Here is a 72,089-nt window from a genome sequence, read left to right as displayed (position 1 = left end):
TGAGTGTTTTGTCCACCGGTTGTGGTGTAGCTCCGGACCCAGTTTTGGGCGTTGGTTCCCTCCAGGCCTTGGTTCGCTGTGGGTGATGCCTGCGCTCCCAGCTGTGGACTGCAGTGAGCTCGCTGCTCATTTAACATTCGTGGTTGTCCAGCGCTCTGTGCTTTAACGCTTGGCGTGATGTTCCGAGCGATGTTGCTCGGTGGTGTCGCGGCGGCTGTGCAGGCGGTTTGGGACACACCAGCGCTCTACGTGGCGGAGCTTCTCTGCTCGCTTTGTGTATCCATGGCGTGGTGTTTGAGCGGTGTGGCTGACGGTGTCACGGCGGCTGTGCTGGAGATGTGGGACTTGTTTTCATGCGCCTTTTGGTGGGACTGTGGCTGCTACACCATGGGAATTACATCCTGACCCCTACTTGGTGGACTTTTTACTTTAATTTTTTTATTGTTTATTCATCTATTTATTTTATTATTTTTTATTGTTTTTTTTTCTTTTTTTGTCTATAATTGTAAAGCGTCCTTGGGTTTCTTGAAAGGCGCTATATAAGTTGAAATTATTATTATTATTATTATTATTAGAGGAAGATGTTATCAGATGTTATCAGACCATACCAATTAGCAAAACACGTTTTCTATACCTACACTTATGTACAACCACGAGTTGGCCTTTACTTTTTTTTTTTTTATTGTTTATTCATCTATTTATTTTATTATTTTCCATGCCTGCTTCTCAACCAGGAGATCGCAAGTTCTACTCATGGTCTGGTCATACCAAAGTCCATCATAAAAATGGTACCTACTACCATCTGGCAAGGCACGCTGCAAAACAAATGTGACCCCTCACCGAATCCAGGGACAGATGTCGGCTGAAACGAATCCGAGATAATTGCAAAAGAAGCATTTTTTTTTTTAAATTTGTGATTTTTGTTTTTTTCCATCATGTGCAAGTTGAGATCTTGAAGAAGGCAATCAGGATTTCAGATAATAGATTGTTTTGTTGGAAAAGCATACATTTTTTGTTGTAAATTGTCTCGTTTTTGTCAGGACTGTAGCCTTCTGGGGGGGTAAATTACCATATGGGCCATTCACATGATGATTTAAGTCTTTTTTTTTTTTCGCGAATCAGCTGTATGATACGAGCTGAGCTCGTGGCTACTTAAGCTGCATACAGGCGTGTGATTTCACTATGGAATGAGCAAGCTAAACAGAGCGCAGAGGAGCTGAAACACCGCGAAGCAAACAGACACACGGTATTTACATCGGAGATAACCATTTCTAGCAAAAAAAAACGCAACCTTGTTTTCCAGATTGAATGGAATACTTGAATGATCGGATGATACACGGACCGTTCTAGAATTACATTCCATCGGAGGCATTGGTGTGTGCAAGGTGCCGTTTCTCTTTCTGATGGGGTAAGTTTATTAATCTAAGGCTGTGTGGTTATTTTTGCATGTAACGGAGAGTGTTGTGGTTTGGTTAAGCCTAGGTCACAACCGGACGTACGATTTTTTGGCTGTGCGATTTTTGGCGTTTCCCAAATCGCTGCATTTTTTTTTTGTTCATGGAGAAAGACGCGCGTTGGCCGTAAGTTTGTCTTCCAACCTGAAAAAAACGTAAGCGCCCGTAGAGTTTGTTTGACATGACAAAGAGCCTCTGCGGCCGGGCTGCGGCTCGAAAATCAGCACGTCACATGCGCGCTTTCGTACGTTTCATGCGCACCCTCCGTGCGTTTCTCGTGTTTTTTGCATGTAGACCGGCCGTAGGAGCGCGTACTGTACGGCCGGTTGTGACCGAGGCTTTACATGAAACTAGTGTTGTGTTAGTTGTGTCATCATCGTGCTATCTTTCTTTCTAATGGTGTGAGTAATTTTTCAACCACAAAACGTTAAAGTATCCTTTAGGACTTATTTTTGTACTTCATAATTGTGTTGGGCATACTTTGCATGGAAGGAAAATTGACGTGGTGATCTTTGTTTACATGAAAGTAGCATCGTGCTAGCTTGTAGGGGGTAGGGCTTTCCTTAATGTCATGCAAATGAGCACCATTATGTGCCCGCCCTACACCCAGAGTAGCTGAGATGGAAAACTTTGAGGGCGATTTTCTCCCTTTCCTGTTTTAAGAGGTATACACTTTCAAAAGGCCACACATTCTTCAAATATTGTCAGATCTCCACATGGAAGGCATCATTGGAAAGCTTAGAAACTGTACTTTCTGAATCTGTCAATAACTCAAAATGCCCCCGGGCCGACATGTGTCCCTGGATTCCGCTATCTGACACAAATGCGAGTAGAGAGTCAAACTCTCATATGGCCCTTTTCCACTACCCTTTTTCAGCTCACTTCAGCTCGCTTCAGCTCACTTCAGCCCGACACGGCTCGCGTTTCGACTACCAAAGAACAGCACGACTCGGCTCGCTTCAGCCCTGCTTAGCCCCCAAAACTCGCACCGTTTTGGAGTGGGGCTGAAGCGAGCCAAACCGAGCCGAGTGAGGCTGGGGGCGTGAGCAGACACTCCCCTGTGCACTGATTGGTGAGGAGGAGTGTCCTCACATGCCCATACACGCCCCGCGAGTGCGCTGGGATCTGTAAACACCGTAAACCCGGAAGAAGAAGAATTACGAATTACGAGAATTTCTGGAGCCTTATGCGCCTCGCCTCATCTATACGCTCTTGCCAGTATCTGTTGGCGTTGTCGGTGACTACAAGCCACAGAACCAAGACCAGAAACACTAACGACTCCATGTCCTCCATGTTTTATTGTTTACTATTCGGGTCGTGAGACTACCGCTTAAAAGATCACTGATGTCACTGTTTGCGCTGCTTAACGACATCAGGTGACGTCCACCCACTTTCGCTAACTCCACCCAATGTGTCCAACCACTTCCAGCCAGCACGGTTCAGCGCGGTTGTAGTCGAAATGCAACTCCAACAGCCCCGCTCAGCTCGACTCAGCACGGCACGGCTCAGCCCGACTCAGCCGCGTTGGTAGTGGAAAAGCGGCAATAGTTGCCAGAGGACCTGCCCCCCACTGCAACCCTAGCTGTATATGAGGTATTTCACCTGACGTCACAGGGTCACGTGATGCCCCGGTGTCTGCCATTTTGAACGTCAAGCTAGCTAATGTCAACAACAGTAGCTGGTATGTTACTGTAGCAATGTTTACGTTCAGTCATTTGGATGACTGTTAAAACCTTTCAGTCTCAAGTTTTTCCTTTACTGGATTTACTAGTTTACTGAGCTAGCGTGCCGGCCACCGGCAGGCTAGCGCATGCTAGCTCCCAGCTTGTCCGAGCGCGCTAGCTTAGTAAACTAGTAAATCCAGTAAAGGAAAAACTTGAGACTGAAAGGTTTTAACAGTCATCCAAATGACTGAACGTAAACATTTCTACAGTAACATATCAGCTATGATGTTGTTGACATTAGCTAGTGCTAACAGCTAGCTGCTAGTACACTGCTACAACTACACCGACCCTAATAATACAGTTCTTGGTCATTGCCTGGTAACAGCAAATTTATAACGAGCCATGTCTCAACAGACTAAGAAGTTATTTCAATGACATTTAATAACATTTTGTTTATCCTGAGGACCGAAAGTAAATGAAAATGTGAACAAACCTTAGCTGTAATAAGATGGCGACCACCGGCTCCAGGGACGACCCGCTGATGTAGGCATGTTACCCAGCCTGACACAAAATATGTGTAGGCATCCAAACTCTTGTACGCTTTCAGATCAATACCTGTGTATGGCGATGGGTTTTTAACGACATAGGTATACAGATCATGTGGGCCGAAGTCAGGTAAAGACGAGGGCTTCGTGTACTTCCGTACGTCAGTGAACAATCCTGGTGGAAGCAGGTAAACGTCGTTCTCTAAGCCTGCTAACCTCAATTTTTGCAAATACCTCTCCCTCTGCTCGCCCTGTAAATGCCCTACGTCGCTGGATAGTGAAGGTGTTTTCTGCATCTCGCTCCTTTTTCTTTTATGTTTTTCGTTTGTCGCCTTCCTCTCATTCAAACTGATTCGAGCCGTGCCGTCCAAAATGGCAGCATCACATGACTTGGTCACGTGGGTGAAATACCTCAATAGGCAAGCAGCTGAGGGCTATAGAAGCAAAGATTGGCACCCAGTGTGCCTTAAGGGCCTGGCTAGTACTGGGACAGGAGACTGTCTGGGAAGACCAGGTCCTGGTGCAGGAAGGACTTTGACACTAATTTGCGCTGCTCTTGATAGACTGTGTTGGTCCTTATTAAAATGAACCGACTGTTCATTAATTTGCTAATTGCTCATAGGTCAGTTCCATAATTGGCTCCTCCCATTAGCGCTAATGTGTCCTGCTTAGTAAATCTGGTCCAAAATGTCATATTTGTAAAAAAATAAAAAAAAAATGAATTCAATCCAAATTTGTCTATATTTTGTTTTCTTTTTGAATGTTAGCTTCAATCAACAAATTTCCAATGATTTTACATCCGCATTACGCCGTCAAGTTTCAATCGCTTGTTTATTTCAATCGTACGCGAAAATTGTTCGTAAGTATTTTTGTCAAAGTCATTCGGTTCATCGTTTCACGTCAGTGACTCGACTCGAAGAAATCCAAAACAAATCTATATAAATAAATTAACACACAGGACAGAAACAAAACTAATGGCACCCTACAGTATGAAAGTACAAAGAGTTTGCGAGTGTCTACGGTAGCTGAAAGGCTGCAGTGGCTGAGCTGGATTGTTGGAAAATTTTGCACAAAATGCAATCATTTAATCATCATTTTGATCACTTTTTCAGTTCGATCAGCTTTACCGTTTATGGAGTGATTGTGGGTGTGGCGAAATGGAAATCAGTTGTGCCATGGTAACACGCTTGGTAATTTACACCTGGTGTGTATTTAACGTATGAACTTATGTGCATGAGACTGTGTGGAGAAAATCATCATGACGGAAAGGTTTCTAAGTACAACAATTAGAAAAACAGTTAACGTGCTTTTATAGTCTGAACACTTTGACTATTCATACATCTAACTGTATTGCATGAAAAGTGTTTGTGTTGTCATGAGTGATGGATATAAAATCACATTTCCCGTGAGACTGAATGCTATGTCATGTCTCAGTACTTCTATGTGAACATGCTACAGGAATTTTATTATTATTATTATTATCAGCTGCCATTCAAACAAGTCAAATGTTTTCCTCTCTGCTTCAGGTGAGTTCATGTCCAGACATGAGAAATCAGAGTTGATGGTGGTATATGAGAGAGAGAGAGAGAGAGAGAGAGAGAGAGAGAGAGAGAGAGAGAACTCGGAGTTTAACCCAGATCCTTAGAGACACATGCTGCGTTCATGTGCTATGGGAAGATGATATTTTCCAGTTGGGAAGTGGTATTTACCAGTGTGTTGTGTTCACATGCTTTTGTTGTTGTTGACAAATTAAAGATGGTGGACCAGATTCAGAATCAGGCCTGTTATTTGGCTAAAACAATTATAGATTGCCTTGTTCATCAGCTGCAGCAGGAATATGAGTTATCAAAAGTCAAAAGGTAAATAATGCTGAATATTTCCTCATCATGACAAGTAGAGATTTTCTTAACACATTGGATGCCACGCAGTTTTTGGAAATTTGGCTGTAGCCACAATGAGAGTAGCCAGTATCTAGATCATTGTTGGCGTTCTTTAGACAGCCACAGAATATTTTGTATTCGGCTATAATATACATATTATAATAATATAATATCCATAGCATGACTCGTTTAAAAGGTGAGAGTCAGCTTTCCGTAGGTGAAAACCACTTCTTTCTTGGTTCATAAGCTAGTCTTGTACCGCTCGCCGCCATGTTGAAAAGGTTAAAGTTCATCTCATCTCGGCAACTCGTGTATCAAAATTTTCTACGAGTTGCCCAGTGGAAAATACCACAAGAGGGGGCGTTCATGTGTGCTTTCCATGTCGGAGTTTGGTATTTACCATAATTCCCATAGCACATGAACGCACCATTAATCTGAGACCAATCAAACATGCCTTGATGAAGACACTTTAAGAGACTTCATTTAGCCTGCGTACTGGATGGCCTGAGTGGAAAAACAAATTGATCGATGTCTTGTAAAAACACATGGAAGAATAGATCTCTGTTATGAAGCACACTGATCTTGTATTTATTTATTTATATATTTAATGGATTTATATGACACTTATGCGCAAAAGATCCGTCATTAGTAGATACAAGTATTCATCAGCTTCTTCTTCTTCTTTTGGCTGCTCCCGATTAGAGTAGGGCAGCGGTTCCCAAACTTTTTTGACCGCGCACCCCCTTCTATACTCCAACCAGGTTGACGCACCCCCAGTTCCCCAGTTTCAAAAAACACACGCTTTCTTATAAAGGCAGCATCTTTAATCGTGCTAAAATGATAAACATTGTTTGCCACACCTGCAGGAAACCACAAAAGTAAAAACAAAAACCACCAAAGCTTTCTTAAGCCTCGGTCACAACCGGCCGTACGTGCTCCTACGGCCGGTCTACGTGCAAAAAACGCAAGAAACGCATGGAGGGCACGCGTGTGACGTGCTGATTTTCACGCCGCAGACCGGCGGCAGAGGTTCTTTGTCATGTCAAATAAACTCTACGGGCGCTTACGTTTTTTTCCAGGTTGCAAGACAAACTTACGGCCAACGCGCGTCTTTCTCCATGAACAAAAAAAAAACACAGCGATTTGGGAAACGTCAAAAATCGCACGGCCAAAAAATCGTACGTCCGGTTGTGACCTAGGCTTTACAAAGGCAGCACGTCGTGCTCGAATGAGAACATCGAATCACATTAACATATTATGTGCTCTCGTATTTGAATTAGATAGAATTTGATTGAAATGTAACAGTTTTAAAACGTTGCAACACGGTAAATGCGCAAATTCATTACAAAGGGAGATCACATCGAGGAATGTAGTCTACCAGCCAGATATGGGGAAAATATATGATTTTCATCCGTGTTTAAAACACTAGCAACACAACCCTGTCATTACAAGGTTATGAAAATGAATTGAGAATGAATTTAATTCGCAAAAAAGTTAACATATAATAACAGTAAAAATAGCAATGATAATTATGAACATATGCATTTTAAAGAGATACAACAATTAAGGAGCATATCCGCTGCAATCCCGTCTCCCTCTCTTCTCTCCTCCTCACCAATTGCCCCCGATTCCTCCCTATCTGTTGGGGTTTCTCCTCCTTCATCCCTGATTTGTGGTGGCGCATTTAGTTTTGCCGATTTCAACCAGTTGAGCATCGCGAATGAATGAAAGAAGCCACAAACTACTGCAGAACCGTTACGGCGTAGAAGAAGAGTTAAAAATCGCCATTACATTTTTTATCTTGCGCACCCCCTAGTGGCAGCTCGCACACCCCCGGGGGTGCGTGCACCACACTTTGGGAAACCCTGTAGTAGGGTGACCAGATTTCCCTAGTCTGAAACCGGGACACTTTTGCGCGCGACCATGCTCGTGCACGCACACCTTTTTTTTACGTAAGCATGACACTCAGAGAGGTGCTCTTATCATTTTGTTGAAGCTCACATTTATCAACATCTCACATGAAATAAAACAAACAGGCATTTTGTTATCTAGTAGCATAGTGGTATACAGATCAGTTAAATTATGGTCAGACAACAGATTTTGTAATGGCTGAGAATAGGCCAGGCTATGTCCATAGGCCACATTTAAACTGATTTATTTCACCTGTTTGTGAGAACAAGAAGAATGCATATGCACATGTAGGCTATATCTCTAAAATTGTATGCACTATAGCATGAACTTCAAAAGTAGATATGTGACCTCAACATAGCCTAGGTCAGAATCAACCTTACTAACCATTCCCCACAACTGAATGAATAAAGCAAGAAGATGTGGACAAAAGTGAACACTTTAATGGAAGGTGCAACAAGCTGTTCAATATGGCCAAACTGTCAGAATGGTATGTTAAACAGAAACAAAAAAGAGACAAGTGATTTGAGAATATTATACTACGGAAGCCGAGAGAGGCCCTTCATATAATCCTTTTTTTTTTATTCACCTTGTTATCCCGAGATAACGACATAATTAATTCAGGATCTCGAGAAAACAACACAATTAATTCGAGATCCCGAGAAAACAAAACAATTATTCCATGATCTCGAGTAAACAGCTGAGAAATGGTTCATTCAGGTGCGCCAAGAGACTTGTGATATGCCGACTTTGGGGCTATTTCTCATTCTGTATACAGTGGTGCTTGAAAGTTTGTGAACCTTTTAGAATTTTCTATATTTCTGCATAAATATGATCTAAAACATCATCAGATTTTCACACAAGTCCTAAAAGTAGATAAAGAGAACCCAGTTAAATAAATGAGACAAAAATATTATACTTGGTCATTTATTTATTGAGGAAAATGATCCAATGTTACATATCTGTGAGTGGCAAAAGTATGTGAACCTCTAGGATTAGCAGTTAATTTGAAGGTGAAATTAGAGTCAGGTGTTTTCAATCAATGGGATGACAATCAGGTGTGAGTGGGCACCCTGTTTTATTTAAAGAACAGGGATCTATCAAAGTCTGATCTTCACAACACATGTTTGTGGAAGTGTATCATGGCACGAACAAAGGAGATTTCTGAGGACCTCAGAAAAAGCGTTGTTGATGCTCATCAGGCTGGAAAAGGTTACAAAACCATCTCTAAAGAGTTTGGACTCCACCAATCCAGAGTCAGACAGATTGTGTACAAATGGAGGAAATTCAAGACCATTGTTACCCTCCGCAGGAGTGGTCGACCAACAAAGATCACTCCAAGAGCAAGGCATGTAATAGTCGTCGCGGTCACAAAGGACCCCAGGGTAACTTCTAAGCAACTGAAGGCCTCTCTCACATTGGCTAATGTTAATGTTCATGAGTCCACCATCAGGAGAACACTGAACAACAATGGTGCGCATTGCAGGGTTGCAAGGAGAAAGCCACTGCTCTCCAAAAAGAACATTGCTGCTCATCTGCAGTTTGCTAAAGATCGCGTGGACAAGCCAGAAGGCTATTGGAAAAATGTTTTGTGGACGGATGAGACTAAAATAGAAATTTTGGGTTTAAATGAGAAGCATTATGTTTGGAGAAAGGAAAACACTGCATTCCAGCATAAGAACCTTATCCCATCTGTGAAACATGGTGGTGGTAGTATCATGGTTTGGCCCTGTTTTGCTGCATCTGGGCCAGGACGGCTGCCATCATTGATGGAACAATGAATTCTGAATTATACCAGTGAATTCTAAAGGAAAATGTCAGGACATCTGTCCATGAACTGAATCTCAAGAGAAGGTGGGTCATGCAGCAAGACAACGACCCTAAGCACACAAGTCGTTCTACCAAAGAATGGTTAAAGAAGAATAAAGTGAATGTTTTGGAATGGCCAAGTCAAAGTCCTGACCTTAATCCAATCGAAATGTTGTGGAAGTACCTGAAGTGAGCAGTTCATGTGAGGAAACTCACCAATATCCCAGAGTTGAAGCTGTTCTGTACGGAGGAACGGGCTAAAATTCCTCCAGGCCGGTGTGCAGGACTGATCAACAGTTACCGGAAACGTTTAGTTGCAGTTATTGTTGCACAAGGGGGTCACACCAGATACTGAAAGCAAAGGTTCACATACTTTTGCCACTCACAGATATGTAATATGGGATCATTTTCCTCAATAACTAAATGACCAAGTATAATATTTTTGTCTCATTTGTGTAACTGGGTTCTCTTTATCTACTTTTAGGACTTGTGTGAAAATCTGATGATGTTTTAGGTCATATTTATGCAGAAATATAGAAAATTCTAAAGGGTTCACAAACTTTCAAGCACCACTGTAGATGCAACTTTGGTCATTAGAATGTCTGGAATAATCGATCACCTAATAAGGCAATATTTTGATCAGGGGTCGACACAGGGAGAGATTGCATTAAGTCTTTTAATAAGGGATAATTTCAAAATTAGTCCATGACACCTCCGCAGAAGACTGGCCCGGCTTCGTCTCTACCGACGGAGATACAGTGATCCAGCTGAGATCAGGAAATAATTGTTTTGTTTTCTCGAGATCTCAAAATAACGGTTTTGTTTTCTCGAGATCTCGAATTAGTTGTGTTGTTTTCTCGAGATCCTGAATTAATTATGTCGTTATCTCGGGATAACAAGGTGAATAAAAAAAGATTATATGAAGGGCCTCTCGCGGCTTCCGTAAATATACACTCAAACAAAACAGCAGTAAAGGAGGAGAGGGGCGACAGCCCGAGGAAAGCCCCCACAGGAGTGCACAGCATTTGCAACACAGGCTACCCAACTTAGTACAAGAACAAAGCACTTACAGTGTGTGCAGTGGGCTTCGTGCGCATTGTTCTGCACCTCTCGGAGGAAGGGGTAGGTGCCCTGTAAATCTTTGGAAAAGGTACATTTTCTTTTCGGCATAATTGCTGCGGCATTACTGCTGCTAGCTGCTAGACAAAGAACATTCGCGCCAGTTAATGTTTATTTTATTGTTGCATGGCAACACGTTCTGTTGTCTGGAATAATGTGGCTAAATAAGCACCCATGCCACAGGGCCAGGGGGCAGTAACCAGGAAAGTTTGCAATTCCTGTCAATTCATCAAAATAGTAAATGCAGACATTTCTCCGCTAATGATTCCCACGCTGCTCAGTCGCAAACGTCGCGAGTGGCGAAAAACGGGACATATCCGTGTCCCGACAGACTTTTGTCGGGACTCGGGACACACAACCCCAAATCGGGACTGTCCCGGTAAAACCAGGATGTCTGGTCACCCTAGATTAGAGGTCGCCATAGCGGATCTTTCGTCTCCATTACTCCCTGTCTTCCACATCCTTCTCTACCATACCTGCCACTTTCATGTCCTCTCTCACCACATCCATGTATCTCCTCTTTGACCTTCCTCGTTTTCGTTTGCCTGGCAGCTCCATCCAGGGGCGCTGCCAGAAATTTTGGGCCCCATGAAAGATTAGAATTTTGGGCCCCCCAACTTTGCCCACCCTCGTCACAATTGCACTATTGTCATTATTTGACTTTTGATAGCCCATGGACCTTGAGTTTGTGACTTTGTTATTACATTTTATGTATTAACCTACCAGGGACTAGATGAAAACTGGTCAGTGACTAATTCTGGTGCATTTACGTACAATCACAAATGAAAATTCAAGATTTTGCCACATGCCTTCTTGTGCTAGGACAATTGGTAGTGAAATGTGTGATGTGACTGCTAATAAATCATAGAAAAAGTTTTCTACCCAGCATCAAAATACCTACGGAAATCCAGGAAACATCTTATTATAAATTTATTTCAAAGTGACATGGAGTGAGATTTCAATTTGATCAATTACGTACGTATTTCTTCATATGTTGTAACCTCTATCCCTCTTTTATGTGTGCTGCGCTTTCTCCAGCTCCTCAATTTGAAACCAATGGTTTAGAACGTGTGAACATTCCACACACGTAACCATGTCAAACACTGACTGGTGTCCGTTATTAGCAACACTTTAATCTAGCAAACTGTATATGGCGCTCGCTCATTAAAAACTTCAATCCTAAAGCATTTATGGGTTGTATTGCTGCTTACCTCCTTCTCCAAAGGGGGGTTCAGTGGTTTGGTGGGGCGGAGGTCCCCCTGAGGCTGAATCTGTGCATATTTAGGGCACCCCATTAGTTATGAAACTGGTTATTAGCACTAGTTATTAGCACCAGCATAATGTAATATTTCATCTTGTTTATCACACAAGTCAGTTCAGTTATTAAAATGGAAAAAATGTCACTGTACAAACTGTAAAAGTGTTCTCTTAATAGGCTAATCCAACCACGTTCATACTGTTCATTTACCATTCGCTAATATTTTGAACACACATGTGAGCGATAGCTACCTTTCTTTGGGAAAAACTGAGTGACCAGTTGCCTGCCTCTCCGGTCCCTCTCAGCTTTCAGCTGCCTTTCTTTATGTTTTTGACAGCCACGCTTCATATTTAGCGATCATAGACTGTACGCACTCCACTGCTGGCTGGCTGCTGCACCGCGACACAGCAGCAAGTAGCGTTGCACTGATCAGCATACAGATTTAACGCATCGCGCTTCTACCAGAACTGGACCGTACCATTTCGCAAAAGGGGGAGGGTTAAATGACAATATGTTGAAGAACTCAAGAAATAGACAACCTTGTTCAATTAGCTCATTTTACCAGATGGAATACTGCATTGTTGTTATTTCAAAAGTCTTATTAAAATCATATTATCAGCCCCTTAAAGGGCCCCATGGCAGTGCTGGGCCCCTAGAATTGTTCTAACCTTTCCCCCCCTGGCGGCGCCCATGGCTCCGTCCTCAACATTCTCCTTCCAACATGCTCTGCATCTCTTCTCAGGATGTGCCCATACCATCTCAGTCTCATCTCTCTTAGCTTAACAAGTATTCATCATATTTATTTTCTCATCTCACCTCATTATCTCTAGCCGCTTTATCCTTCTACAGGGTCGCAGGCAAGCTGGAGCCTATCCCAGCTGACTACGGGCGAAAGGCGGGGTACACCCTGGACAAGTCGCCAGGTCATCACAGGGCCGACACATAGACACAGACAACCATTCACACTCACATTCACACCTACACTCAATTTAGAGTCACCAGTTAACCTAACCTGCATGTCTTTGGACTGTGGGGGAAACCGGAGCACCCAGAGGAAACCCACGTGGACACGGGGAGAACATGCAAACTCCACACAGAAAGGCCCTCGCCGGCCACGGGGCTCGAACCCGGACCTTCTTGCTGTGAGGCGACAACGCTAACCACTACACCACCGTGCCGCCCTTGAATGACAGTTTAATACAAAAATTATTTTACTCCACAGAAAACCATTAAAAGCAAAATCATTTCCACACATTGCTTCAATTGAAGCATAATTAATAATAATATTAATAATAATTAGTTCAACTTATATACCACCTTTCTCACACCCGAGGTTGCATGACAATTACAAAAAAAAAAAGTCCACCAAACGAGGGTTAGGATGTAATTCCAATGGCATAGCTACCCACAATCCCACCAAAAGGTGCACGAAAGTAAGTCCCACACCGCCTGCACAGCTGCCGCAACACCACCAGGCAACATCGCTCAGAACACCGCACCAAGCACAGAAGCACCACCACACAGAGTGCTGGATAACCCCGATGTAAAAAGAGCAACGAGCTCACAGCAGTCCATAGCAAGGAGCACAGGCATCGCCCATGGTGGTCCTGAAGGGAACCGACACCCAAAACTGGGTCTGGAGCTACACCAAGAAAAATAAAAATCTCTAGTGAGAAGCAGCAGCCAAAATGAGCACACCGTACTCTCAACCAGAAATGGAAAGACTTTACCACAATAATTAAAACACTCAAATCCGATTCTGGGATTGTTCAGGGGTGGGGCTTGTAATTACAAGTTTTTTGCTTGTAAAGAATAATTCCTTCCAAACCATGGGTTCCATAGATCACTTTTCTACATGCAGGTTTGCAAAATAGTAGGCACTAGATTTACTTTTTTTTTTCTTTTTTCCATGTGGTACTATTAATATTATAGTCAAGACCCCCTAAACTGAGATCAAGTCATGACCAAGACCAGAGTGTATCGAGACCAAGTCAAGACCAAGACTTTGAGGGGTTGAGATCAAGTCAAGACCAAGACCAAGGCAGGGCGAGACCGAGTCAAGACCAGGACCAGACTAGTGTCCAAGAATCCAAGGCTATACCTCTCTATGCCTCTCAGATTGCAAGGGAACAGTCATCTAGGGGGCAGGGGAGGGGTGACAGCCGTTAACAGGAAGAAAAATTTTCAAATTAGCAATGAATTACATTATTGGTCACATTTGAAGCAGGAAATTTTGCATTCCATCACAGTAAGGATGTTAACAAATAAATCAGACAATGCACAGGCTATTTAGTGAAATCCCCCTGCTGTTGTGGTCTTGAATGGTCTTGAAATAAATTCCCGAGTCCTCTGAGATTGAGACAAGAATGAGTAAAAATGTAGTTGATTCCAAGACAAGACCGAGACCTTCAAACAGTGGTCTTGAGACTGGTCTTGAGACCAAGACCGGTCTCAAGTACGACAACACTAGGTACTATCTCTCAAGCAGCAGTGTTTTTTGGATGTATGGCATGCCATCATGTAGGAATACCTCTCAAACATGGAGCCCATCTCGTATAAAATGCTGGAGGCCATGCGTTCTTTGTGATGTTCTCAGTGCTAGCAGTCGCACCACAAATGTGAACTAATTACACCAGAATCAATAACCTTTATAACCCTTTTCCTGAAAGTAGAAATAGGAACTAAAATGACAGATTGAACCAATTACTTTCATTATTTGGGAATGCGATGCAGAGCATGGATAACTTCTGCACCTGAAGTGGACTATGCCATTGTTTGGGCAAAGTAAACCCCATTTTCCAAAAGACCAAGGATCAGATCTCTGGATTGGTCCAGGGCTCCAAAACAGTGTCCAAGCTTCAACTCAAGGCTGGAATGGATGAGAAAATATGTGAAAACAACCCAAATTTCAAAGGCAGATCCGAGTTTCCTATCACTATTCTGATCTTAAGTGTTTAAGTAGTCTTGTTTTAAGTCTGGAAGATGCTAGATGATTGTTTCCTAGCAACATGAGAGGCATAGGGAGGTGTAGGCTTGCATTCTTCAAGTCAATCCAAGATGTATTTTGCTCCTAGCATGGTAGGGCTGGAAGAAGTACTAAGAAATGTTACTTTAGTGAAAGTGTACTGTAGATAATGTGTCAAAATTGTACTCAAATTATAGTGGGGGTATCCAGTCAAAAATGTTCTTGAGTGAAAGTCAAAAGCATTAAAAAGTAAAAGTACTTTTTTATTTTTTTCCTGAAAATTGAAACATCTTTCAGTCTCTGAAAGTGTTCTGGTACACATGCATGACCAATGCTATAAGGATTTGTGAATAAGTTAATCAGAAATTTTGTAAATCACCTCACTTTACATATCTTCTTTGCGCCTCATGGTACATAGGGCCTCAACAGAGCAGCTCCACTTTTCCTGGTTGCCCGCTACTGCCCTGACTTCCTCCTATGAGCCCCAGCCTGATTTTTTCCTTTCTCTCTTGACTGTCTGTCTCCACATGCTCTTAGGTCTAGGGTTGTACCTTCTGGCACCCAGTTTGTTATGACATTGAAATCTTGTAAAAATCCAATATTTATCATCAGATAGAATCTGGTTTGCCAGTTTAACATTAACAAAACTAGTCTAACATTATGTTACATTACAGGCATTTAGTGCCGCGAGCTGGCCTAGTGGTTAGCATGTCCGCCTCTCGATTGGGAGATCACGAGTTCTACTTGCGATCTAATCATACCAAAGACCATCATAAAAATGGTACCTACTGGCAAGGCAATACAGATGTGAGTGGGAAGTCAAATGCTCATGGTTACCAGAGGACGAGTCCCCCACTGTAACCCTAGCTGTATAGGCAAGAGGCCAAGGACTATGGAAACAGAGATCAGTGCTGCCCAATGCACCACGAGGACCTGGTTAGTACTGGGATCCTGGGAAGACCAGGTCCTGATGCAGGAAGGACTTATGACTTATGACAGGCATTTAGCAGATGCTCTTATCCAGAGCACCAAACAACAAATCCAGAGCAGCCTGGGGAACGGTTGGAGGTTAGATGCCTTGCTCAAGGGCACTTCAGCCATTTCTGATAGTCCAGGGAACGGACCTGACAACCTTCTGTTCCCAAACCTGCTTCTCTGACCATTAGGCTATGGCTTCCCTTGAAATTAGCACAGCAAACAGGCTAACTTGGTTAAATATAGCTGTTTAACATTAGCAAGACTAGCCAGCAAGACTTTCATGAACATGCTTTTTCAAATTAGATGCAGTTCATGCTTTCTAGTGAGGTAAAGGAGATTCATAGGTGGCATGGTGGTGTAGTGGTTAGCGCTGTCGCCTCACAGCAAGAAGGTCTAGATTTGAGCCCCGTGGCTGGTGAGGGCCTTTCTGTGTGGAGTTTGCACGTTCTCCCCGTGTCCGCGTGGGTTTCCTCCGGGTGCTCCGGTTTCCCCCACAGTCCAAAGACATGCAGGTTAGGTTAACTGGTGACTCTAAATTGACTGTGAGTGTGAATGGTTGTCTGTGTCTATGTGTCAGCCCTGTGATGACCTGGCGACTTGTCCAGGGTGTACCCCGCCTTTCACCCGTAGTCAGCTGGGATAGGCTCCAGCTTGCCTGCGACCCTGTAGAACAGGATAAAGTGGCTAGAGATAATGAGATTTTATATATATATATGAGTTTTTGCTGATTCCAGCATATTCAAGCAAGCTTCGATCCAGTCGATTGTCCATCTCCAGACAAACACAAATATAGTAGCTATAGCGCTACATCATGGAGCATGAGAACATCATGACTGATGATGAATTGGTGAGATTCTTGTTCATTTGTTTCCCAACATTGATCGATAACCTGCCTTAATGCTTTCAAATGAAATGTAAATAAAATGTGCCAGAGCAAGTTCTATGGATGTATGGTGTTCTGTCAATGGTTTGATAAGTGAAGAAGAGTGCTTCAAGATTTGTAATGAGTTCTTTAAAAGTATGTTGTTTGGACATGTACTCATACTCAATTTCAATAACACTCAATTAAAGGATAAATATGGCAAAAATAATACTTAAGTATATTAACAAGAAACAATTACCTGAGGATTTTCCATCTCTGGCTAACAGCCAGTTTTCTTTGTCTTGGTGAGTAGCTATTTATTTATTCATTTATTTATTCATTTAGTAAGCTAAAGCTATCTAACGCTCTTTTCAGGAAAAGCAGTCAACATGACTGTTGCAGAAGTTCAGTGTGCTGGAGAAAACAATACAGAACTGGAATTTCAAGATGGAAAGCTAAAACACAATGTGTAAAGGCAAAGATTCCCAAGAGTCCAAGGCCTTCACAACAAGATTGTGGAGGAGCACAACAATGGCTTTAGTTACCGATGGATTTCTAAACTTTCAAATGTTTCTCTAAGCGCCATCATGATCATTATCTGCAAATGCAAGGAGCATCACTCAACCATCAGTCTGCCACATACAGGAGCTCCTCGCATGATTTCCAACTGGACAGGTGTCAGAACGTTAGTCAGAAGAGCAGCCCAAGAGCTGAGGACCACTTGCAAAGAGCTCTAGAAAAGCTTGAAGCAGTGGGTAGAGTTGTCACGGAGAAAACAATACAGGCAAATTTACTCCACTCCATTACTGAAGAAAAGGCATGTTGAAACTTGTATGAAAGTTACAGAACGTTTGGAGAAGCCAGAGAATGCCATGTGCTCAGATGAGATACAAAAAACAAATCAAACTTTTCAAAACACCCTAAAAATATTGTCCTAAAAATATCATACTTACAGTAAAAGGGGGAGGCCATGGCCTAATGGTTAAAGAAGCAGCTTTTGTACCAAAAGGTCACTGGTTCGTTTCCCTGGACCAGCAGGAATAGCTGAAGTGCCCTTGAACAAGGGACCTAATGTACTGCTCCCCAGGCTGCTCTGGTTAAGTTGTACATCGCTCTGGATAAGAACATCTGCTAAATCCCTGTAAAGTTCAGAGATAGAAGCATCACAGTATGGGGCTGTTTCTCTTCTCGTTGTACCAACAGAACCCAAATTATCAAATGGAAGTCAAGTACTGGAAAATTTTTGAGAAGAATCTGTTGCCATCCACTTACAGGATGATGAGGATGAGACATAGGTGGACTTTCTCTCGATTGATTCAACAGGAAGAAAATAAAGGTGTTGGTCAATCATTACATTACTGGCATTTAGCAGGCACTCTTATCCAGAGCGACATACAACATAACCAGAGCAACCTGGGGATCAGTTAGGTGCCTTGTTCAAGAGCACTTCAGCCATTCCTGCTGATCTAGGGATTCAAACCAGTGATCTTTGGGTCCCAAAGCTCCTTCTCTAACCTTTAGGCCATGGCTTCCCCAATCACCACACTTCAACCTAATAGACACTTTGTAGAATGAGCTGAAGATCATGATTCATCATGACATTTCAAGACTAGTTTTGTCGAAGAACAAGTCAGAATCCCACCTGAAGCCCTCAGTGCAGACAAACACTTCTCCACAAAGTATTCATGAAATTTCATTTAGCATGTTCAATACGGGGGTGGCACGGTGGTGTAGTGGTTAGCGCTGTCGCCTCACAGCAAGAAGGTCCGGGTTCGAGCCCCGTGGCCGGCGAGGGCCTTTCTGTGCGGAGTTTGCATGTTCTCCCCGTGTCCGCGTGGGTTTCCTCCGGGTGCTCCGGTTTCCCCCACAGTCCAAAGACATGCAGGTTAGGTTAACTGGTGACTCTAAATTGACCGTAGGTGTGAATGTGAGTGTGAATGGTTGTCTGTGTCTATGTGTCAGCCCTGTGATGACCTGGCGACTTGTCCAGGGTGTACCCCACCTTTCGCCCGTAGTCAGCTGGGATAGGCTCCAGCTTGCCTGCGACCCTGTAGAACAGGATAAAGCGGCTAGAGATAATGAGATGAGATGTTCAATACGTCTTTCCTATGTCATTCCAGTTTATTGCACATAACTTCTTCATGGATTGTTTTCATGAATATTACAATTTCTGGACTGTGTAGCTTTGGAAATATGTTTAATAGAAAAAAATTGCTGATGTTATGAATTCTTATTTCTCTCACTGTAATTAAGTATGCAAAATTTATCAGCTTATCAACTGACAACAAAATGATTAATCTGTGCTGGTTAAGCCAGTCCAATTTTGTGGGAAAAGCACGCACGTGGCAACACCCCAATCTAATTTACATCTCATAGGAATAGCAGCTATTAACTTTCCAAATATCAGTGGAAATGATGGTATCAAAGCCAAAGTCCCTCTCACGTCAGAATCTAGTCTTCCCAGTCGGTCTCCTGTCCCAGTACTAACCAGCTCTTTGAGGCATATGGGTGCGGTGTCAAGCTCCGTTTCGAAAGCCCTCGGCCTCTGGCCTATACAGCTAGGGTTACAGTGGGAGCTAGTCCTCTGGTAAAAATGGACAGCATATCAGGCACATTTTCAATACATTACAGGCATTTAGCAGATGCTCTTATCCAGACAACACCTTATCCAGAGAAATCTGGGGAGCAGTTGGGGGTTAGGTGCCTTGCTCAAGGGCACTTCAGCCATTCCTGCTAGTCCAGGGACTCAAACCAGTGACCTTTTGGTCACAAAGCTGCTTCTCTAACCAAGAGGCCACTGCTGGAAAGATAAATGCTGAGAAATGTAAATAGATTGTGACTCATCATACTATACCTTTGGGAAAATGGCTGAAACATCCTTTTCATAAGATCCTCATCATTAAATTGAGCGAGCATGGACGTTCATGACAAGAGTTTTGCAAAAACTTGATCATCCATTGCAGCAGGCAGGACTTCTTTTCTACTCTTTTCTGCTCCTGCTTACAAAACCTTGTCATTAGTAGAGTGGCTTGTGTGCTTTGTTGATCTGGAGAGCTATGCTGGCAGGAGCTTTAGCTCCTGGTAGGGCCACCCAAGCCAGGCAAGTCAAAAGGGAGAAGCCAGACAAATATTGTGAGATTAAACTGTAACAGACAGCAGTGTTACAGTATGGATGAAAGCAGCTGTACTCGAGTTGAGGGGGGATGGGGGGGATGCCATCCCCCCTGGAATAAAAAATGGTCAAAATCATCCCCCCTCTAAAACGGGCATCCCTCTTCCCTTCCCTTGAGCAATTTTATCAATAAATGTGGACATTACTTCTATTTAACATTGGAATTATGGTAGAAATGCCATTCCACGTAGCTTTGCTGAAACTGAGCATACAATAAGCTACCACGAGAGAGGGCACGCACAAGCGAAGCATTTGAGGAGGTGACATTCAGTTGGGGTTCCGTTATTTTTGATTTAATTCGGCGTCAGTGACAGCAGCGGATTGCAGCATCATGGCCAAGCGGAGTGGACAGCAAGACCTAAGCAAGTTCGGCTTTAAGATCGCAAGAAAAAAAAACATTTCAGGAGGTAAGTCAAGAGTTACGAATATCAGACACACTTTCTGTGAGCCCACTATCATGCTGTAAAGTTCCCGATATGGAGCCTAATTTGTGGGCGGCGGATAACAACACAGCTATCATAATGAATGTTAGTTTGGAGTCTAGCCAGCTATCGATAGCTTACTCAGGTTCATGTTAGCTTTGATTTCTTGTATAAGGCCATTAATTTAATCAGCCTGGACGTTCGTTTGTTATTCTTCAGGCAACATAAAGTGTTATTCAAGACAGGAAGGCTAAAATAAACGACACTAGCAGTTTTGAAGGCTTCATTGCCTCATTAGAGAGCCGGTCACAACATGTAAGGCTGATTTACAATTTACTGTTGCTTGTTTTAGCTTATTGGTTCCCTACCTACTTCTGTATTTAACTCAATGTTCCCAATGTTCAGCTTTGAATAAAAATTCTATTGACTTGATATGAAAAGATTCAGTTGTTCATTTACATTGCCTGCTGAAGTTTTAATAAATTACTTACCAAACGATTTAAAAGGAGCCTACCATGACTATGAGGTTACACTTCAAATTTGTCATCTGCATTTCACCCTAATATGGAGAATGTGGTAGGTATGTCAGCCAGGAGACTGACTAAATATGACATGACATCCACACTGTGCATGTTTTACAGTAAAATACCAGTGTATTATGTTTTTTTACAACAATAAAAAGGGTACACAGTGTGTACTACACACTTTATCAGCTCAAAATACTGTGTCTGGTAAATGAACAAGGTCCACAGACCTACAGTACGTTGTGTGCAAACCCTCTTAAAAGCAAACCAGTTTCCCACCGACGGACCGACCGATGGGTTGACACGCAACTAAAAATTTCACCATCCCCCCGGTTTGATTTTACAACTCGACCACTGGAAAGCAGTTATCAACAGACCAAATGATGGGTTTCATCCAAACTGATTGGTGGCAGAAGATCAAAATGAATGTACAGTGGCATGGATCAACTAGATCCTCTTAATGGATTACTGTGGTAGACCTTTCGGCCGCTAGCACTGACCATTATTTATATGGAACAATTGAAAGACAAAGACAAAACCCAGAAACATACCGCATCGCTTGTCACCTGGCAAAACAAGGAGCGCATCCCCTGATGGATAACTGGGTTGGGGTCAGAAAGAATGTTACCAGTTATAACAACAAACACTTGCTACAATGAATAAAAACCTTTCATAAGATAACAACCATCAAAAAAAAACACCAAACCTTATTTCAAATGGACATCAGATGAAAATTAACAGGATAAAACCAAACTCTGAACACAAGATCAATTATACGTCAGGGTGTAAAAACAATCTTAAACCATTTGTTGAGACGAGTTCAGCTAAATGTAGCAAGAGTTAAAATTACAGGTGCATCGGAGAAACTTTATACATGCTGTAAATAGTCATAATCGGATATCGAAACATGGCGTACTACGACATTCACAATTGAGACAAAGGGAAGTAGTCCGAGTCAACATTTCTCAGTGTAGTATCTACTTCAAGCAGTTGGCGATTTTGCAAAAATTATGTGAATATTTACATGGGGAAAGTTACTCATCTTCAGATTCGGGTTACGTAGCCGCTGAAGTTGATTTTCTTGCGTGTGCAAATCTCGCACGTATTTTGCACAGAATATTTTTGAATATAAATGTACGAGATGGTGTTTTTCAAAAGCGTCTAGACCACCACTTTTGGACAAATCCTGAAAATAAATAAATAAATAAATAAATAAAACAAACTTTTTCATCAGCACTTGAATGTAAAGAATAAAAGTTTTGGTGTTTGGTGTAATTTTTAGTATTCATTAATATTAGTATCATTTTTAGTATGAATATTCTCATCTCATCTCATTATCTCTAGCCGCTTTATCCTGTTCTACAGGGTCGCAGGCGAGCTGGAGCCTATCCCAGCTGACTACGGGCGAAAGGCGGGGTACACCCTGGACAAGTCGCCAGGTCATCACAGGGCTGACACATAGACACAGACAACCATTCACACTCACATTCACACCTACGCTCAATTTAGAGTCACCAGTTAACCTAACCTGCATGTCTTTGGACTGTGGAGGAAACCGGAGCACCCGGAGGAAACCCACGCGGACACGGGGAGAACATGCAAACTCCACACAGAAAGGCCCTCGCTGGCCACGGGGCTCGAACTTGGACCATCTTGCTGTGAGGCAACAGCGCTAACCACTACACCACCGTGCCACCCTCGTAATCACCTTTTGTTGTTTTGTTTTTGCTTTTTTCCCACAATGAAACTTTCCACGAGAAGTGTAACAGGTTTGAATTACAATGCAGGACTGACGATTAGTCACTGCTCTCTTTTGCAAGAATAAAACATTCTTTAAATAATGATGTAATTGTTTTTGTTGCTGTTACTGTTTTTCTTTAGGGGGGGCATGTTTACTTTGGATGATGACTTTTTTTTTCTGAACGGTTGGAATAATTGTCTATTTTTTTTTTCTGATTATGAGTAGCTGTATTTTAAAAAGTACTTTCTGGATCTAATGGAGGACGTTTTTAAACCAAATAACAATAATAGCAGAATTTGTATTGTATTGTATTGTATTGTGTCACTCTATAGACTCAACCTTTCTCATTATTATTAGATCATTATTATGGGATATAAACACCTGTACACCTGCTCACTCATGCAGTTATCCAATCCCATCACTTTCATAGTTTGACATGTCGTGCGTTCTGAGATACTTTTCTGCTCAGCACGCTTGTAAAGAGTAGTTTCTTGAGTTACCCATCAGGAAGCTGTTTTGTGACAATGTCTGTTGTTAAAAGTATGATTCAAATAAAAGTTTAGTTTTATTGAAATACAGTATCAGTCAAAAATTTGTACGCCCCTACTCTACTCATTCAGAGGTTTTTTTTCTTTCTTTCTCTATGTGGACTATTTTTCTACATTGTTGAACAATACCAAAGACATCAAAACTATCAAATTGCCCAGAAAAGGGAAAAAAAGTGTTAAAAAGAAAACAAAATGTTTGATATTTTAGATTCTTCAGCATATCCACTGTTTACCTTGATAACGCTTTGGCGTTATCTTAACCAGCTTCATGACGTAGTCACCTGGAATGATTTTCAATTAGTAGGTGTGTCTTTTCAAAAGGTATTTAGTGGACGAGTTTCTTGCCTTCTTAATGTGTTTGACATCATCAAACAGTAAATAGTAAATGTTAACAATACAAATAATAGGGGGCATCGTGGCTCAGGTGGTTAAGGCGCCATACCATGAATGCGGGCGACCCGGGTTCGATTCCGGCCCGAGGTCATTTCCCGATCCCTTCCCGTCTCTCTCCCGCTCATTTCCTGTCTCTACACTGTCCTATCCAATAAAGGTGCAAAAAGCCCAAAAAAATATCTTAAAAAAAAACAAAAAACAATACAAATAATAAAATAGCCCGATTCAACACCACAACTGTAGTAATCGGGACAGTATTATATCAAGAATCACTCAACTCAGTAAAGAGAAATGACATCCATCATTACTTTAAGACATGAAGTGACTTTTAATTAAGACAAATAAAGAAAAACATTGAAATAGAAGGAGTGTCCAAACTTTTGACTGCTACTGTAGATAAAATTGTAGTGTGCAGCGCGTTTATTGGTAGCTTGAACCTTTGTGTAATGAAGGACAACTCTAACAGCACAAATCCGATTTCCCTGAACAATCACATGAACTTCACCAATTTTACACATATGGACATTTGTTTGTTTGTTTTCAAACATTTTTATGCCTCCGCCACTAGGTGAAGGATGAGTTACTGTATGTTTTCAGGTTGTCCATCCATCCATCCATCCATCCATCCATCCAAAATGCTTCTCTTTGGAGAGTTGCTGCAAATGAAGTTTTGTTGTGTTTTATATGCAATGACAATAAAAAACCATCCATCTATCTATCTATCTATCTATCTATCTATCTATCTATCTATCTATCTATCTATCTATCTATCTATCTATCTATCTATCTATCTATTCATTTGCCTATCTATCTGTCTGTCTTTCTACATTGTCTGTAGGTCTGTATTTCTAAACTATCTGCCTGTCTGTCTGACAATCTGTCTGTCTCTCTCTCTCCACTATCTATCTATCTATCTATCTATCTATCTATCTATCTATCTATCTATCTATCTATCTATCTATCTATCTATCTATCTATCTGTCTATCATCTGTCTATCATCTGTCTGTCTGTCTTTCTACACTATCTATTCATCTGTCTAACTATCTGTCTGTCTTTCTACATTGTCTGTAGGTCTGTATTTCTAAACTATCTGCCTGTCTGTCTGTCTTTTGGCACTATCTATCTGTCTGTCTGTCTATTTATTTATTTATTTATTTATTTATGCAAACATGCAAGAGTGCTTGGTTTTTCAAACATTTGAATAAAATAAAATGAGTGTTTTCATCAGGGCTTTGAACCAGAATTTTTTTCCTATTGGTTCGTTCCGAACAGAAACGGAATTTTAACGTTTCCGGTTTTGGGTTCCACCATTAAATAGATGTTCCCGAACCGGTTAGAACAAAAAAAATTTCGTTCCCGGAATGGTTAATTACGTTCCCTGTCAGCTGTTTAACAAATGGCTATAAAATTATGTCTCTGTCTCATCCAGCTTAAGCCAAATGTAGGCTAATTCTATTACAACCTTCATTAAATAAGACAAGAAATAATTCAAAACAATTATTATTTCAAATGTTGGCGATTTGGATTCTCAGTATGTCTTCCCATCTACGCAAACAGAAAAAGTGCCAAAAATGAAAGAGAATTCGTTTAGTGTGTTACCAAAGGCTAGTCAGGCCCTATAGAGGGCTACCGCATGACGTCACCGCGCCGCGAGATTTTGTTAGGCGCCATATTGGAAGACCAAGTACACATCTATGCAAGTACATACATACATAAAACAAACTACACCTGAAATGTAGCCAGGGCCGGTTCTGCCCTAATCTGGACCCGGGTGCAACATCGCGCAAACACCCCCCCCCAAAAAAAAAAAACAGTCTAAATCAGGACAACCATCACATAACTAACTATAAACATTTTATATCAACTATTTTAACTAAATGGGCTATAATAAATAAGCCTGCAGGCAGCCACGGCGGGCTGCCTCAGAAAAGTAACCATTCAATGACACAACTGAAAGCCTGCAGCCACGGCGGGCTGCCTCAGAAAACTAACCATTTGTCCTACCATAAAACTCGTTTTGCATTTTCTGCCTCCTTTTTTGTATTTTCAACCCTCCGTTTATTTTCTTTCCTTTTCTGAAAACCCGATTTGTGTCCAGACATTTTGTTCTGCTACCAACGAACTAACTCGTCAGGTCTCGTCTCTCGAGCCCGCGATGATTCCCGTGGGAAGGGCAACAACTGATACATTTTTACAAACAGCCAATAGGGAGGTTGCAACGTTCAGGCTCTTCTTTGCTCAGACACTCAGTAATGGAGACGTGATAGCAGTCCACCTTCCCGCGCTCTCCATTCAGTCAGCGAACGTCACACAGGAAGTGAACCCCAGCGGGTCAGAGAAACTTGCACAGGAGAAGAATGACTATTTTATTTGTAGGCTACGGAAACTTTGAGGAACGAAATAAAAACCGGTATTAACCGGTTACCATTATTTTTAATAAGCATTTCTGTTCCAGAACATAAAAAATAATAAAGTTTCTGGTTTCGTTTCTGTTCCATGTGAAATAGAAAAAGTTCCCGGTTTTCGTTTTCGTTCCTTGAACCGGTTCAAAGCCCTGGTTTTCATTTTTATTTATTGACTTGCACAAACAGGAGTTTATTTATTTATTTATTCATTTATTCATTTAATGAATACATGCCAGAGTGCTTGGCATGTCAAACCCCCCCATCTCCCATCTCATTATCTGTAGCCGCTTTATCCTGTTCTACAGGGTCGCAGGCGAGCTGGAGCCTATCCCAGCTGACTACGGGCGAAAGGCGGGGTACACCCTGGACAAGTCGCCAGGTCATCACAGGGCCGACACATAGACACAGACAACCATTCACACTCACATTCACACCTACGGTCAATTTAGAGTCACCAGTTAACCTAACCTGCATGTCTTTGGACTGTGGGGGAAACCGGAGCACCCGGAGGAAACCCACGCGGACACGGGGAGAACATGCAAACTCCACACAGAAAGGCCCTCGCCGGCCACGGGGCTCGAACCCGGACCTTCTTGCTGTGAGGCGACAGCGCTAACCACTACACCACCGTGCCACTGGCATGTCAACCATTTGACAAAATAAAATAAATATAATACTTATTTAAACTATCCAAGATTCTTGTTAGCACAATATCTCAAGAATGAGTAGTTGAATGTTCATAAGCAGCAGAAGAACTGATCAGATTTTGGAAATGATCCAAACAGAGACAAGGCCACAGTACGATACTGTACCTGAGATCTCACTATTTCAGGGTATAATATTTTTCACACGTTATCACCTATTATTCAAAAAAAATAATAATAATAATAATCCTGTATGTTTTTGTTATTCCAGTGCAGAAAACGAATTGGCCCATTGTTCCTCACAAACAGTAAAACACCTGCATGCCAAATATCTGTCACATAGGTTCTTTATTTCCACAGATGACAAGGCCCTCAGGTCATGATTCGCTTGACTGCCTTAACTGATTCGGTTACCATGAAGACCAGGATGAAACAAATACACATATAGGTGTGTGTGTGTGTGTCAGTTAGTAAACGAGCATTGCAGAGTTTCAGAGAAGCTCTCTGAAGATAATACATGCAATGTGGTGTCATAATGGCATCTTTGACATGTGTGTAGCTGAGAGCATTGAACACTGGTTATTCAGCAAAGCCCCGTAACAGCTCTTTTGTCAAGTGAAGTTTGATTTATCAGTGTTTAGATGTCAATACATGCGTAATCCCTGAAACTATGCAAATGGTCGTGATGTCTGTGCTGATAGAGAGGCCATGCAAAAACAACGGTTTGCTTTTATTCAAATAAGCTTATGCAGAGCTTCGGTATCTGATAGCACTGAGTAACATAAGGAGACCATCTGATGACATTTTATGACATTATATAATCTAAAACAAACTCACAAGTCCTATAAGACATCTTTTTTCTACATTGAGAATATTATTAAAATTCAAAATAAAATAAACATGGGTGGCACGGTGGTGTAGTGGTTAGCGCTGTCGCCTCACAGCAAGAAGGTCCGGGTTCGAGCCCCGTGGCCGGCGAGGGCCTTTCTGTGCGGAGTTTGCATGTTCTCCCCGTGTCCGCGTGGGTTTCCTCCGGGTGCTCCGGTTTCCCCCACAGTCCAAAGACATGCAGGTTAGGTTAACTGGTGACTCTAAATTGACCGTAGGTGTGAATGTGAGTGTGAATGGTTGTCTGTGTCTATGTGTCAGCCCTGTGATGACCTGGCGACTTGTCCAGGGTGTACCCCGCCTTTCGCCCGTAGTCAGCTGGGATAGGCTCCAGCTTGCCTGCGACCCTGTAGAACAGGATAAAGCGGCTAGAGATAATGAGATGAGATAATGAGAGAGAATAAACATTCTTCCAGCATGTTTTTCTTTTTCCTTTTTATAAATTACACATAGTTTAATGTGCGGTGCGACTGTTTTAACTTGCACCTAAGAAACATTGTATTCAGTTGTATCCTAAAGTATTTTGTTGTCAAAGTGCCCTCCACAATTATTGGCACCCTCAAAAACAAATCCCTCATCAAGAAATATGTTTTCAACAAAAACACATGTCCCAATATTACTGGCACAACTGCGTTTAATACTTTCTACACCTTTCTTTGCCAGTAAAGCAGCACTGAGTCTATCCTATAACATTTTATAAGGTTGGAGATACAGAGCAGGATATCAGAGCCCATTCCTCTTTCCACAATCTCTCCAGATCACCCAGGGTCCTCGACCGTCTCTTGTGCTCTCTCCTCTTAGCTCAGCCCACAGATTTTCACTGGGGTTCAGCTCAGGGCCCTGAAATGGCCAGAGTAGAAGCTTGATTCTGTGCTCAGCTGAACATTTTAGTGTTGATTTGGATATATGCTTTGGATCATTGTCCTGCTGGAAGATCCAATAACGACCCAGTTTTAGTTTCCTTTCAGCGGCAGACAGATTCTGATTTAAAATGTCCTGGTATTTCATAGAGTCTATGATGCCATGGGATGCACAGGGTCAAGAACAATACTCAAATACACTGTGGCATTCCAGCGATGATGGATTGGTATTAACAGGCCCAAAATGCGCCAAGAAAACATTCCCCACACCACTGCACAACCCCCACCAACCTGGACTGTTGACACAAGGCAGGTTGTGTCCATGGATTCATGATGTTGGTGCCAAATTTTGACCCTAATATCTGTCTCCATTAGCAAAAATCAAGCTTCATCAGACCACAATACAGTTTTCCAGTCTTAAACAAGTTTTGGTGAATCTGTGCCCACTGCAGCCTCAGTTTTCTGTTCTCAGCTGCCAGAAGTGGAACTTGACATCGGCTTCTGCTGTTGGAGCTCATCCACATCAAGCTTCAATGTGTTGTTCAGTCTGAGATGCTTTTCAGCTCACCACATATGTACAGAGTGCATGATTCTGAGTCAACTCTGTGTGTGAAAAATCCCAAGAGATCAACAGTTATAGAAATAGTCAAACTGGTGAAGAAATTGTACTGTTGAAGGAGTCCAGGATGATATAATGGGAAAATAATAATAAAAAATAATAATAATGATGATAATGGGGGCGGCGCGGTGGTGTAGTGGTTAGCACTGTCGCCTCACAGCAAGAAGGTCCGGGTTCAAGCCCCGTGGCTGACGAGGGCCTTTCTGTGTGTAGTTTGCATGTTCTCCCCGTGTTTGTGTGGGTTTCCTCCAGGTGTTCCGGTTTCCCCCACAGTCCAAAGACATGCAGGTTAGGTTAACTGGTGACTCTAAATTGACCGTAGGTGTGAATGTGAGTGTGAATGGTTGTCTGTGTCTATGTGTCAGCCCTGTGATGACCTGGCGACTTGTCCAGGGTGTACCCCGCCTTTCGCCCGTAGTCAGCTGGGATAGGCTCCAGCTTGCCTGCGACCCTGTAGAACAGGATAAAGCAGCTAGAGATAATGAGATGAGATTCCGTATTTAGGAAAAGATACCAGTGAAATCTCAACCTCAAAGCCTATCTTTGAATAGAATGCCTTTTATTGTCACTGTACAACAAAATTTAGTTCTTCATAGGAGACCAAAGCCACCACGTACTGCCATTCTTGGGCACTTCAGCTCAAGGCCATCCCATGTTAACCTAACCTGCATGCCTTTGGACTGTGGGGGAAACTGGAGCACCTGGAGGAAACCCACGCAGACATGGGGAGAACATGCAATCTCCACAAAGAAAGGTCCCCATCGGCCATTGGGCTAGAACCCAGAACCTTCTTGCTGTGAGGTGACAGTGCTAACCACTCCACCACCATGCTGCCCACTTTATGATTTGTATCTTAAATACTGCCTACTATGCACGTTTTTATTGAATAATGGACACTAATCAAGAACTTTGATAGATTTTTATGCAAGTGTATTGCAAAGTATAGGGCAACATATTTATAGATTTATGGATGTGGTGAGGGAGGACATGAGGATGGTTGGTGCAAAAGAAAAAGATACAGAGGACAGGAGGAGATGGAGGGATATTATCCATTGTGGAGACCCCTAATGGGAAGAACAAGAAGAAGAAGAAGAAGAAGAAGAAGAAGAAGAAGAAGAAGAAGAACGACTCCATTGCCATGTAGTTGGAAAGAAGATGGAGTTGGCAGATTGAAGGAAAAGAGGAAGACCAAAGATGAGATTTATGGATGTGGTGAAGGAGGACATGAGGACTGTTAGTGCAAAAGAAAAAGATACAGAGGACAGGAGGAGATAGAGGGACATTATCCATTGTGGAGACCCTTAATGGGAACATCTGAAAGAAGAAGAAGAAGAATACTTCATTGACAGGTAGTTGGAAAGAAGAAAAAGAGGAAGACCAAAGATGAGATTTATGGATGTGGTGAAGGAGGACATGAGGACTGTTGGTGCGAAAGAAAAAGATACAGAGGACAGGAGGAGATGGAGGGACATTATCCATTGTGGAGACCCCTAATGGGAACAGCTGAAAAAAAGAAGAAGAACAACAACACTCCATTGCCTGGTAGTTGGAAAGAAGATGGAGTTGGCAGGTAGGAGGAAAAGAGAAAGACCAAAGATGAGATTTATGGATGTGATGAAGGAGGTCATGAGGATGGTTGGTCTGACAGAAGAAGCTAGGGAGAACAGGAGGAGATGAAAGAGATGGAGGGACATTATCCACTGTGGTAACCCCAAATGGGAACAGCCGAAAGAAGAAGAAGAAGAAGAAGAGATGTTCAACAACAACAACAACAACAACATCAAGAAAGAATGCTGGAGATGGAATTGGCAGGTAGAAGGAAAAGAGGAAGACCAAAGATGAGATTTATGGATGTGGTGAAGGAGGACATGAGGATGGTTGGTGTAAAAGAAAAAGATACGGAGGACAGGAGGAGATGGAGGGAGTCTCCATCTGTTGTGGAGACCCCTAATGGGAAAAAAGAAGATGATATTACGAAATATACATACAAGATGTGAAGAAATGTCCCAGATTTATAGAATGTCTATTGCTAAATATTGAAGAGGGAATAAAAGGGATAACTGTTCTGAAATTCCACCCATTATTTAATCACCTTCTATTTTTACCAAGTCGAAACAAGCTCAAGACAAGCTCAGTCTCAACCTGCTTTTACAGAAAGCAGACCTCAGATCACTGAACCAAACCATGATATCATCCAGCGGCGAGCGTTCCTGTTTGACAGGTACAAGCCCAGCGATGATGTCATGCCAAGGCTGAATCATGGCAGGCAGGTTTTCCTCACATCGTGTACCTGCAGGAGTTCAGGTGATCTGAAGCCCACACTCTTCATGCTGCCCAGACACGTCCACGTTCTCCATGACAGACTTTCCATTAGATACTTCTGGCTTGACCTTTCATGCTCACACAGCTAAACGCTGTCTCATTTTTGGAAGACGCCCCTCACACACACACACACACAGCTACAAACCTACATGATCTACCACACGTTTCTTAAACACACTGCATTCTAGATAAAAGATAAATCTTCAAAAGGAGTGGAGTCATCTCCATACCATGTCATCAATGTTGTTCACATCTGTTAAGTAGCAATCAATTGCACTTGAATTCTCAAATCTGACTGGTTTATTCAAAGCTAATCATTTCCATAGCAACAGCTTGTTCACAGATACTTGTCCGGCGGACGCTCCAGAGATAAAATTCATTCGGGAAAGTTTTCAACTGTTTATTTAACACTTACGGGTAGAGGGTCAACGCTCGGACTGGTGGATGAGTGAACGACTGTTTACAGCGGATTTAATGTAAATGAGAGTGTCAACTTGTTTCAAGGGCATTCCACAACATTAAATGTAACTTGAAATGGATAAAAAAAATTGTGACACTGGTGTAAGAATAATGAAACATGAAACAGTAAGTCTACTTCGCATCCAGCTGCATAAAATCATCGTTTCATTGATTATTTTCCCAGAACAGTGCAACCTGGAGTGTTTTATTCATCACATGTCTTAAATAAGGCCTTCTTGTAACGTTTTATATCGTTAAACTCAAAATCGTAAACTGGACCGCCGATAAAATGCGTACAAAGACACGTTCGGGTTCAGTTATCAACCTGGATATGAACAGATTTATGTCGTAAATCAGTAGTACGAGCATTTTCACAAGAAAACCAGTATTCGGGAAAACATTCACATCCTTGTCGTGTTTCTGAGGGTGTGTAAATTTACGCATAAGAAGATTATTCTATCCACATTCACTAGATATGAGCAATCACACGCTCTGATTGGATACTCTACTACTAGTCTATCATCTCATATTGCTGGGTTTCCCGTGACGTCACATCTGCCTCATTACTTATTCAAAACTTTAGCTGGTGGTCTACCAAAGCTCAGGTGACAAAGTGTTTGTACAGAGAAGGTGCATTGTTCGCATGAAAAATGCCTTACGGTTGCATTGTTTTAGGTTTTTCGAATTGATCAAACCTTGAAACTGATAAAAGTTTCTTTGGGATTCCCCGTGAACTAATAAAAAAGGGTGAACGAACACAGGATTTCACAAAAAGACGTGGAGAAAGGTAGCTTTTCAGTGAATCTCTCACTGAAATTGAAAAGAGCCGAGTCGAAGCCTGCTCGAGTTTGCAGTGATCACTTGGTGAAAGGTTTGTATATCCCTCTCAGGTACAGTCAAGCAGGAAAGTCTGCACACCCCTTTCACCTTCTCCATGTTTTATGACATTACAGACTTATTGTACAATGGATTGAGTTTATTTTTTGCCACAAAATAGCCCATAATGACAAAGTGAAAGCAGGTTTTCAGAAAATATGGAATTTTATTTTACTGACAAAAATAGGTTATTTAGGGGTTACATATCTGTACATGGGCGGCACGGTGGTGTAGTGGTTAGTGCTGTCGCCTCACAGCAAGAAGGTCCGGGTTCGAGCCCCGTGGCCGGCGAGGGCCTTTCTGTGTGGAGTTTGCATGTTCTCCCCGTGTCCGCGTGGGTTTCCTCCGGGTGCTCCGGTTTCCCCCACAGTCCAAAGACATGCAGGTTAGGTTAACTGGTGACTCTAAATTGACCGTAGGTGTGAATGTGAGTGTGAATGGTTGTCTGTGTCTATGTGTCAGCCCTGTGATGACCTGGCGACTTGTCCAGGGTGTACCCCGCCTTTCGCCCGTAGTCAGCTGGGATAGGCTTCAGCTTGCCTGCGACCCTGTAGAACAGGATAAAGCAGCTACAGATAATGAGATGAGATATCTGTACATACCCTTAGCCTAATACTTGGTTGAGGCATCTTTGGCAGCAATTACAGCTTCAAGAAAGAAAGAAAGAACAACTTTATTCATCACACACTTGTGAAATTTCCTCTCTGCATTTAACCCATCTGAAGCAGTGAACACACACATACCCAGAGCAGTGGGCAGCCATACTAACAGCATCCAGGGAGCAGGTGGGACTTCGGTGCCTCGCTCAAGGGCACCTCAGCCCAAGGCCGTCCCATATTAACCTAACCGCTGTCTTTGGACTGTGGGAGAAACTGTAGCACCCGGAGGAAACCCACATAGACATGGGGAGAACATGCAAACTCCACACAGAAAGGCCCTCGCTGGCTGCTGGGTTCGAACCCAGAACCTTCTTGCTGTGAGGCGACCGTGCTAACCACTACACCACTGTGCCACCCAAGACATCTTGGGAAAGAAGCTATGAGCTTGGCACACTTGTTTCTGGACATGTTTGCCCATTCCTCTTGGCATATCCTTGCAAGCCCCATCAGCTTGGATGGGGAGCATCAGTACACAACCATTTTCAGCTCCTTCCGCAGATGTTCAATTGGATTCAGGTCTGGGCTCTGGCTGGGCCACTCAAAGACATTCACAGACTTTCTCTGAAGCCATTCCTTTGTTCTCTTGGCTGTGTGCTTTGGGTCGTTGTCATGTTGGATGGTAAACCTTTGCCCCAGTCTGAGGTCCAGAGCACTCTGGAGCAGGTTTTCTTCAAGGATCTCGGTGTACTTAGCTGCATTCATCTTTCCCTCTATCAGCACTAGTCGCCCCGTTCCTGCTGCTGAAAAACATCCCCACATCATGATGCTGCCACCACCATGCTTCACTGTAGGGATGGCATTTGCCAGATGATGAGCAGTGTCTGGTTTCCTCCAGACGTGACGCTTGGTACTCAGGCCAAAAAGTTCAATTTTGGTTTCATCAGACCAGAGAATCTTGCTTCTCATGGTTTGAGAGTCCTGTAGGTGCCTTTTGGCAAACTCCAAGTGGACTGTCATGTGCCTTTTACTAAGGAGTGGCTTCCATCTGCCCACTCTACCATAAAGGCCTGATTTGTGGAGTGCTGCCTGGATGGTTGATCTTCTGAAAGGTTCTCCCATCTCCACAAGGATACGCTGGAGCTCTGTCAGAGTGACCCTCGGGTTACTGCTCACCTCCCTGGCCAAGGCCTATCTTCCCTGATTGCTCAGTTAGGAAGATTCTTGGTGGTTCCAAACTACTTCCATTTACGAATGATGGTGGCCACTGTGCTCTTTGGGACCTGTAAAGCTGCAGCATTTTTTTCTGTACCCTTCTCCAGATCTATGCCTTGACACAATCCTGTTTCTGAGGTCTGCAGATAATTCCTTTGACCCCATGGCTAGGAGTTTGATCTGACATGCACTGTCAACTGTGGGACCTTATATAGGCAGGTGTTGGCAATCCCCAGTCATCTCATCTCTCATCTCATTATCTCTAGCCGCTTTATCCTTCTACAGGGTCGCAGGCAAGCTGGAGCCTATCCCAGCTGACTACGGGCGAAAGGCGGGGTACACCCTGGACAAGTCGCCAGGTCATCACAGGGCTGACACATAGACACAGACAACCATTCACACTCACATTCACACCTACGGTCAATTTAGAGTCACCAGTTAACCTAACCTGCATGTCTTTGGACTGTGGGGGAAACCGGAGCACCCGGAGGAAACCCACACGGACACGGGGAGAACATGCAAACTCCACACAGAAAGGCCCTCGCCGGCCCCGGGGCTTGAACCCAGGACCTTCTTGCTGTGAGGCGACAGCGCTAACCACTACACCACCGTGCCGCCCTATCCCCAGTCATGTCCAATCAATTGAATTTACCACAGGTGGACTCCAATTCAGTTGTAGAAACATCTCAAGCAGTATCAGTGGAAACAAAATGCATCTCAGCGCACTTTTGGGTGTCATATCAAAGGTTGTGCACACTTGTGTACATATGATATTTTACATTTTGATTTTGAATAAATTAGCACAAATGTCTAAAAACCTGATTTCACATTGTCATTATGGGCCATTTTGTTTAGAATTTTGTGACAAAAAATGAACTCAATCTATTGTAGAATAAGTCTGTAATGTAATAAAACATGGAGAAGGTGAAAGGGGTGTGCAGACTTTCCGGCTTGACTGTATGTCCTTAGTGTTTTCCAAATACTTTTCTTTCTATGTGTCGTTATTTTGCAGTACTTTTTTGAGTCATGAAGTGCTAAAGTCCCCAGCTGTTTCTTTGCTTACTCCTCATAAAGTCCATATGCATGAAGGTTGCGACAAAATTCTTCCCCAGCCGTACAGTTACAATGCGCCGTGCTCACGTGTCTGTCTGGTTTAACTAAGATCCAGGTCTTTAAAGGGGTTTCTGATGATCTTTGTGAATGATTTACCTGCGAGATAAGAGCCAACACAAGTGTGAATCAAGCCAACTGTTGTTTGCGCTTCATTGTAAAGATGTGAACGAAAAGTTAAAAAAACAACATACATACATACACAGGCAAAAACAATACAGGATTCATTTGGCAGTGACTTGATAGCGAGGTCCTTTACCCAGGTACATACGTAAAAGTTGTAAGCCTCCATACTCGTCCATGCTTTCATCTGTTTTGCGGTGTAGAAGGACGTCTGCAACACCAGATAGTTCGAGATGTTGGGGAACTCGACTGAAGGGTAGTTTTCGAGATCGTATGACAAATCCTTCTTTCCCAGACTGTAGGGGTCGATTCCATTGCACAGAGCAATCTTCTGAATATATCTAAAGCCATCAGTGGCTTCTAGATTATGAGCGTACTCTGATAAGTTATCGCTAGTTGTTTAGACCACCAGCTATTTCACTTCCGATAAAACCGCTAAGAAAAGTCGCGTGACTGAAACCCAGCAATACTGTGAGTAGAGCAAAACAAAATGGCGGCACATGTTGCTGAACCAACCGAGGATGAAATAAAAACTTTACTCGAAAACAAAACCCCCAAAAATACAAAAAAAGCATAAAATATGGAATGAAAGTATTTGATGGTAAGAATATCTCATTTCATCTCATCTCATTATCTCTAGCCGCTTTATCCTGTTCTACAGGGTCACAGGCAAGCTGGAGTCTATCCCAGCTGACTACGGGCGAAAGGCGGGGTACACCCTGGACAAGTCGCCAGGTCATCACAGGGCTGACACATAGACAACCATTCACACTCATATTCACACCTACGGTCAATTTAGAGTCACCAGTTAACCTAACCTGCATGTCTTCGGACTGCGGGGGAAACCGGAGCACCCGGAGGAAACCCACGCGGATACGGGGAGAACATGCAAACTCCACACAGAAAGGCCCTCGCCGGCCACGGGGCTCGAACCCGGACCTTCTTGCTGTGAGGCGACAGCGCTAACCACTACATCACCGTGCCGCCTGGTAAGAATATATCTTTTTTAATTATTTTCCAAGAATTATCATCATTTATTATCGCATTTTTCACAAGTTGCTATTGCCATTTCACCAGTTTGTTTACATTCTAAGCAGAAATGAATCTGTCGGACATTTTGTATAAGGCAAGGCAAGGCAAGGCAAGGCAAGTTTATTTATATAGCACATTTCATACACAGTGGCAGTTCAATGTGCTTTACAGAAGTAAAAGCAAAACAGTAAACTATAGAAAATAAAATTACATAAAATAAATGGGAAGAAATATAATAAGAATTAAACAATAGTAGAAATAAAATAATAAAATGAAGTAGAAGTTCAAATAGGGGGAGAAAAAGAAAAAAAAACCCAGCAGAATAAAATAGAATAAAAGTTAAGTCAAATTTGAAACATGCAGAGACTGTAAAAGTAAAGATTATAAAACATGTAAAGAAGACAATATTAATTATTTAACAGAAAGCATCTGAGAACAGCTTGGTCTTTAGTCTAGATTTGAAGCTGCCAACAGCAGGACCATTTTTGATGTCTTCTGGGAGTCATAGCTGTACTGCATAGTAGCTAAAAGCTGCTTCACCACACTTTGTTTGTTTCATATAAAGTTTTTGTTTATCGAATTTGGAAAAAATAAAAATGCTCTGTTTCTCAAAATCCAGTGACTAAGGATAGAATAAAACAGTTATTCCACTCAATCTAGTCATACATGGATTATAGACAACTCGGTGCTACGCACCTCGTCAGCTATCAGCTCACGTACGACTCGATTTCGTGGAATAACTGTTAAGTGTAATATTCTGTGGAAGTAACTACACACCGCAAACTGCCAGGGAAAACAATTCAACCGTACAAATGAACTGACAAAGTAAAACTAAATAGAGAAAAATAAAACTCCAAAGGCTAATCCCAGGCTAGACAGGACACATCCTGGGTTGGGTCTAGACCGACAAGCATTCTTAACATTATTCACTATTTTTCTTGGCATAGAAGTGAGTCAAAAGGTTTCTGTTTTTTTTTTAATTAATTTATTTATTTTATTTTTTAAGAAATACTACTACTACTACTACTACTACTACTACTACTATTATTATTATTATTATTATTATTATTATTATTATTATTATTATTGTTGTTGTTGTTGTTTAGCCTAAAACAAATTAATAATTAGCTAAAATACATACACTTTAATTGAGAACAGAACTGTCCTGTTTATAAAAACACAAAATACACAAACACATAGTTCCTAGTTCCTTAAGCTTTAAATATAGATAGATAGATAGATAGATAGATAGATAGATAGATAGATAGATAGATAGATAGATAGATAGATAGATAGATAGAAAAAAACTTACAAAATATTTTAACTATAATAATAAATAGTCCATCATTTTTGTTTTTTTTTTGTTTTAACTAAAATAATTAATCAAGGCAACAAGTCACTATAAAAAGGATAAAAATAAAAAGAACACCTAATTAAGAAAGGATTATTTTTTTGTGTTAATAATAATAATAATAATAATAATAATAATAATAATAATAATAATAATAAAAAGATACAGTTCCTTAAACTAAACTTAAAAAAAAAGGATGAATACACAGGTACGTATAAAGGTAAGTATATTTTGTTTATACATCTTAAATTTAAGCATAAAAATAAATAATGAGAAGAAATTAATCCGTCCTTTAGAATTACTTTTTTTTAAATTTGAATGTTCGAATTTAAATGTTTCATTTGATTAAAACGAATAATGAAGGAAATTTCACTGAAATTACTATTTAAAAAAAAAAAACAAGAACAATAAACGCTTAAGATTTAATTATGAAAGGGATTTTTATTTTTAAATATAATTTTATTCAAAGGCACAGAGACAGTTTATTAAAATAGCACGTCATTTTGTGCATCTAGAATGAAAGAAAGCAATCTCCTGTTCCCACACACACACACACACACACACACACACACACACACACACACACACACACACACACACAGATTAAATGTGAACCCCTGAACTCCTCTCTCTATTCCTCTGCTCTGTGTGTCACTCGAAGCTGCTCTTTAGCTTTTTATCCCTCTGTCACACAAACGCCGTTCTCTTAATCCCTGCAAATTCACCCCGTAACCTTTCACCCCTTGGCCAGATCCAAAGCAGACGCCATTTTAGGAGCTAAATCACAACCACCTGAGTGTGTGACCTCCATCAGGTGATCGACGGAGCGCTGGTCTGGTACTAATTAAGCCAAGGGCACAACCTCAGTTGGGTTAAATCAGCACATCCAACCTGCAGCTCCTCGCTGCCTTCAACTCGTCTGCTTCCAATAGACGACAAATTACAATAGTACGCGGAGCAGCACAGGCCACGGGCTCGCTTTTTCCTCAATGAGATTGATGTGAAATAAAGGCCGATCGCTCGAGTAATTGAGGGAATGTGGTGGAGTTAAGATAATAAGGGTGTGAGTAATTTGGTCGGGGAGTGTTTGGAGTAGCGCTTGTCAAAGCAGCACATGCTGACGCGGCTTCCACTGATGGCGAGCTGAACTGTGCTTCAAATGAAGAAGTGACAATCGGTGCAAAAGACATGGAGATATGATGAAGATAGAGCGCTCCATTAGTCATTCCAGACAGGTAGAGGAACTTACTCACTGCTCTGTAACGGCGTTTCTCCTCAAGTGTCACATCACAGGATTACAGCAATCAAGTGTGTGTGTGTGTGTGTGTGTGTGTTTTCACACTCACTTAACAGTCATCCACAGAGAAACATCCCTGACTGTCACAGCTGAGTCAACATGTAAAAAAATGTCAATTATTTCACTTTCGTACATTTCAAAATAAACCCACCGCTCTTATAAATAAACATGAAGGGCTGGTTATTTCACACAGAGATGATAAACGGATTTCAAAAAACGCTTTCAGAAAAAAAATGAAAGGAAGATGTATATAGTGAGGAAAATCAAAAATAAAAATAATCAGAGAAACAGAAATTATATTCGGGCTTATTGCAGTCTGTTTATCTATCTATCTATCTATCCATCTATGTATCTGCCTGCCTGTCTGTCTGTCTATTTATCTGTGTGACTATTTATCTATCTGCCTTCCTGTCTGTCTGTCTGTCTATCTATCTATCTATCTATCTGTCTGTCTGTCTGTTTATCTTTCTATGTGCCATTTGATCTATCTATCTATCTATCTATCTATCTATCTATCTATCTATCTATCTATCTATCTATCTATCTATCTATCTGCCTGCCTGTGTATCTGTCTGTTTATCCATCTATCTGCCTGTCTATCAATGTATCTGTCTGTCTGTTTATCTTTCTGTCATTTGATCTATCTATCTATCTATCTATCTATCTATCTATCTATCTATCTATCTATCTATCTATCTATCTATCCATCCATCTGTGTGTCTGTCTATCTATCTATCTATCTATCTATCTATCTATCTATCTATCTATCTATCTATCTATCTATCTATCTATCTGCCTGCGTGTCTGTCTGTTTATCCATCTATCTGCCTGTCTATCAATGTATCTGTCTGTCTGTTTATCTTTCTATGTCATTTGATCTATCTATCTATCTATCTATCTATCTATCTATCTATCTATCTATCTATCTATCTATCTATCTATCTATCTGCCTGTCTATCTATCCATCTGTGTGACTATCTATCTATCTATCTATCTATCTATCTATCTATCTATCTATCTATCTATCTATCTATCTGCCTGTCTATCTATCTATCTATCTATCTATCTATCTATCTATCTATCTAGATATGTATCTATCTGCCTGTCTATCTATCTATCTATCTATCTATCTATCTATCTATCTATCTATCTATCTGTCTTTCTATGTGTCATCTGATCTATCTATCTATCTATCTATCTATCTATCTATCTATCTATCTATCTATGTGTGTGTGGTGTGTGTATTTATCGTGGGGAAGCCTTATGGTTAGAGAAGCAGCTTTGGACCAAAAGGTTGCTGGTTTGATTCCCTGGACCAGCAGGAATGGCTGAAGTGCCCTTGAGCCCCCCCGGCTTCTGTGGGTGTGTCGTACTGAATAAGAGCCAAGTCAGTTTATTCGTGCCGCGCTTTTAACCGCAGACATACTCCCAAAGCAGCTTTACAGAAAATTAAAGACTTTAAACATGAGCTCATTTTATCCCTGATTAACAGAGCGTCTGCTAAATGCCTGTAATGGAACGGAATGTTGTCTGTCTGTCTGTCTGTCTGTCTGTCTGTCTGTCTCACCTCTCTGCTGTCTGTCTGTCTGCTGTCTGTCTCACCTCTCTGCTGTCTGTCTGTCTGCTGTCTGTTATACAGCACTAACACTGGAGACTCCTTCCGAATGTCTCCTCACAGAAAACATCAGGAATGACAAACATTAAATCTGTTCATGTGGCGAGACTTTACACAAATGTCCCTTTCTTAGTTGTTTCTATAGAAACGATAATGTTTAAATATAAACCTGTGATTTGCAAATGAATCACAATCACAAACAAATCGAACCAATCAGATTGAGTTTTAGTGTCATAAACCTAAATATGGCTCTTATTTTATTTTACAGGAACAGAAGTGACAGTAAAGAGCCTGCATTTATGGGATTATAAAGGGAAAATAATAAATGGAAATGAACCTTCGAACAGCTAGAACATAAAGCAAAACTACAGGAATGCTAAAAGGTTAAAGGTCAAAAACTGCCCATGTTGCCAGATCACACTATTCACTCCCGAATAAATAAAATCCTGTGACCTCATTGGCCCTCCGTACTGAAGTGTGTTAATGATCTGTTTCATCAAAGGCATGAAAACCAGCTGATACACAACCAGCAGTCCGAACAATCAATGTGGTGTGAAAGCGGTGGATCTGGCAACACTGATTATATTCTCCCTATCAGTGCAGAGCATCAGGAAGTGCGCAGAGTTCCCTCTGACCTTTACAGTCATGTGACTTCATTTCTCACTCCTCCTTCCTCACAACACGTTTGTACACATATGTGTACACACACACACACAGAGAGAGAGAGAGAGAGAGAGATCAGCTTGTGTCATTATTTATGGTGGCTCCAGTGTTCTTGAAGGGTGCAAAGTGTTTCTAATAAACGGTTTCGGGTTTCCCCACGCCTCAACTGCCTGTGCATGTGTATCAAAGAATCCCAGAGTACTGACAACCCGGGGTCATCCCACTCTCCTCCATGAGAGAGAGAGAAGCAGATAGACAGGGAGAGAGGGGGGAAATGGAGAGAGAGAGACAGAGAGAGAGAGAGAAGCAGACAGGCAGAGAGAGAGGGGGGAAATGGAGAGAGAGAGACAGAGAGAGAAGCAGACAGACAGAGAGAGAGGGGGAAATGAAGAGAGAGAGAGACAGAGAGAGAGAGAGAAGCAGAGTGAAAGAGAGAGAGATCAAAGGGGGGACAGTGAAAGAGAGAGAGAGGGAAGCAGATAGACAGAGAGAGAGGGGGAAATGGAGAGACAGAGAGAGAGAGAAAGTGAGGGAAGCAGAGTGAAAGAGAGAGAGAGGCAGACAGACAGAGAGAGAGGGGGGAAATGGAGAGAGACAGAGAGAGAGGGGGGAAATGGAGAGAGAGACAGAGAGAGAAGCAGAGTGAAAGAGAGAGAGATCAAAGGGGGGACAGAGAGAGAGAGAGAGAGAGAGAGAGAGGGAAGCAGATAGACAGAGAGAGAGAGAGAGAAAGTGAGGGAAGCAGAGTGAGAGAGAGAGAGAGAGAGAGAGAGGCAGACAGACAGAGAGAGAGGGGGGAAATGGAGAGAGAGAGAGACAGAGAGAGAGAGAAGCAGAGTGAAAGAGAGAGAGATCAGAGGGGGGACAGTGAAAGAGAGAGAGAGAGAGGGAAGCAGATAGACAGAGAGAGAGGGGGAAATGGAGAGACAGAGAGAGAGAGAGAGAGAGAGAGAACATGAGGGAAGCAGAGTGAAAATGAGAGATCAAAGGGGCAGTGAAAGAGAGAGGGAAGCAGATAGACAGAGAGAGAGAAAGAGGGAGAGAGAGAGGGAGGGTGACAGAGAGAGAGAGGGCAGGTGAGTGTGTGTGTGAGAGAAAGGGAGAGGGAGAGAGAGAGGGAAGCGGAGAGAGAGAGAGTCAGGGAAGCAGACAGATAGACAAACACAGAGAGAGAGAGAGAGGGTGAGAGAGAGAGGGAGGGTGTGTGAGAGAGGGAGGGAAGCAGAGAGAGAGAGGGAGGGTGAGAGAATGTGAGAGAGAGAGGGAGAGAGAGCATCAGGGAAGCAGACAGACAGACAAACAGAGCGAGAGAGAGAGAGGGCAGGTGAGAGACAGCGTGTGTGTGAGAGAGAGGGAGAGAGAGAGAGGGAAGCAGAGAGAGAGAGTGAGTCAGGGAAGCAGACAGACAGAAACAGAGAGAGAGAGAGGGTGAGAGAGAGATTGTGTGTGAGAGAGAGTGAGAGAGAGAGGAAGAGAAAGAGAGGGAAGTGGAGAGAGAGAGAGAGAGAGAGAGCATCAGGGAAGCAGACAGACAGACAAACAGAGCGAGAGAGAGAGGGCAGGTGAGAGACAGCGTGTGTGTGAGAGAGAGGGAGAGAGAGAGAGGGAAGCAGAGAGAGAGAGTGAGTCAGGGAAGCAGACAGACAGAAACAGAGAGAGAGAGAGGGTGAGAGAGAGATTGTGTGTGAGAGAGAGTGAGAGAGAGAGAGAGGAAGAGAAAGAGAGGGAAGTGGAGAGAGAGAGAGAGAGCATCAGGGAAGCAGACAGACAGACAAACATAGAGAGAGAGAGAGAGAGAGTGTGTGTCAGGGAAGTAGACAGACAGACAAACAGAGAGAGAGAGAGAGGGAGGGTGAGAGAGAGAGAGAGAGAGAGAGAGAAAGATGAGTGAAACACCAGCATCATTAAAACACTGAGTATGTTTGCATTAATCTGTGAATGCGGTGAATCTCCTGCCTGAAACTCTCTTTTCCATGCGTCGTCCATTTGAGGTTTTGAAAATGACTCCACAAGTCACACATTCAACAGGAAGTTCAACAGGAAGTTGCATCATCTCAATCTCTCGCAGAGGATCTCACAGGAAAAAGAAAGGAATGTTCTTTATTTTAAACAAGCAATAATAATAATAATAAAAGTTTGTCTGGATGCTAGTTAGCCACGTTTTGTGTGCCCTGTGTGTGTCTGTGTGTGTGTGTGGGGGGGGGGGGGGGGGGGGGGGGTGTCCCGAAAAGTTCATCATACTGAAACGGGGCCACTTATCACCCCAAACACTCATGCTCATGTAAAACAAGACTCTCATCTCATCTCATCTCATCTCATTATCTGTAGCCGCTTTATCCTGTTCTACAGGGTCGCAGGCGAGCTGGAGCCTATCCCAGCTGACTACGGGCGAAAGGCGGGGTACACCCTGGACAAGTCGCCAGGTCATCACAGGGCTGACACATAGACACAGACAACCATTCACACTCACATTCACACCTACGCTCAATTTAGAGTCACCAGTTAACCTAACCTGCATGTCTTTGGACTGTGGGGGAAACCGGAGCACCCGGAGGAAACCCACGCGGACACGGGGAGAACATGCAAACTCCGCACAGAAAGGCCCTCGCCGGCCACGGGGCTCGAACCCGGACCTTCTTGCTGCGAGGCAATGGCGCCAACCACTACACCACCGTGCAGCCCCAGTGAAATCGCCGAAGCAAAAAAAAAAGATACGCAGTGACAATAAGTTCAAGGCAACCTGTTTGTCAGATCATCCAGCATTAAAGCATGGAGGTGAGGTGAGAAGCAGAAGGATGTGTTGCATAAAGTACGTTTGAAGATATATCGTGAAGATATTTCTCCATCAATTTGCAGGAGAATGCACTGTTTTACCCCGCATTTTTTAATATTTTCCAGAGAGAGAACGCCCCGCAGAGGGGAACCATCAGTGCCTTGTAGGGTTCAGAGAAGATCCAGACATATCAGCATTTCAAATGTTATATGCAATTTCTTTCGTTCTTTCATTCTTTCATAACTTCATGATAATTATTCTCTTCTAATTCTAATCCAGCCTCATTTTCTATTAAATTTGCTTCAGAAATGAAAGGGTTACTGTCCTGAGGACATTAAAATCGAGTTATCCAATGAGATTGTTTTTATTTGTTGTGTCTAGGCTGAGAAGAGTTTAGAGCTGCTCACTCATTGGTTAGGACTTCATTGCCGGGACAGAAGGCCATGGCAGTGTATGGTTATGTAGGAAGTGACAGATGAATTAAACAATCAGATTTTGATTTATAGTGGGAGGGACAGAAGGTCTGGGTTCGAGCCCCGTGGCCGGCGAGGGCCTTTCTGTGCGGAGTTTTCATGTTCTCCCCGTGTCCGCGTGGGTTTCCTCCGGGTGCTCCGATTTCCCCCACAGTCCAAAGACATGCAGGTTAGGTTAACTGGTGACTCTAAATTGAGCGTAGGTGTGAATGTGAGTGTGAATGGTTGTCTGTGTCTATGTGTCAGCCCTGTGATGACCTGGCGACTTGTCCAGGGTGTACCCCGCCTTTCGCCCGTAGTCAGCTGGGATAGGCTTCAGCTTGCCTGCAACCCTGTAGAACAGGATAAAGCGGCTAGAGATGATGAGATGAGATGAGATGAGATGAGATGAGTGGGAGGGACTAAAAATTTAATCACCTTAGACCTTCTCGAAGGCCTATGTGAGCTTAACCACAAGTCATTCATCAGTAGTGGTAGCGAATGCTAATAAAGTGTTCTATCTATCGGGAGCAAGTAGCACAGGCTAACAACCGAGAAGCTAAGAGTTCTGTCTCCAGACTCTTCTTCCACACTTCAGTATTTTTCACTCAGACTTAAAGGAACAGTCCACCGTACTTCCATAATGAAATATGCTCTTATCTGAATTGAGACGAGCTGCTCCGTACCTCTCCGAGCTTTGCGCGACCTCCCAGTCAGTCAGACGCACTGTCACTCCTGTTAGCAATGTAGCTAGGCTCAGCATGGCCAATGGTATTTTTTGGGGCTGTAGTTAGATGCGACCAAACTCTTCCGCGTTTTTCCTGTTTACATAGGTTTATATGACCAGTGATATGAGACAAGTTCAGTTACACAAATTGAAATGTAGCGATTTTCTATGCTATGGAAAGTCCGCACTATAATGACAGGCGTACGAACACCTTCTGCGCGCTTCGGCAGCGCATTGATACGGAGCTCAGATATCAATACGCTGCCAAAGCGCGCAGAAGGTGTTAGTACGCCTGTCATTATAGTGCGGACTTTCCATAGCATAGAAAATCGCCACGTTTCAATTTGTGTAACTGAACTTGTTTCATATCACTGGTCATATAAACCTATGTAAACAGGAAAAACGTGGAAGAGTTTGGTCACATCTAACTACAGCCCCAAAAATACCGTTGGCCATACTGAGCCTAGCTACATTGCTAACAGGAGTAAACAGGAGTAACAGCGCGTCTGACTGACTGGGAGGTCGCGCAAAGCTCGGAGAGGTACGGAGCAGCTCGTCTCAATTCGGATAAGAGCATATTTCATTATGGAAGTACGGTGGACTGTTCCTTTAAAGCAGATACGCAGAACCTTTATTTTTAAATAAATTTCTGAGTGGATAGTATATCCATCCTTGACTCTTGTATGCTGCATAAATGGGAATAAAAAATATATATTTTTGAGAGTTAAAATCGACCGCAAAGTTGGCGTTCAAGCTGCCCCGCTGAGCCAGCCAGCCCTGAGTGCGTGACGTCACAGCGGTAACCAGTTTTAAGGCCAAGGCCTCTGATAGCCATAAACCAAAGTCTTATAAATAAAAAATTACGGTGAAAGTAAGAAATACCGTTACCGACTTGCTCAACTAAGACTGATTTGACTTCACTGACTGTGGGTTGACTCTCATTAAAAACAGGATAGGTGTTATAACTTATTAGCCTGGGCCCACCCATCCTAAGCGTGACGCAACACGAGGGCCTGTTGCGAGCTTAGTCTGGCCAGGCAAGCTATCTACAGCTCTTCCAAGCTCCCGAAAAATCGAGAACCAATCAACTTTGAGCATCTCCAACGGCCCTGGGTAGAGACGTGTTCAAGGCACTGACGTAGTAGAACTGCGACCGGAAGCCATAGATTGTTTACAGAATCTATGCCGGAAGCGCTTCATTCACGCTTCCACATCTATTACGCATAAATGCTGTATTGAAAGCATTCAACGGGAAGTTCTCATTGAAAACGGAGCAAAGAGCAGCCCTGGAGGTATTTATTGAAAGGAAGGACGTTTTCGCCTTGCTCCCGACCGGCTTCGGTAAGAGTTTAATCTACCAGTTAGCTCCGTCGCGTCGCATACGTCAGAGGAAAGAGTGATGTGATTGGTTTAAGCTTCGTCACAGCCTTTTCTGGCTTCGACCAGTAGCAAACTGAGGCATTTCAGGGAGGCGGGTCAACCACGGGCTCTGGGAAACGGTTGGGCTTTATATCTTGGCCAGACCAATAGCTCGGAGAGCTTTGAAGTCGCGTTAGCCAGGCTAATAACTTATGCAACATACATGTACTGTACATGCATGCATTTTCACTGATAAAACGTAAAAGGCGAATTAAATAATCAGATGAACTGAGACAATCACATTCTGAAGCAAATTAAATAATCTTATACCGCGAACTTAAACACACAATACAAGTCACATGTATTAATCTAAATGCAGGTAAACAACAAGTGTTGTTTTGTATCCAAATGAGAGTCGCATCTTACCCATCTGTGTTCTCGCTTCTTGAAGGCCTACCTTGTGGCCGATTGTTTTGAAACAATCTGACTTTCAGTTCTCCGTTCATTCACTTCTTCCACATAAGGGCGAGATATTGCTGCTGAGGCGAGCATATCCAGCTGAGAAATAAGACGGCTGCTCCACTCATTCTCCATTTTCTCCATACTGAGTACTCCGCCATTACTACTCGGCTCAGGCAATCACTAAAACCCGGGACGGGACAGGATGTCACCGGTTTTAGCAACAACTGCGGGGAGGTCACTGCCCGAGCGATAACATGTCACGTCCCGTTCCATCCCAGATTTTAGCAACAACCCTCGGCTCACACTCTGGGAGAACTGGTGCAACTGAACTTACTTTCCTTTTCTTGTAGTTTTCTTTTCCTGTAATTGTTGGTACTGCACCCTCTTTCAATACGGGCTTATAGCCAACGCTCCTTAACAGATCAGAGGTCTCGTACGAGTCTTTAGTAAAATGTGCAGAGCAGAGGAGAGACCACTTCATAGGCGCCCGATGTGCCCGTGAACTTCTCACAAAACGTGTCCAAATCTTTGCAGTTTGAACCTTCTTGGGCCATGAATGCAATGTAAATCCACCTTCTGTTGTGTTGCTGCATCGGCCAGCAACAGATCTGCGTGGCATGGCGATAAATTAGCTCAAAATGGAGGCTCGGAGTTGCAGTCAGCTCTGTGTTTTAGTATAGCAGAAATGGCGATGAGACTGATAGACTTCCTGCTGTGACGTCACAGACGTCAAGGTCATTCACTCAGACCACTACCTATATGAATCACTTTAATCATAAAAATTACTATATTAGATTTATTGTTTAAGCTTAAAACTATTCCTGTGCCATTCTTGAGGTCTCAAGGCATTTATATACGAAAACGATGAGGCCATGGTTCTGGGTATCTCCTTTAAGTATTCATTTCCCTCTGTAATTTACTTAGTTACTTTTAAAATCAACATTGACAATGACACACAACGCAGCCTGCCACTAATCCCTTGACAAATCCTTTGCCCTGTTGCTTTTTTGGTGTCTAGCTAAATTTTGGCTGAGCTCAAGTCCCAGCTCTTATAGTAACAGTTCATCACTGATGCCCCCAAAGCCACTTAGGCTACATCCACACGACAACAGCAACGAGATTTTATTTAAAAAAAATTGCGTCCGCATGGGCAACGGATCAGTAAAATATCAGGTACATATAGCAACGCAACGCTTGCTGAAAACGATGCAATACACATGCCACACCTCTACGTGTGCTGTAAAGGCCTCTGCATGCTCTTGCGACAAGGCTTTCGCAGATAGCTTTTCGCAGACAGTTGTAATTTATCGTTGAGTGGGGAGTAATAGGCGTGCGCGATGTTATTCACTGCCACAATGCAAGGGGGCGCGAAGTCGCAAAATCGCTAGGAGTAGTTGGTGGGTGTGGTTAGTGGAGTGTTTATCCTCTGGTCACTTATAATGACTAGAACTGGAGTCGTATAGATGTACGTACTTCCTCACTTCCTCGATCAACCACTCTTCATGCTGCTCCATCTTCGCTCGTGTTTTTAAAAATGGCGGTCGTGAAAACAAACCAAACCGGGAAAGTAGGGAAGCGGAAGTGCGTGTACAGCGGATGTAGAGTGGACCAATCAGAGCCCTCTTGTCTGCGACGCTGTCTGCGAGGCTGTCTGCGGTGGTCACAATTTTTGGGAGGTGCGCGCAGAGCGTCTGCGAAGGGGGGGGCTTCGCAGACGCCATCTGCGAGGACTGGGTTGTCGGTATAAATTGGCCTTAAGACGGTCCCATCGGAGACACCAGAACAATAGAAGAAGTAGGACGCATGCGCATAAACCCCTTCTTCTACCCAGCGTGAAGCACGCACAGGAACAAGCACACAACAACAAGAAGATGGCTGCGACTACGCGAGGAAATCCTGCCTTTTGTGTGTACAAATTAGTTTTATTAGTGTGCATAGTTTTATATAACTTAATTTTCTTATTGTGTGTGAACATTTTGAAAAGCATTTTTATATAATTTATATAACTTTTTATATTGTGTGTGAACATTTTGAAAAGCAGTCTTATCCAATAAAAAAAAGAAATTCAAGAAATGCTTCAGTTACTTGTTTATTTAAAAGAAAAGCTGTATACAAAAGTGAATGCAATGCAGTGGTTCATACAAAACAGCGAGAGTGCTGCTTGTTCTAGTCATATGGTTGTGACGTCATCGTAAACAAATCCGTTCTACTCATCCAGACGACTTCGCAATGGCGCCGTTGCCAGATTTTTCCACTCTGGAACCCGTTCTTGTTTTGGGGCACCCAAAACACTGGTGCCGTGTGGACGCCAGGCCGAAACCATAAACAATTTTATCAGGTTCACCTGAATCCATTGCCGTGTGGACAGCCTCTTAGAAGGTCGGGACTGTGCTGCACAACCTGATCTACTGTGTTTCATTCTCTGGAGGATGGAAAGTAGGAATTGTTAGTGATCGACATGTAAGCGAGGCTTGTTAAGCCGCTGTTTCATGTCATTAACACGTATTGTTAACTTGACTGTGAACTTGACGACTTATTGTTTGTCTCCGGGGGAAGAGGAGCACGTGGCTCAGTGATGTTTCTTTTTGAGACTCCAACTCACTGTCCTTAAAAGTGGGGGACACGAACTTAGTTTGTTATAAGCATAATAAAAGTGTGTAGTAAAAAAGTTCATTGTAGCGGAGTGGCAGTGTATTTGCTAATTCTATGCTAAAAAGCTTGACTTGTTTAAGAGCAACATGACATGCAACTGTTCCAAATATTAAAAAAAAAAAAGATTTAAAAAATACCAAATATAGTGTGTGAGGGACACAGCGAGGGTGTGTGTGTGTATGTGTGTGTGTGTGTGTGTGTGTGAGTGGGTATGACGGGCTAAGAGGTTGGATAGAAACTCAATCTTCAGCTGTGTGTCTTCATGCTGTGGTGTGACCCATTTCTCTCTCTCTCGCTCTCTCTCTCTCTCTCTCTCTCAGAGACAGCAGGTCTTCCAGCAGAATTTAGCCAACAGAGAATTTGAAACCCGAGAAACTCTCCGCGTTTTATCTCGGGACAGCATCGGCTGTCAAGCAGATGAGGAATTAAGTACATAGTATTTGATATGGACAGGGTTTTTCCCTCCATGCTGGAGACACGGGACGCTCAGAGGAGACGTCTTGCAGGGACAAAGTTTAATGATTTAAATCAGAGCATGTGAATGCCGTTGTTTATTATGAAATGCTACGCATTAAATTAATGCGCTTGGTCCAATAGAGTCTGGATCCCAGTTTAACAGCACACCCCCAACTTTGGATCCAAGTTTCACACCACAACCCCAGAGTCTCCCTTACGAAAATCTACCATGGTTTACTTTGGTTTTACCATGGTTTTTATGTAGTAACCATGATTCTACCATGGTATCTCATGGTTATTCTAAGTACTATGAACCAACCATAGTATTACTATGGTTCATCCATGGTAGTAACCATGGATCTACTATGGTATTTCATGGTGATTCTAAGTACTATGAACCAACCATAGCATTACTGTGGTTTATCCATAGTACTGCAGTAGCTGTGGTAGCATCATAGTTGTATGTGTAATAGGTCATAGTAACTACGAAATTAGTTTAAAAAGGGATAGTATGGTTTTTAAAAGGATGCACTAACTGTAGTATTACCATGCTTTCGTCCAACAGTCAATGCTGTAGAGAAGGATCTTGATTAACAGCCCAGATCCATTAACATTTACTTAGAACCTAAAAATTTAAGTGAACATTGAGGTAAAATGCACCATGGTTTTCATGGTTACCCAAAAAAACATGAAAACCATGAATAACTATAAACCATGGTAAAACCATGGTTAATTTTCGTAAGGGCTTGATCCCAGTTTAACACCACACCCCTGAGTTTGGATCCCCATTCAACACCAGACCCCTGAGTCTGGATCCCAGTTTAACACCACACCCCTGAGTTTGGATCCCCATTCAACACCAGACCCCTGAGTCTGGATCCCAGTTTAACACCACACCCCTGAGTTTGGATCCCCATTCAACACCACACCCCCGAGAATGGATCCCAGTTTAACACCAGACCCCTGAGTCTGGATCCCAGTTTAACACCACACCCCTGAGTCTGGAACCCAGTTTAACTCCAGACCCCTGAGTCTGGATCCCCGTTCAACACCACACCCCCGAGAATGGATCCCAGTTTAACACCAGACCCCTGAGTCTGGATCCCAGTTTAACACCACACCCCTGAGTTTGGATCCCCGTTCAACACCACACCCCCGAGAATGGATCCCAGTTTAACTCCAGACCCCTGAGTCTGGATCCCAGTTTAACACCACACCCGAGTTTGGATCCCCGTTCAACACCACACCCCTGAGAATGGATCCCAGTTTAACACCAGACCCCTGAGTCTGGATCCCAGTTTAACACCACACCCCCGAGTCTGGATCCCAGTTTAACTCCAGACCCCTGAGTCTGGATCCCCGTTCAACACCACACCCCCGAGAATGGATCCCAGTTTAACTCCAGACCCCTGAGTCTGGATCCCCATTCAACACCACACCCCCGAGAATGGATCCCAGTTTAACACCACACCCCTGAGTCTGGATCCCAGTTTAACACCACACCCCCGAGTCTGGATCCCAGTTTAACTCCAGACCCCTGAGTCTGGATCCCAGTTTAACACCACACCCCCGAGTCTGGATCCCAATTTAACACCACACCCCCGAGTCTGGATCCCAATTTAACACCACACCCCCGAGTCTGAATCATTCTCAAATCATTTGCATATTGAATGTGATTGGTGGAACTTTCCTGAGCCTGTTTAGTGACATCACAACCTGAGTTTTACAGTATGTCATATAGAACTGAGAAATTCTTTCTTTTGCTTGTTTGTTTGTTTGTAAATGAATAAATTAATAAAGTGGTGCTATGTTTAAAATGTTGACCCAACCTGCAAAAAATAGACTCCAATTTTTTTTTCTTTGGATAATTATTTATGTAATATTTGATAAAATATTTTAATTATTTGATGCTACATAAATAATATTTAAAAAATTCAAAATAAAAATGATGTAAATTTAATTTAATTAAATAATCTCATCTCATATCATTATCTCTAGCCGCTTTATCCTGTTCTACAGGGTCGCAGGCAAGCTGGAGCCTATCCCAGCTGACTACGGGCGAAAGGCGGGGTACACCCTGGACAAGTCGCCAGGTCATCACAGGGCTGACACATAGACACAGACAACCATTCACACTCACATTCACACCTACGGTCAATTTAGAGTCACCAGTTAACCTAACCTGCATGTCTTTGGACTGTGGGGGAAACCGGAGCACCCGGAGGAAACCCACGCGGACACGGGGAGAACATGCAAACTCCGCACAGAAAGGCCCTCGCCGGCCACGGGGCTCGAACCCGGACCTTCTTGCTGTGAGGCGACAGCGCTAACCACTACACCACCGTGCCACCCGTTAATTAAATAATATCAAATAAAATGTAATAATATTTTAAAAAATATTTAAAATATTCAAAAACATTTAAAAATAAAAAAAAACAATGTCATAAGATATTGTAATATACAAAAAATCTACAAGAATCACCACCATGTTTTTTTTTCCCCACCCATAAATGAATTCCTATATTAAATAAATGGTGAACTTCTCTTCAACTTCAAATTAGCAGCAGCTGAGTTTCTCCTGCACCCCAAACGTTTATCACGCCAGTGTCGACCGTCTCTGTCATGCCTGTTGTACGACGTTATCTGGAAACCCATAACTTTAGTGTACAGCAGCAAGGTGAAGGGTGTGTAAAGAGAGGAGTGTCTAAACGATGTGAGAAGAGACAAGACGAGCTTTAAACTGCCAACCCAGGAACAGCGAGCGACGTTTAGCGCCAGATATGAGAAAATAAAGATACACACGCGTCCATAAAGGAACACCATTAACCCTTAGTGCCCGTATTTTCAAACTCCTCTGTCTGGATCTTATGTGGGAGAAATGAGAACGTCAGGAAGAGGGGTAGAGAGGGAGGGCAGACGGATTTATATGAGTGGAGGTCAAAAGGTCACTGTCTCCCTTTCTATGGTCAGCTGACTGGCTCCAAAAAGACCCCAAAACAACCTCCATGCCATCTAGTAAAGTCATTCAGGGGATCACACTTCTCATGAACTTTTGACTGTCTTTTTTTCCTTGATTTTACAGTTAAATGCAGATTTAATATAAATGTAAAGAACAATTAACCATACATTTATTCAAGATAAACATATTTCTATAACGTAGTGCCATTTATTTACACACTTCAACTCTTGTCCACTTCTCCAAGTGTGGCAGATGAGTTTACATGCATTTGTATACAGTTCATGTTTAATAAGCTATTAATTTAAAAGTAAATATCAAAACATATCAAGTAGCCATTTACAGTAAGGTTTTCTGAGCTAACGTTACCATTAATATTAAATCTTAACATTAACAATAACTCTTAACATTAACTTTAACATCAGTGTTAACTTTAATATTAACTCTTTTAACGTAAACATTAAATCAACTTTAATACTAACATCAACAATAAATCTCAACATTAACATAATAATAATAATAATAATAATAATAATAATAATAATAACATTAAATTTAGCATAAACATTGATCGTAACATCAGCAATTATTTTAATAGCATTTATTTTAACATCAACATTAACTTTAATGTAAACTTTAATACTCATATCAACATTAGCTTTTAACATTAACTCTCTTTACATTAATGTCAACATTCGCATTTAACATTAACTTTACCATAAAGATTAATCTTAACATCAACATTAAATTTAACATTAACACTAGATTTCACATTTACATTAACATCAACATTACGTTTTTTAACAATAACTTTCACATCAACTTTAACATTAAGTCAACATTAAATTTAACATTAACCTTCAATTAACTTTAACATGATGTCAAAAGAATATTTTATATTAGCATTACCTTTAACATTAACATGTATTTTCACTTCAACATTAACTTTATCGTGAATATTCACGCTTAGCATTAAGTCTTGTAACATTAACTTTTAACATTAAAATTAATTCCCAACATTAACTCACCAATAACTCTTAAACTTCACATCAATATTAATTCTTAATTTTAACTCTGAACATTAACTTAGCATCAACATATACTCTTAACATTATTATCTCTTCAATATTAACATAAACTCAACATTAAATTTTAACATTAATATTATCATTTACTCTTAACATTATTTCTTTACATTAAATTTAACATTAAGTCGAATTTAAAGTTAACACTACCTTTAACATTAGCATTGATTTTAGCATTAACTTTCACAATAACTTCAACATGAATTCAACATTACCTTTTACATAAACATTAAATTTAAAATTAACTTTATCAACATTAGCATTTATTTTCACTTCAACATGAACTTAATCATCAGTATTAAATCTTCGCATTCACTCTTGTAACATTAACTTTTAACATTAAAATTAACTCCCAACTTAACTCACCAATAACTCTTAAACTTATACATGTTCGAAATAAATAAATAAATAAATAAATAAATTCATTCAAACTTCACATTAATATTAACTCTGAATTTTAACGCTTAACATTAACTTAATATCAAGATTAACAGAAACTTAACATTATCTCTTCACATTAACTTTTAACATTATCATTTACTCTTAACATTAACAGAAACTAAACATTAACTCTTCAGCATTAACTATTAATATTAATAGTATTATTAACTATCAACATTACTTCTTAACATTAAATTTAACATTAAATCAACATTACATTGAACATTACCTATTACATTAACATTAATGTTAATACTGACTCTTCGCATTAACTTTTAACATTAAAATTAACTCCCAACATTAACAATAACTCAACAATAACTCTTAAACTTCACATTAATATTAACTCTGAATTTTAACTCAATATTAACATAACATCAACATTAACAGAAACTTAACATTATCTCTTCACATAAACTTCAACATTAACTTTTAACATCATTTACTCTTAACATTAACTCTTAACATTAACTCTTTAGCATTAACTATTAATATGAATATCATTATTACCTCTTAACATTACTTCTTAACATTAAATTTAACATTACCTTTTACATTAACATTAATTTTAATATTGACTCTTAGCATTAACTTTTAACATTAAAATTAAATCCCAACATTAACATTAACACACCAATAACTCTTAAAATTCACATTAATATTAACTCTGAATTTTAACTCTTAACATTAACTTAACAGTGACATTAACATTTATTTTTTTAACATGAATATCTCTTCACATAAACTTCAACATTAACTTTATAATTCTTTACATTAATTTATAACTTAACAATTTATAACATTAATTTATAATTCTTTACATTTAATTTATAACTCTTTACATTATTTCTTAACATTAACAGAAAGTCTTAACATTAGCTCTTTTAGCATTAACTTTTAACATTACTTATGAACATTAAATTTAACATTACCTTTTACATTAACATTAATTTTAATACTGACTCTCAGCATTAACTTTTAACATTAAAATTAATTCCCAACATTAACATTAACATGCCGATAACTCTTGAACTTCACATTACTATCAACTCTGAATTTTAACTCTTAATATTAACTTAACAGCGACATTAACATTTACTTTTAACCTGAATATTATCTCTTCACATTAACTTTATAATTTATTCTTAACATTAACAGAAACTCAACATTAATATACTAATATTAATAAACACGCACTTGAATCACATATTTACATCAATACAGTACTTGTTAAAATGTCTTAATACTAAAGTTCTTGAATAAGGGAATGATTTAATGATCTTTTACGGAAATCTTATTTTCTTGAAATACTCAATTTTTTTACCTTGAGTACGCTGTGAGATGCATAAGTAAGCGATGTTAAATGAAGCAGTTCTACTAAGTACAATGAGCATAAATGCTAAAATGTTTGTTCAAATACTTTTCATAAAAGCTAACATCAGAATTATTATAACTGTTCACCACAATTTGGCAAACTGTAGAACTGTAGTTCAGCTTAGAGTTGACAAAGAGAGACAGAGATGCTGGTGAGAGAACTGTTTCAATGACAATGAGTGTAATGCAGTGTTCCCAAAAAACTTTCCTGAACATCAGTCATATTGTCTGACGTTGGGCAGATCTACGTCAGACATTTTCAGACCTTGTCAGACAATTTTAGCTTTGTGTAAAATGAATGAAAACAAGCAAGAAAACCAAGGACTATTATTTATTCCACAATGTCCTATTCGACAATGCCCTTTCCAGCGCATTGAAATGGTCCGTTACTGATGATATTTTTTGTACCAGTTTATCATTGAACACATCAAAGCTCATTTCTGAATTTCTCAAGCAGGCGGTTGTTAGTTTCCTCATCCTGCTCATCAAAGCTCTCATAGCCTGCATCAAGATCAGAATCAGAATCCTGCTCATAACACTCATCCATCTGAGGAACAGGTTCTTCAACATCTCCATCAGAACCAGCCACAGCTTCACTTTCAACATCAAGAATATCACACATCTGAACATCTTGCTGCTGGTTCCTGCTAGTCTTGACAGCACGATCAGTAGTCACAAAGCATGAGTTTTTTTACCGTAATCGTAACGAAGCCAAGCCCTCCCAACTCACCATGCCTCTTGAAAACGACGACATGGCTGCTTCCCCCCTTCAGAATTGACAGATGTTTTCCTTTTGAAAGCAGCTTGCGGTTTGACGGTGTCCGATTTTGCATTTTTTCCAAAAAAACAATGCACGCTTTTGACAGCGAGCAACCAAAAGAGGTAGTAAGGCAACTTTTGATTGGATAAAGGGAGAGGCCTCAATAGACAGACCAATCGGAGCCATCCATACAGTGACAAGGTAAACAAATATGGCGCGAATGCATTCGGACAGCATATCAATCGATAACGTATCTTCTCGATGAACTAAGTAGGTCGCTGCGAGAAAACTCTGTGCACCATTGACGCGTATTTAAGGTATGCGAAAACGCGTAGAGACATCGATGCATGGAGTATTAGAACTTTGTTTATTGAGTTGCGATAAATACGATATTTGTGAGTGTTTTTTTTTCTCACGTTAAATTCAGGCATGTTTTAGATTTGGATGTTTATATTAGTAATTACAATAGCTATCGGTCAGGTTGACTGACGTTTATGTTAATTACGTAGGACAACTGAATTTTTCGGCTGTCATGACCGGTGTCCGACGATATTTCGGGAACACTGGTAATGTAGTATAAGAGCAATAAATATATGTTATTTAGTAGCTGGGAGGTCCGTATCGTGAAATACCGTGACCGAGGTCTTGAAAGTACTGAGCGAGGCCCTTTGGGCCGAGGTCAGTATTCAAGGCCGAGGTCACGGTATTTCACCATACGGACTGACCTTAAGCTGGTAAATAATATATTTATTTTTTCTTTACCAAATTCTAACAGAAAACGAGCGCGCCCGAAAGGGAAAACCGAGCTGAGCCGCCATTTTGAATCCTCATTCATGGCTGTAATGCAAATGGCTTCCTCCTCAGTATACAAGTGCACTTCCATGGCAGGAAAAAAAACTACATTTTGCCGCCTATGTAGTCCCCTATTTATACAAAATTGAGTCATTCAGGATTCAGCCATGTTTTTGCTCGGTGTTAGCAGCAGTTAGAGGTTTTTAGCTTTCTCCTGAAATGTTTTCTTTTATTTCTTCTTCCTCAGGGTAGTAAAACTCGCTTTCGCTGTGAACATTGTCGTTTTCGCTATCAATGCTGTAAAATTAATGTTATTATCCTGAGAAATAATATATTTATTTTTTCTTTACCAAATTCTAACAGAAAACGAGCGCGCCCAAAAGGGAAAACCGAGCTGAGCCGCCATTTTGAATCCTCATTCATGGCTGTAATGCAAATGGCTTCCTCCTCAGTATACAAGTGCACTTCCATGGCAGGAAAAAAAACTACATTTTGCCGCCTATGTAGTCCCCTATTTATACAAAATTGAGTCATTCAGGATTCAGCCATGTTTTTGCTCGGTGTTAGCAGCAGTTAGAGGTTTTTAGCTTTCTCCTGAAATGTTTTCTTTTATTTCTTCTTCCTCAGGGTAGTAAAACTCGCTTTCGCTGTGAACATTGTCGTTTTCGCTATCAATGCTGTAAAATTAATGTTATTATCCTGAGAAATAATATATTTATTTTTTTCTTTACCAAATTCTAACAGAAAACGAGAGCACCCGAAATGGAAAACTGAGCCGAGACGCCATTTTGAATCCTCATTCACGGCTGTAATGCAAATTGCTTCCTCCTCGGTATACAAGTGCACTTCCATGGCAGGAAAAAAAACTACATTTTGCCGCCTATGTAGTCCCCTATTTATACAAAATTGAGTCATTCAGGATTCAGCCATGTTTTTGCTCGGCGTTAGCAACAGTTAGAGGTTTTTAGCTTTCTCCTGAAATGTTTTCTTTTATTTCTTCTTCCTCAGGGTAGTAAAACTCGCCTTCGCTGTGAACACTGTCGTTATCGCTATCCATGCTGTAAAATTAATGCTATTCTCCTGAGAAATAATATATTAATTTTTTCTTTACCAAATTCTAACAGAAAACGAGAGCGCCCGAAAGGGAAAACCGAGCTGAGACGCCATTTTGAATCCTCATTCACGGCTGTAATGCAAATTGCTTCCTCCTCGGTACACAAGTGCACTTCCATGGCAGGAAAAAAACTACATTTTGCCGCCTATGTAGTCCCCTATTTATACAAAATTGAGTCATTCAGGATTCAGCCATGTTTTTGCTCGGTGTTAGCAGCAGTTAGAGGTTTTTAGCTTTCTCCTGAAATGTTTTCTTTTATTTGTTCCTCCTCAGGGTAGTAAAACTCGCTTTCGCTGTGAACACTGTCGTTATCGCTATCCATGCTGTAAAATTAATGCTGTTCTCCTGAGAAATGCTGGCAAACATTTATAAGATTTTTGATAATCTTATAAATAAATCTTATTAAAAAAATGTTGACAAAAAATGCTACTATGTTTGTTGTTGTTGTGAACGAGCGAGTCGCCAGAGGTCCATAACCGGGGTCCGTATCGTAGGATCCGTACCGCTCACCAGCCAATCAGAGCGCAGGATTTGATGGAAACCGGACCGCAAAAAAAACAAACACTTTATCAGAAAATAACAGCAAATCTGCTTTATCAGTGCACCATCGTTGATTATTTTCCTACAACAGCATGACACCAAGAGTTTTATCCCATACACTTTGGTTTAAATGCTGTAAATAATGTTACTTCTGCAGAGTTAATATTATTGTAAAAGCTGAAAGGACACAACAGAGCAATCCTGAAGATTTGGTTTGTGATCCTGTGACACACTTTAAACTGTAACTGCTGATATGCAGCAGACCTCGGGCCAGCTTCCACACCGCTGCTTCAAATACCAATTCAAGGAACTCGTCTTTGGTGTGACGATTATTTGTGCACTGCCAAGCTGGATGTCAGTGAGAGAATGTGGTTTATAATGGGCCTCTATGTCTTCACGAGTAATGAACCATGAGGTATTTCCAAGGCATCTGTCTGTCTGTCAACGTCCAGAACAACGCGTTCAGAAATTAGCAGTGCGTGAACCCGGGGAACGGCGTGAGAATGATGTCCTGTACCACAAATCCAGCTGCATGATTCATATCATTCATGAAGGAATACGTTGTTCTTTCTTTCTTTTATGCAGCATTAAAAAAAACATCCATCTGAATGCATTCATTTCTGTTTCAGTTCACTTACCCATGTCCAAACATGCAAACACACACACACACACACACACACACACGACACTCACCACTTGTTCAGCTGCGGCATATAAACTACTGTTTTAACGTTTGTCCTTGGCATTTATTATCGTTTCAATAAGATCACATTACACCTCCATCTTGGGTTACGGCACGACATGCCGAGCTCAGAAACCGGAGACGTTTAAGGCATTTATCTCACAGCGTCCACATACCGAACACTTGGCGCTCGCTCGCTCAGTGTGGCCCCTATAAAGCCTCATCCACATTAAATCAACGTTCGACCCCGTTTTTGTTGAAATTGGATGCAGACGCTCGTGTGAAAACGGACTGCCTGCGCTGCTTATCTGTAACACTGATTACTCTCAATCACACACTCCTGCCACTGCGTATCCTTAAATAACATCATCGGAAATGTTTATGAAAAAGGCACTTTATTTCCCGAAAGCATAAGCAGGAGGAGCAGAAACATCAAGGAAGGAAGGAAGGAAGGAAAGAAGGAAGGAAATGAAAACAAAGAAAAGGAATAAAAATAACATTATTTCTAAAAACATCATTTTATGTCCAACTTGTATGTCTTTCTTATTTATTTATTTATTTATCAATCAATAAATCCTCGGGGGGGCCTGAGGATGTGATCCAAAATAAATAACTTTGTAAACAACATTTTTCCAAACCACCTAAAGAGAGAAATTAAATGTTTCATAATACATGTATAAAAAAGGAAATAATAATAATAATAATAATAATAATAATAATAATAATAATAATATTAATATTAATATTAATTTTATTCATTTTATAAATCAACAAATATTTTACCAAATAATTTTATATATTAATTCTAATAATAATAATAATAATAGTTATTATTTACTTTATAAGTCAACAAATATTTTAACAAAACAATTTAATTTATTAATTCAAATGATATTATTATTACTTTTTTAATAACATGGGGTTCAAAAACTTTTGAATGCCAGTGTACACGAGTCATGTATTCACCTACAAGACAGCTGTCTATGAGGTTAGTGTAATTACTAATGAATCTATGTCCAGAGTATAACATATTAAAAAATAACGGTACCAGTCAAAAGTTTGTACACCCCTTCTAAATCAAAGGGTTTTTTTCTTTCTTTTTATTAATTATTAATTGAAACTCACTTCTTCATGTCTTAAAGTAATGGCCGATGTTGTTTCTCTTTACTTAGCTGTTCTGTTCTTGATATAATACGATATGGATTACTGAACAGGGCTAGTTTATTATTTGTCTTTTGATTATTGACTCGTTACTGTTTAATGGTGTTATTAGCAATAAATAACTGTGTTTATAATGAGCTAATACAGCAGTAATTCAGCTTATTGCTCATTTCTGATATTATTCACTTATATTAGTGTTATGTGCCTCTTAAGGTATTATTATTATTATTATTCCTTGAAATATGACCCTTAATGTAATGTGGATTACGAGCAGAATTACACTGTTTCAGTTATTTTTATTAATCAGTAATGAAGCTGAACATTTCAGGATGCAAAAAGTTATTAAAGAAAAATATAAGTAAGAAATAAATCACTTGGTGTTGTGCTGCGATAAGAAAATAATCAACAATGGGAGCGGTGTTAATGTTCACAGTAATTTACCAAAGAAAAAAATAATAATTTATAAATTAATTTACAAATACACTACCGTTCAAAAGTTTGGGGTCACTTTGAAATGTCCTTATTTTTGAAAGAAAAGCACTGTTCTTTTCAATGAAGATCACTTTAAACTAATCAGAAATCCTCTCTATACATTGCTAATGTGCTAAATGACTATTCTAGCTGCAAATGTCTGGTTTTTGGTGCAATATCTCCATAGGTGTATAGAGGCCCATTTCCAGCAACTCTCACTCCAGTGTTCTAATGGTACAATGTGTTTGCTCATTGCCTCAGAAGGCTAATGGATGATTAGAAAACCCTTGTACAATCATGTTAGCACAGCTGAAAACAGTTGAGCTCTTTAGAGAAGCTATAAAACTGACCTTCCTTTGAGCAGATTGAGTTTCTGGAGCATCACATTTGTGGGGTCGATTAAATGCTCAAAATGGCCAGAAAAATGGCTCGACTATATTTTCTATTCATTTTACAACTTATGGTGGGAAATAAAAGTGTGACTTTTCATGGAAAACACAAAATTGTCTGGGTGACCCCAAACTTTTGAAAGGTAGTGTAAAATACTGTACTTTTTGTCCATTTATGGTTGCATTTAATGTTGTGGAAGATCCATGAAAGCCATAGTGAAAGAAAGTCACACTTTGAGACCATCATTTTTCCCATTCCGATGTTTGACGTGAGCGAACATTAACTGAAGCTCTTGATTTGTATCTGCGTGATTTGATGCATCAAGGGATCGGCTGACCAATCAGAATCAACACTGTGAGAAAGAAAGGTACAGGAGGAGTCCAGTTCTGTCCCCCAAGGTACAATGTACGATACTTCCTCGGACTCACTATTTGACCTCAAGGGTCGAACCATGTGGATGTTTTAGGGCCACAAAGGAAGGTACAGGTTCCACCCCAGTGGCAGGCCATTGTACCGCTAAAGCTACAACAACGTACTTAAATGTTTTTGAGAATGAAGACTCAAGTATCGAGAACTTCAGTGAACAAATATGACTCGGCAAATCATGACCTGACCGCTAAATACATGTTTTGTTTTTTTTCCACCATTCCATGAAATATTACTTTAACGAATTTCACTTAACACACTCTCAAAAAAAAAGCTATACACTTCATTTTCTGATGATACGACGCCCATGTATCATAAAACCCCAAATCCAGCTCGTCTCCTCCTCTCTTTCTGTCAGCTTCGAGACAGAGACCGAGACAGAGACAGACAGAGAGTCCAGGAGAGAGCTTAAGCTCTTCCCCGCTCATCTGAGGTCGCCGTCAGACGAATGTTGCCCTCTCGGCCTTGTCTCCTCCTCCTCTCTTTATTCTTTATGGCGGCACTGCTGCATTTGTTACCCGTCTGATGGGCAGGAGGGAGGGAGGGAGCGAGAAAAACAGATAGAGCTCAAGAGTACATGATATTCTTCATCTCCTCCCTCAGCTTACAGCCTTAATGTCTCTCCGAGAGAGAGAGAGAGAGAGAGAGAGAGATCTTATCTCTGACTCAAGAAAGAAAGAGTTAAGATCTCGCTTCATGATTCACAACAGTGTCGAAATGCGTAACACTGATGTAAATGTTCATGCAAAGTTTACGCAAAGTTATAAAAAGAAACTTGGATTCTTGCTTCTGATTGGTCGGAAAATGTTGATTTGTTATACACTACCGTTCAAAAGTTTGGGGTCACCCAGACAATTTTGTGTTTTCCATGAAAAGTCACACTTTTATTTACCACCATAAGTTGTAAAACGAATAGAAAATATAGTCAAGACATTTTTCTGGCCATTTTGAGCATTTAATCGACCCCACAAATGTGATGCTCCAGAAACTCAATCTGCTCAAAGGAAGGTCAGTTTTATAGCTTCTCTAAAGAGCTCAACTGTTTTCAGCTGTGCTAACATGATTGTACAGGGTTTTCTAATCATCCATTAGCCTTCTGAGGCAATGAGCAAACACATTGTACCATTAGAACACTGGAGTGAGAGTTGCTGGAAATGGGCCTCTATACACCTATGGAGATATTGCACCAAAAACCAGACATTTGCAGCTAGAATAGTCATTTACCACATTAGCAATGTATAGAGTGGATTTCTGATTAGTTTAAAGTGATCTGCATTGAAAAGAACAGTGCTTTTCTTTCAAAAATAAGGACATTTCAAAGTGAGCCCAAACTTTTGAACGGTAGTGCATATATATATTTTAAAACAACAGCAGCTTTGACAATAGTTGCCTTAATTCATTTCATTTATATGAAAATGCTATCGGTTCCATAGTAATAGTCCGGCATAAACAATACGCTTTAACGTTAAACGTTAAAATGCCATTCCACCATTGGATGTATTCTTTGGCATAAAATACAATATATTTTGACAACATATATAAATGGTATCACTAGACAGAGAAATCTTTTAGCTCCAAAATGATATATCAAACATCATTTTTTGACAACGACAAGTATATTAATTTTGCGACCAAAGTCACCTACCCTTTTAATTTCGGCGCGTGATGTCATCGGCAGGTTCCCCTTCTTGTGTACCACGTGACGTGTGACGTGGCACATATTATCAGCAATGGCGGCTAGAACGCGATAAAAATAATACCAATAAATCTAGCTAATACCAATAAATCTAGCTAACTGAAAGATTAACTCAAAATTTTTCGCAATTTTTTTGGCCCCCATATACGAGGAGAAATGACTCTCTCACTTTGGGGGTTTCCTGGTCTAAAAATAGACTGACACGTGGTACACAAGAAGGGGAACCTGCCGATGACATCACATTTCACTACCGCGCGGAAATTAAAAGGGTAGGTGACTTTGGTCGCAAAATTAATATACTTGTCGCTGTCAAAAAATTATGTTTGATATATCATTTTGAAGCGAAAAGATTTCTCTGTCTAGTCATGTTGTCATAAAATATATTGTATTTTATCCCAAAGAATACATCCAATGGTGGAATGGCACTTTAAGGTTATGTTATATGTCATCGTTTCCATAGTATTCACAGGATGGGCGCGCCACGTTGACATGGTAAAATTTTCTGTCTCTAACGTCGGCGCTTTGCAACCTTCAGAGGTCGTTTTTCCGTCTTCAGGAACGCTGACGTTCAGCATGAAGACGTGACGATAAATGGATAAAAAGTACAAAAATAATCAGCTCGTGGGCGGAGTCTGTGACTCCACAGAGTCTGTAAGAGTACACTCCCGTCTGTGTGAAGCAGCATGAACCGATGAATTAGAAATCGATAGAATTCGCGAAGGGTGGCACGGTGGTGTAGCGGTTAGCGCTGTTGCCTCACAGCAAGAAGGTCTGGGTTCGAGCCCCGTGGCCGGCGAGGGCCTTTCTGTGCGGAGTTTGCATGTTCTCCCCGTGTCCACGTGGGTTTCCTCCGGGTGCTCCGGTTTCCCCCACAGTCCAAAGACATGCAGGTTAGGTTAACTGGTGACTCTAAATTGACCATAGGTGTGAATGTGAGTGTGAATGGTTGTCTGTGTCTATGTGTCAGCCCTGTGATGACCTGGCGACTTGTCCAGGGTGTACCCCGCCTTTCGCCCGTAGTCAGCTGGGATAGGCTCCAGCTTGCCTGAGACCCTGTAGAACAGGATAAAGCGGCTAGAGATAATGGATGGATGGATGGATGGATGGATGGATGGATGGATGGATGGATGGATGGATGGATAGAATTCGCGAGAACCTCATGAGAAAAGCCGGGGCGATTGATAATTCATGATGTACAGCTCATCATCCGAAGATCAGATCAAAGCCCTTGTTAAACCCATGGCACTACGATGCTCGTCGATAAAAAGGCGCACACGCTGCCGTAACACACATGATGAGTGGCTGCGTAATACTCCGACTGTTTCATGTACAAAGGCAGAATCCAGCTGAGCCGTGAGCTTTAAACCTTTCAGAGGACAGCACAGGGAGGGGGAGGAAAAAAAAAAAAAAGACGAGAGAAAATAATGTGGGGGTTCCCACTGAAGCCACTGGAGAGCTTTCAAAGTGAAGATGTAAAGCGAGATCATATTCATCCAGTGTGACACCCGCCCTCTCCCCACTATTCCTTGAATACACATCAGGGATTAATAATAAAGCGCAACTAAATAAAACGTGGAGGGTCAGACGGCATGCCTGTCATTTTTCCCGAAGGGAAAAAAAAAAGAAGAATCTGCAGCAACGGGTCACGATTTTCCCCGACATTCCTGACGGGAGACGTCGTAACGCAGCCCTTTATCGTAACAGCGCCTGGGTCGATTTGGCCGAAAGAACTCTTAACCCGGCTCCGACGCTCAAGCTGGATTTGTTCGATTGAAGGAGTTTGACGTGAGCCATGGTCAACAAGAGCGCTGTTATTATAGGCAGCTCGATCCGCTTCTCTCCTCCTCTTGTACTTTTCATGGTCTTCTGTCTTGTTAACTCGTTACAACTTTGGCAGCGTTGCGCGCTACGCTATTGTTTTTGTTCTGATTTTTTTTCCCCCCGCAATACGCCGTTGTACGTACTGCTATAAATCACCGAACATACAGCGTCGCCGCATTAAGTGTTTAAATCCTCCTAGAAAGTTAGGAGCTGTCGAGAAAAGTGAGAATTTTTTGATATGATCCACAGACTACAAGGGTTATTCCATGAATGTGTTAGCATTTAGTCTGGCTAATGCATAAAAAATGATTTTTCAAATTTAGGTTAAAAAAAAAAAACATGACGTTTAACTAGGGTGACCAGATTTCCCTAGTCTGAAACCGGGACACTTTTGCGCACGACCATGCTCGTGCACGCACACCTTTTTTTTTACGTAAGCGTGACACTCAGAGAGGTGCTCTTATCATTTTGTTCAAGCTCACATTTATCAGCATCTCACATGAAATAAAACAAACAGGCATTTTGTTATCTAGTAGCATAGTGGTATACAGATCAGTTAAATTATGGTCAGACAACAGATTTTGGAATGGCTGAGAATAGGCCAGGCTATGTCCATAGGCCACATTTAAACTGATTTATTTCACCTGTTTGTGAGAACACCAAGAAGAATGCATATGCACATGTAGGCTATATCTCTAAAATTGTATGCACTATAGCATGAACTTCAAAAGTAGATATGTGACCTCAACATAGCCTAGGTCAACCTTACTAACCATTCCCCACAACTGAATGAATAAAGCAAGAAGATGTGTACAAAAGTGAACACTTTAATGGAAGGTGCAACAAGCTGTTCAACACAGCAATATGGCCAAACTGTCAGAATGGTATGTTAAACAGAAACAAAAAAGAGACAAGTGATTTGAGAATATATACTACGGAAGCCGAGAGAGGCCCTTCATATAATCCTTTTTTTTTTTATTCACCTTGTTATCCCGAGATAACAACATAATTAATTCAGGATCTCGAGAAAACAAAACAATTATTCCGAGATCTCGAGTGAACAGCTGAGAAATGGTTCATTCAGGTGCGCCAAGAGACTTGTGATATGCCGACTTTGGGGCTATTTCTCATTCTGTACAGACGCAACTTTGGTCATTAGAATGTCTGGAATAATCGATCACCTAATAAGGCAATATTTTGATCAGGGGTTGACACAGGGAGAGATTGCATTAAGTCTTTTAATAAGGGATCATTTCAAAATTAGTCCGCGGCACCTCCGCAGAAGACTGGCCCGGCTTCGTCTCTACCGACGGAGATACAGTGATCCAGCTGAGATCATGAAATAATTGTTTTGTTTTCTCGAGATCCTGAATTAATTATGTTGTTATCTCAGGATAACAAGGTGAATAAAAAAAGATTATATGAAGGGCCTCTCTCGGCTTCCGTAAATATACACTCAAACAAAACAGCAGTAAAGGAGGAGAGGGGCGACAGCCCGAGGAAAGCCCCCACAGGAGTGTGCAGCATTTGCAACATAGGCTACCCAACTCAGTACAAGAACAAAACACTTACAGTGTGTGCAGTAAGGTTCATGCGCATTGTTCTGCACCTCTCGGAGGAAGGGGTAGGTGCCCTGTAAATCTTTGGAAAAGGTACATTTTCTTTTCGGCATAATTGCTGCGGCATTACTGCTGCTAGCTGCTCGACAAAGAACATTCGCGCAAGTTAATGTTTATTTTATTGTTGCATGGCAACACGTTCTGTTGTCTGGAATAATGTGGCTAAATAAACACCCATGCCACAGGGCCAGGGGGCAGTAACCAGGGAAGTTTGCGATTCCTGTCAATTCATCAAAATAGTAAATGCAGACATTTCTCCGCTAATGATTCCCACGCTGCTCAGTCGCAAACGTCACGAGTGGCGAAAACCGGGACATATCCGTGTCCCGACAGACTTTTGTCGGGACTCAGGACACACAACCCCAAATCGGGACTGTCCCGGTAAAACCGGGACGTCTGGTCACCCTACGTTTAACATTAAAAACATTGAAGTGCTATTAAGGTTTCATTGCATTGCACTTGCTGAAAGGTTGTGGTTTTTTTTTTTTCTTCGATGAGTAACCAGGTTGCACACGTAACAGGAACAACGAAGTTTGGTCAAAATCAAACGGTGATTTGCTTGGGAATTGTTTTCACCAACTGGCTTGGAAATTTGGACGATGCAGCTTTCTGCTGTAATGAATGTGACTTCTGGAATATTGAACTCTTTCACAAGGGTGAAGGAGTTCAGCTCACAGGAAAGCTTGCAACAGGAAAGGAAAGGACCGAAAAAAGAAATAAAAAAGGTCTGATTTTTACAGTATCGTTATATAGACTCATCGGCCACTTTATTAAGAACACCCCTACATCCACCTGCTGTTTGCTGCAGCGCAGTGGCGGCTGCTGGTTTTTAAAACAGGGGAAGCCCATTTTACGCATTCATCGTAAAACCTGTAGGCCGGATATCAAAGCATAGAAAGGTGTGCCCCATTAGCATAGTGAACTAGACAACCCTACCTAGTGGCAGAAAGTATTTTTGCATGTACATTTCATGTTATAGTCTGGCTTGCCAGGCTAGTGCCTCATATCCTTAATCAAAAATATCAAACATCCAAAAATCACTGGCTATTCAACGAAGAGCCTTGAACATCATACCCTGATATGCAACACAGAGTCTTTAACACAACACCCAACTGTGCAACACATCCTTGAACATCTTCTGCAACACAGTCTGGAAATCCATAACCAGGTAGGCTATGCAACACACAGAACCTTGAATATTATACCCAGGTATAACCTATAACACAGAGCCCACCATTCTCTTAACATTACTGAACAATATACACACTTCAGATTCATGAACATGAACACTATTTATGCACAAATTCTGCCCTCCGCTCCTTTTCCAGAAAATGGTCTGTGACCCTGTCATACCAGCTGGTTGTGCTTTCCAGAGACTTCACCAATTTCTGTTAGCAGCTAGCACTGCAGATCCCAATAAGGCTCAAGCTAGCCTACAACCAGATTGAACTACAAATGAAATAAACGAGTGAATTCGCGAATGATCAAACTGATAGAATGGATGAAAGTTAACGGAGCACAACGAGTAATATTTACATTTATTTACAGAGTAATGTACAGAGACATCAATGAGAAGAAACGTTTATATGAAAAGAAATTCGGACAGCACTTTGGCACACGACTACACTTTCTCGACATCCGCTAGGGACTGACTGATCATACTTCCGTGTTCCTCGCCGAAGTACCGCCCTCCTCATGTCTTTCAAACACCACCTCCAATAATCCTTTATCAGCCTGGCTTCTTGTCCCTCCCACTGTCTCGTTTAGTCCCAGAGAAGCCCGGCTTCCCTGGAAGTGACGATTTTGTTGATTTTAACCAATAACAACTAGCCGAAATTGGCTGTTCAGAGCCGTCTCGTAGACTGCAACGGATACCCGGCTGCCAGTCAGTGTTGCCAGATACTGCTGACGTTTTCCATCCCAAAATATGTTCAAAACCCGCCAAAATGCACTTAAAACCGCCCAATCTGACAACACTGCTGCCAGTCCATAGAGCCCATTGAAATAAGAAAGGTTACAGCCTGGCAGCAAAGGTGATTCTCGTAGAGAACTGCAAGTTCGTCAGACATCACTCAAATAAGTTACAGGATAGTTATGAACATAAATACAATCTTGGGCATATATTATGTTATGCAAGTTATTGTTTTAATGAGAATTCAATGTCGTAGACGCCGCAGTTTGGGGAGAGAATTTTAGGGGAAGCTCGGCTTTCCTTGTTGTCTCTGAGAAATCGCCCCTGCTTCAGCGGATCTCTAATCAGCTGATTCCTTGATCTATAAAATCACGCAAATCAAGAGCTTCAGTTAATGTTCACTTGCGTCAAACATCAGAATGGGACAAAATTGCGATCTCAAAGTGTGACTTTCTTTCAGTGTGGCATGAAAGTGTGAGCCAGATGGGCTGGTTTGAGGATTTCAGAAACTGCTGAACTCCTGGGGTTTTCACACACAAACAACAGTATGGTGCGAAAAACAAACAACAAAAAAAACATACTGTAGAGTGAGTGACAGTTCTGTGGGTGGGGAAAATGGACAGATTTGTGGTTTGAGATTTTTTTTTTTGCCAGGAAGGATATAGTAACTCCAGAGGGGAACCGTCAGGGCCTTCTAGGTGTTCAGAGAAGCCCAACCATATCAGCATTTCAAATCTCATCTCATCTCATCATCTCTAGCCGCTTTATCCTGTTCTACAGGGTCACAGGCGAGCTGGAGCCTATCCCAGCTGACTACGGGCGAAAGGCGGGGTACACCCTGGACAAGTCGCCAGGTCATCACAGGGCTGACACATAGACACAGACAACCATTCACACTCACATTCACACCTACGCTCAATTTAGAGTCACCAGTTAACCTAACCTGCATGTCTTTGGACTGTGGGGGAAACCGGAGCACCCGGAGGAAACCCACGTGGACACGGCGAGAACATGCAAACTCTGCACAGAAAGGCCCTCGCCAGCCACGGGGCTCAAACCCGGACCCTCTTGCTGTGAGGTGACAGCGCTAACCACTACACCACCGTGCCGCCCCGGGTTACTGTCCTGAAAACATAAATATCGAGTTATCTAGTGAGATTGTTTTTGTTTGTTGTGTCTAGGCTGAGAAGAGTTTAGAGCTGCTCACTCATTGGTTAGGACTTCATTGGCCGTGCCAGTGTATGTTTATGTAGGAGGTGACAGATGAATTAATGAACTAATCAGATTTTGATTTATAGTGGGAGAGACCAAAAATGTATCACCCTAGACCTTCTCAAAGACCAACGCTAGCTTAACTGCAAGTCGTTCTTCACTAGTGTTAGCGAATGCTAATAAAGTGGTCAAGCCAGTGCTAGCTATCGAGAGCAAGTAGCACAGGCTAACGACCGAGAAACTATGATTTCTGTCTCCAGACTCTTCTTCCACACAACAGTATTTTTCACTCAGAATTAAGTATTCATTTCCGTCTGTAATTTACTGAGTTACTTTTAAAATCAACATTGACAACGACACACAATGCAGCCTGGCACTAATCCCTTACAAAATCCTTTGGGCTGTTCCTTTTATGGTGTGTCTGCCTGAAGTCCCAGCTCTAATACAAAGAGTTCGCTACTGAGTAACTCATATAATCACTCTTTACAACTGTGGTGAGCAGAAAAGCATCTCAGCAAGCAACAGCAGAAGACGACATTCAGCTCCACTCCTGCAGCCAAGAACAGGAATCTTAAAATCAAGAACAAGTTCCTCTTAAAGTGGCTGGTGAGTGTATACAGGACCCCCATCATCAACCCATCAGCCAAAAATTCTAGATTTTTACAGATGTTTTTAATGCAGAATTTATTCTCTTTGCATTACAAAGGAAGCCCAGGTGTCCCACAAAGCTCTGTTCTAAGGCTGTTTTTTTTTTTTTGTCCCACCATATACATGCTATCTTTGGTTACAAACAATCTCCAATTGCTATGCTGATGACCAAAAGCTGTACAACAGGCAAACTGAGGATGCTCAATATCGAGGGACTTCCTGTTAATTAGTTAAAGTGGCCGGTGACTGTATACAGGACCCCCATCATCAACCAATCAGCCAAAAATTCTAGATTTTTTACAGATGTTTTTAATGCAGAATTGATTCTCGTTGCATTACAAAGGAAACCCAGGTGTCCCACAAGGCTCTGTTCTAAGGCCACTTTTTCCCACCATATACATGCTATCTTTGGTTACAAACAATCTCCAATTGCTATGCTGATGACACAAAGCTGTACGACAGGCAAATTGAGGACACTAGATATCGAGGGACTTCCTGTTAATTATAGTATTTCTGACAAAGCAAAAGAGCTTCTACTACAACCACAAGAAGTGAGAGGTTTCTGATTGTGATGCTGCTTGGATTGTGGTGCACTCTTAAATTTTATTCTAAAAATGTTTCTCAAAAAAAGAATAAGAATAAAATAATAGAATAGGAAATTAATACAGCTTTTAGAGTGTGCTATCTAATGTTACATTGTTTATGATGTCTAACATGTTCAATAGAGTCCCTGTGATATCGTCTAAACATCCCAAATTAGTTTTAAAACACTTTCCAACTGGCTAACACA

The sequence above is a fragment of the Neoarius graeffei genome, chromosome 1 (assembly GCF_027579695.1).
Source record: "Neoarius graeffei isolate fNeoGra1 chromosome 1, fNeoGra1.pri, whole genome shotgun sequence".
NCBI classification, from domain to species: Eukaryota; Metazoa; Chordata; class Actinopteri; order Siluriformes; family Ariidae; genus Neoarius; species Neoarius graeffei.
This window is presented reverse-complemented; position numbering follows the sequence as displayed.